The following is a 60948-nucleotide window of genomic DNA, read 5'->3' as shown; positions in this document are numbered from 1 at the left end:
GCTTTTCATGATCCATCTTCTTTCTATCTCAATTTCTATGCCCTTACATCTCACTTACTTTTTTTATTACAGATAATCATTCCCATCATTTTTGAATTATCATGATTTAGTTTTTCATAATTAGCTAAATACTAATAAAACATAAATATTCAAGCATTGGATTTAAACTCTTGTGTCACATTCTCTCAGAGCATTCATAATTATTGATTCTTTCTTGTCACGCCATAACTCTACGCCACAGCCGCATAACACATCGCGCCCTATCCCTTGTCTCTTAGATAAATTTGCATTATTCGTAGGCAAAATTACTTCTTTAAAAATAAAAAACTTACTAGTTTGAGAAAGAGCATTTTCATCTGATGTTGAATTCAAATTTTTTAGACAGATTATATTGAATGGAGTAGGTGTCGCGGATGTGAATTTAAAGAATTTGAGGTTAAAAAAAATCGCACCCCCACCCCCCCTTCCAGCCTCGCGAAATGGGCGGACTCTCCTGCCCATTGCCCTGCATGGCTCCCATCCCACGTCTCTGGTCCTATGCTCACAATGGAGGGGGCGCCTCCTGCAACATCGCGGCTCCCCCTCCAGTCACCTCTGTCATTAGGTTCCATTTATGTGTAGAGACATGACATGATTATGTTTCTAGCTTCTTTTGGCAAAATTTTCATTTGTTAATTAAGTCATGTTCTAAGAAAATCAGTTTCTTCATAATATATTCAAATTTCATACTAGTACTTATAGAAATACAGAGAGTAGAAACATTGAAAAGACACTGAGAGCATCTGCAACGGTGGTGGGGAAGAAGGCCGCCGTCCGTGCCAGCGACGAGGACGAGGCTCGCCGCCGCTGCGCCAGCGAGCGGTCGACGTGGCGGCACACGATTGGGCAACGGCATAGCCGTTGCCTTTGAATAATTTTTTTTAAAATTCGTTTATTAATTTTAAATAATGATAAAAAATAAAAAAATTATTTTCTAAATCCCAAAAATATGGCCGTTTTTTTGCCCGTTTTCTGAATTTTTTTGATTTTTTTTTATTTTTGTGTTAGTATTTTTACTTAGTTGTATAATTTTCGTAGGAGGAAGAAGATCGAAATGCGGCCTTGTTACTTGCCCTCACCGACGACGACGACCAACAAGGGGGGCATTCACATTCGGCTTCGCGTTTCGAGTACGATGTGAATCTATCGTCGGACGAAGGCGATGATGGATCGCATCAATTCCCCCCTTCTAGCACCGGCCAAGTTGGCGAAAATGATGAGGAGGCCGATGCTCCTCCTTCCGCAGGACGACAAAAGAAGAAGATGCCTCCCAAGTTGAAATCCGATATCTTCACCAAACATTACAAGAAGGACCCGGTGGTAATTTCAAATCCTAATGATCCGACCACTACCGACCACTGCCATGGAGACAAGTGAGTTCAAAGCATACTGCAACTATTGCGATAAAGTCTATCCATTTGGCACCGGTGGGGGATATGGTACTCTCCATCGCCATTTGAAGACAAAACACCCCGTGGAATATGGGCATACTAAGTCCCAAAGCCAAATAAACTTCCTCGCCGGCTCATCGTCTCAAACAGGTACGCCTCTATTTAAATATGATCCAAAAAATGTTACCGATGCTATGGTAAGATGGGCGGCAATGAAACATTTGCCGTTCAATTTTTTAATGACAAAAAATATGAAGTTACTATGCAAACCGCTTTTAATGTTGCTACAAAAAGAATTCCCCCCTCAACTACTCAAAGATCTAACAACTGTTAGTTTTTTGACAAAAAAAGAGAGGTTGGAAAATTTCTATCCACCTTGGGGCACAAAGTTAATATTTGCTCCGATGTGTGGACGGATTCTTTCCAACGAAATTCTTACATGGGAATTTCATGTCATTTTATAGACAATAGTTGGTCTTTAAATAAACGTTTAATTGGTTTTAGACAATTTCCTTCCCCACACACCGCACAAGCAATTGCATCTTTAATTATTCAAGTTTTGAATGAGTATGAGTTATGCAACAAGATATTTTCAGTTGATTTTGATAACGCAACCGCTAACACCGCAAGTATATCCGATTTAATTGCGGCTTGCTCCCCGGTGATAAGTGGTAAGTATTTTCACCATCGATGTATTTGTCATATTTTAAACATATGTGTACAAGATGCTTTGTCTTTATGGCAAAGACATATTCAACCTATTACTACAGCTGTATCCTTGATCCACTGGAAGCCTCAAATTGGCAAGGCGTGGAAGAAGTATTGCCACATGAAGAAAATAAGGTACACAACTTTTACTTTAGACGTGTCTACTAGATGGAACTCTACATATGATATGTTGCATTCTACATTGGAGCATATAGAATATTTGGTTGATTTTTATAGAACTTACCATGTTGATAATTTATATATAACATCTTCTTGTTGGGATTAAAGCATGAGCTTATTTAAATTATTCAAAGGTTTTCGAAATGCCACTGTTGAGTTTTCGGGTGTGTATTATTGCACATCCGTTCGTGTTTTAGAACATTGCATGATCATATCACTTGGTTTTAAAACTGCAATGAAAAATTCAACAAACAATCTTGAGTTAATGTGTGTTTTATATTACATGGTTGAAAAATGGCTCAAGTATTTCAATGAGATTCCAATGGTTTTTTTGCTTGCCAAAGTTTTGGATCCAAAGTGGAAACTAGTTGGTACTTTCAAAATTTTAGAATTTTATTACAACAATTTGGCTTCTATTGATCCTGAACCACTCCGAGCTTTGCAAAATGACGAGGACGACAACTACATAAACCTAGCCCAAACATTCCAAATAAACCTCCCCCACCTCCCAAGCCTCCAAAGAAGTTTTGAGTTCGACTTGCGGGCTCTCTTTCACGATTACGAAGCCAAGTACAACCGTACCCACCAAGTGAGACCTAGACCCCCCCGTCAAACACATAACTTTTGCTTCTTCCAAGTTGATGACCCCGACGCCCAATCCCAATTGGCGGATCTATAAGGCTTCAGCAGCGGAGGAAGGACGACAAATTCGACAAGTGAGTTAGATTTATATTTTGACTCACACTTTTCATTCAATGAGGAAGAAGGAGGTCTCGTTCCCCAACAAATCGATGTCCTAGATTGGTGGGGATCACACGAGAAAGATTTTCCCATCCTTGCATCAATGGCCAAGGAGATCTTTTCGGTTTCGGCTTCCACTGTCGCCGTTGAGTCCGCCTTTAGTGTTGGAGGCAACGTCTTGGACGACAGAAGAAGTAGACTCACCGGGCAAAACATGGAAGCCACCATGTTACTTGATGATTGGTGCTCCGCCGAAATTAGAGACCAAGAACCGGATTGGGACAATCAAGTAGTACAACCCGACCAAGACTACTTCCCCGACGAAGAAGAGTAGGCGCCAATTCCTCCGATCAATCCAAATAGGTAAGCAATGTAAGAGAACTACGTGGACTTTGATTCCAAAATGCGATTGAGCATTGAGGATACGTAAGCATCTCAACTTAAATTTTAAATTTAAGTTGAGCTCAAGTCCTTTTCCTTTATTTCTTTTTTCTCCCATTTGTTTCGAATATGTAATTTGTAAATTGTAATCAAGACTTTAAGTCTTTTGTAATTTATAATTTTTAAGTTGTAATTTCTAATTTTTAAGTTGTAATTTCTAATTTTTTAAGTTGTAATTTGTAATTTTAAAGTTGTAATTTGTAAATTTTAAGTTGTAAACTTGTAATTTGTAATTTTAAAGTTGTAATTTGTAATTTTGAATTTGTAATTTGTATCAATAAAATTGCATTTGTACATCGCTTTATTCTAATTTTATTTATGCAAGTATATTTACATTTTTTACTTGAATTGAATTACAATGTAAAAAATAATAATAAATTAACATGAACCGCCGAACCGTCCGAACCGGCCCGGAACCGGATATGCACCGGCGGTTCCGCCGGTTCACGTGAACCGGCGGTTCACGGTTCTGGAACCAGAACCGTCCAAGCTTGGCCGGGCCGGTTCAGGTTCATGCATTTCTTGAATCGGAACCGGCAGTTCCGAACCGTGAACCGCCGGTTCCCGAACCGTGGTGACGTCTACTCCCTCCCTCACACTCACACCCACACCGTATGTTCTAATATTTAGAGAGATAAGTGGAGAAAAATAAAGTAGGGAGGTGAAGAAATAATAAAATAAGGGATAGTAATTTATTATATTTCCCTAAAAATAAAATAATTAACATCCCAAAAAAAATGAGTAGCATATAATAGGACGGACGGAGGAGGAAGTGTAGATTCTCAAGTTTAAAATCTTGTTACTCCACTTTCTGTATTTAAGGACATTCACATCATTAGATCAATACAATTAAGGCATTTCATAAAAGTAAATGACTCCTAAGGTCTAAAGATTGAATTATTTTAGTTAGTCATGATTAGTAGATTGTACTCCTCCTTTCTATAGTAGATGCATTTCTTTCGGGCATGCAATTTAAGAAAATTGAGTTAAATAAGTTCAGTGGAGAGAAATTAAAGTAAGATATGAAATAGAGTAATGGAAATAAGATATGTTGTTTCTTTGCCAAAAAAAAGTAGCTTAATCAACTGCAATCGAACAAGTCCAAAAAGGAACATGACTTAGCTATAGTGTTAATTAATTTCAAATTAAAAAAACTAAGATTTCTATGTTTTCTCTATCAGTTCGGTCGATCTTGTGATATGTTTGATTCAAATTGATTGGCTCTAGCTTATGATTGTGTAACATGGAGAGGCTTGAGCTCATGATATGCAAAGTTGTGTAGAAACACAATTTTGCGTGTTACACGGTGTTTGTTTACGCTCTAGGTAAAAAGTGAAGCAAATATAATTTATACAATGATAAAAACATATATTTTAGGTCATTTTCATTCATAAAATTTCAAGATAGATAAGTCATCTATCTTATCCTACTAAACTGACCCTTAAAGTATAAAGCATGTATGGATCATTTTGTTCTCTTGACATGTCTTGAATCTTGATAGTGTATGCTGTCGTTCTCTTAATTCAAAACAATTTTCTTCTTCTATCACAAATATTGAATAGAGATAGAGGTCATCTCAAATTTTAATCTTGTTAATGCAAGTAGTAAGGTATAATCGCCCCTTTAGTTTATAAATATCATTGGACTGTGATGACAAAAGAAACAAAAATTGATGGAAGGCATAGAAGCTGGCCCAACACCAAAATTGGGCTTCTTACGAAAAATCCAAACTGGGCCCAAATTGCGTCGGCCTCACTTGTGAAATATATCCACGTGAAAGGCTCTCAAAATTAGTAAATTAGAGGATGATAAAGATGAAATTGAAAGAAAATTTGAAATTCATTCATGTCATTAAAGATGTGGACCGGGGACAAGGTGGTTGCAGGGTCTAAGTCCATGAAAATAATTTAAATAATGAATGATGAACTAACTCTATTTAATTCGGATATGTCTAAGTACATCTCTCACCCATGCATATATTTATTTCATTCAGAGTGTAGACCCTCTATATCATCTCAAACTCAATTTATACTGTAAAATTGTGAATTATAGTAATTTCCTATGACTATGAGCCTGTATAAATAAATTGCATACTCCATTTGATCCCCCCTTTTGATGTAGGCATTCCCCATTTCAATTACATTTCAATCTGCAATCTCTAGTTATAAATATAGTATGTACTCCTAGATACAGTAAAATATAGTACTCTGTATGTGGATTACTATATTTTATCTCCTATGACGGTATGAGTTAACAATCTTTATTACTCAGATTTGAAGAAAATGTAATTGCATTTAGAGAAGTACTTAATTACTATTGCATGGATCTCACATTTTTACTTTTTATTCATTTCTTATTCAATTTTATATAGTATTATGTATAAATATGTCACTAACTATGAATTCGAACTATTTTGAGAAGCACACGAGAGTTAAAACAAGTTTCCAATTATCAAAAAGATAAACTTCTCCATCAAAATCGAACTTTTCATTAAATTCATTTTTTAGATTTGGATTGCGATAAATGTTTGATGACAGTGAATTTTGATTTTTCTAACGGAAACCCTTTTTCCAATAAATGCAATTGCAATTGCAATGCAAAGTAGGCTTCATTTTATTTCCATCCTTTCATATTAAACTGGATCTCTTATCCATGTTATTATTACAAGAATATTTTCTAATGGGACACTAAATACTCTTCATTTTTTAAGTAGGCTACCACTCCGATCCATTTTCTAAAGTTAAAAAACAATAAATACTACTACCACATGAAAAATGCATAGTTGAGTATGATTTGACACAATTATCTTTATGTCATACTTGTTGATGTTTTTGTATTTTTAGCATATCAAAATTGTGTGATGTCAATGTCATATTTTGACCAATTAACACAGACATGCATCAATAAACATTATCCAAGAGTGGAGAACGTGATAGGTTCCTGAGCTCAATGACTGACTTGACCATATAACCAACTTAAATTAAGATAGTGGTTTACATCTTAATCTAATAAATTGTTTTCATTATTGAATACCGAATACAAATAACAAATTTGTTTAGACTTACCGTGAATAGCCAAATTAATATGCATACTTGTCTCTAAAACCAAGTCCACATCCTCCACTAAAGAAGTCTTCCATCTCTAGACTCTAGATAGATCTCTCATTAATTTTACTCTGTTATATACTACCATTATATGAGGTATATATTGATTATAAGAACAGAATTGTTGTGTTAGTATCATCCCAATAAACCATAAACTTTGGTATAACAACCATTAGGAGTTTCTAACCACATGAATAGTTTGGGTGTGGGTGTGGGTGTGGCAATAGCATAATTTATCTGGCACTATGGATGTGGATACATCATAAATTAATTTTCTTTATTATTGGATTGGAACAGTGATTGGGTGACATCTCATTTAATGTTATATGCTGCACCAAATAAAAAGATTGAATTTATATATTTGGCCATTTCCATGCTAACAAAACAAATGTGTGGTACCACCAATGTTTTAAAAACCGGACCGGCCGATAAACCGGCGAGGCTACTGGTTCACAGTTCAACCGGTCCGACCGGTTCAAATATTGATCGAACCGTTTTACCTTGCAAATATAAAATTAAATATACTCTTACAAAATATATTAAATTTAGTGAGTAATATATTATAATTAATAGTAACGTATAACAAAACATATATTAAATATTTAAGTAAATTAAATATTAAGAGTATTTAAAATAAGTGAATGGTAATATTTAAATAATTATTAAATACATAAATTTGTAATTAGTGTAACCAAAAAATATATTTTTTACATATATAAATAGATAAAATTCATATTATCTCAAAAACATTTATGTGGTGAAATAATATTATAGACAATATATAAAACTAAACATGAATTTTTTAGTTAATTTGGATAAATATATGCTATAATAGTATTATTAGTTAATACATAAAATTAAACTTGAATTATTAGTAAGTTTGGAGTAATATTTAGTAAATATGGAGTAATAAACTATATTAATAATATATATAATATTAAATCTTAGGTAAAATTATTTTTTCATATATATATATATGTATATATATATATATATATATTATACTAATAAAAATAAAATTTAGTGGCTGATAATTAAATTAAACATATCTCAACTAACAATCATTTAAAAGTATAAAACTAAACACAAATTATTAATTTACGTGGACAAAAAATTATAGATTTAATGTATAATAATAATTAATGTTCACAATATTTCATTCAAGATCATGTGTTGGAGTGGCAGAGATGTTAATATCTTACCTAGAGGTGTAGGGTTCAATCCCCTCTAGTCTCGCATTTTAAACATAAAAATCTGTTCGCGGTCCGACCGATTGAATAGGCCGGTCCGGTCCGGTTTTTAAAACACTGGGTACCACTTTCCCATGTCTCTGCCGTCACAACTCCACCTCTTAAACTTTCATTTCACCATTTCATTTACTACACCATCTCTTCCTTCACTCCCCAGGTTTCGAGATTTAGAGCATCCACAACCGTGCTCTTGCCAGCGGCACGGTTGTCGGCCCGGGCGGTACTATTCATGCCTGCTCTCTGGCAAGAGCACAACACCCACAACTGTGCTCTTCCGCAAGGACGAGCACAATTAATATAAAATTCAATTACACAAAAACATTTTCATAATACTAAAATTCATTAAAAAAACCACAATAAAAATAACAAATTACAAATAAAATAAAAAGACATAATTAAAATCCTAAAAATTAAAAATTACATAATTAAAATACTAAAAATTAAAAATTACATAATTAAACTCCTAAAAATTAAAAATTACATAATTATTGGCTAATATAACCCGAGGAAGACTACGCATCCGGCGGCACCAACCCCAATTGTTTTTGGAGACCCAATATCATGGACTCGTGCGTTTGAAGTTGCGTGGGGGTCATAGTTGACCTATCGGCCAAATTGAGTTGGGCCAAAAGGGCCCACAACGAGTTGTTCGGGGGTGGAGGTGGAACATAGGGTGCGGGTTCGGGAGCAGGGGCAGATGGAGTCGCGGCGCGACGTCGTTCGGCCGCCGCCTTCTTCCTACCTTGCGGTCGGCGTCGGGAACCGCTTGGTTGGGCATCGGGGCTACCCAAGTTAGCTTCGGCGAGTTGGCTAGCCACTTCTTCGCCGGCGTCGGATAGGGATGCCGACCGTGAGCGTTTGGAGGAGCCGCTAGAGGAGGATGTTATGCCTCCCTTATACTTCGGGTGCGTCCGCGTCTCCTGCCAAACGTTAAGATATTTGAACGACTTACCGTTCATGGATTGGTAGGTGCTCAGCGAGGCGGTGATGATGTCGACCTCGCTTCGGCCGCTCCCGGCATTCCGGGACTCCTGGATGAAATAGCCGTTGAACTTGCCAATTTCTTCGTTGGCTCGGCCGATGCAGTTGCGCACCATACTCTCGTTGCGCTCGATCGTTCCCGGCGGCCGGTGTGCATTGTACCGGCTAGAGACGCGCCACCAAAAGTGATCGCCGGATTGGTTCGTTCCAACCACCGCATCTTCGGAGATTTCCAAGTACGCCTTGAACAATCTTTCCATCTCCGCCGGTGAGTACGGTGTGCGGACACCAGCGCGAGATGGAGGATTCGGCATTTGGGAAGGGGCGCGAGGCCTAGGCTCCGGTGTCCACCCGTAGCGCCCATCGGAGGCACCTTGATCGTCGATTGGGTATGGCCGGTAGCCACTCGGAACGCCCGAATCTTGGGTGAGAGGAGGGGCCGAATATTCCGTTTCCGGACTATGAAACGGTTGCGAACCGAACCATTCGGGGTTCCAACCGTGAGAGCCGCTTGGGTTGTCGTCGTTACCGGACATAGTGGTGTTGTAGGGTGTGAGAGGAAGATGAAAATGGATATGAGAGATTGATGATGAGAATTGTGTAGTGAAAGTGTGAATTTTTTGGAGTGAAATTGGGGGTATTTATAGATGAAAGTGTGTATTTTTGGGGTAAAAAAAATAAAAAAAAAATTAAAAAGTGGGGAAAAACGGTTATAAACGGATATAATTTTTTGGGGAAGTGAAAATTTTTTTTTTTTATTTTTTATCGATTTTTTTAATAAAAATCCGATTTTTAAAATAAAAAATAAAAAAAGTTTGAAACCAACGGCTATGCCGTTGGCGAATGGGAGACCGCCACATGTGCGTCCGCTGGCACGGACGTGCTCGATACATCGAGCAGCGCCGTGCCAGCGGCGCGGTTGCAGCGGTGGCGGTCCTTCGCCTTGCCGCTGGCACGGACGGCGGTGGCGCCAACCGCCACCGCTGCGGATGCTCTTAGAGCCTCTTATACCTCATTAATTGTGTTTCACACTTTCACAAAATTCATTGCCCCATCAATAATTTTAAAACAAGGTGATAAAATCAATTAATATGACAGAGACTATTATATGTTCTATATCCTTCACTAATACTAATTCTTATTCAAAATAAAATTTTTACCGAACTACGTAAATAGGATCTGAACTTTGCAGGTCACACATTCGCAGAAAAAAAAATACACTATCATGGAAGTTCTCCAAGTGCTTTTGCACATTTTGAGACTTTTTTCAAACCATAATATATACCCATCCTATAAAAAAACATCTTTGTACCTTTACTACATATTCTCTCTTTCTTCATACAATCTCATTAACATTCATCATTCCTTTCTCTGAAATTTTGACAGGTGACAAATTGCGTTCAGAATTTTTGTTTCTTAATACCAAAATTCAATTTTTAGAAAAATTAAGTTAGGGGCTTCTTAGTATTTGAAGGGTATTATGGTCTGAAAATTCAAATTCTATTTATGTACTCTTACTTAAAAAATGATTAGATTCAGTATCATTTCATGAGAGCATCCTAATGAAAGGATAAGTGTAATTAGTGAAACTGTAATTGGGAATTGAGAAGGGAGATTATAATGGAAGTGAAGTGATGTATGAGAGAGAGAAATGGCGGGTCCATTTGACGGCTTTGTATTAGCTGTGTGGAAAGCTCTCTCTCCCTGTCTCTCTACCTTGTAGGAGTAGTACAATATAAATAGCCCCAGATTGGGATTGGGATTGGGATGTTATATTACAGCTGAGGAAGGTAGAGATGGCTCAATCCATGATGAGTCGACTGATAGTATGTATTTTGGGTTTGGCATTGTCTAGTTTGAGCGTAAATGGTCGGCCTGCAACCTTCAGTCAGGACTTCAGAGTCGCATGGGCCGACTCCCACGTTCGCCAATTGGATGGCGGCAGAGCCATTCAGCTCACTCTTGATCAATCCTCTGGTATTGTATATACTTTTCATATTCTTTTGTTTTGTTCAACTAATTAATAATTTGATGGCCATGTATTATTGAAGGTTGCGGGTTCGCCTCCAAGAACCAATATCTGTTCGGACGTGTGAGCATGAAGATCAAGCTCGTCCCCGGTGACTCTGCCGGAACTGTCACCGCCTTCTATGTATTCATTCCTTCATTTTTTTTTATTTTGTTGTAACTCCACATTAGTATGATATTGTCTGTTGTTTTTGCTTTCGAGACCTTTTTGGTCTCAACTTATATATATACTCCTATATACTAATTTGTGGATGTGTGCATACATGTACAGATGATCTCAGACTCGTTCAACATCCGCGATGAGCTGGACTTTGAGTTCCTGGGAAACCGGTCGGGACAGCCCTACACCGTTCAAACCAATGTGTACGCCCATGGTAAAGGTGACAAGGAGCAACGGATCAATCTCTGGTTCGACCCCTCTCTTGATTTCCACACTTACACCATCTTTTGGAACCATCACCACATCATGTAAGTCCCCACATCATTCATCATTCTATTAAAACTACTATGCTTATATATTTAATTTGGTTTTGGCAGATTCTCTGTGGATGAAGTGCCAATAAGAGTGTACAAAAACAATGAGGGAAGAGGAATTCCATACCCAAAATTCCAACCAATGGGAGTCTACTCCACTCTATGGGAGGCCGACGACTGGGCCACGAGAGGCGGCCTGGAGAAGATCAACTGGAGCAAGGCCCCATTCTATGCTTACTACAAAGACTTCGACATCGAAGGCTGTCAGGTTCCGGGGCCAGCTACCTGCGCCTCCAACCCCAGAAACTGGTGGGAGGGCGCAGCCTATCAGCAGCTGACCCCGGAAGCTGCCAGGCGCTACCGCTGGGTCCGCACCAACCACATGATCTACGACTACTGCACCGACAGGTCCCGCTTCCCTGTCGTCCCACCCGAATGTCTCGCCGGAATATGATCATATATATGCTTCATTCTCTATATATGTTATACAGTACTACTATAAAGCAAGCTAAGTGTGAGTTTATTTGTTTGGTATTGAGTTTCTTGTAATGTGTATATCTTGTAATATGGGATTGGGAAGCTGATGTCGGTGTAATTCTTGAAAGCGATATGTTTTTTTTCCCTCTCTTTTGCGTGATGGTATATCAAGAAAGCCGTTATTCTTTCTTGAATTATTCATTTCCTTTATTATATACTACTACTATTGTCTTATGATATGGAAGATTTTTATTTGGTATATGTTGCATTTGGAAAACAGATCTGCACGAGACCCAGGGAACAATATTTTCCCATGAATTAATATTGTAAGCCAATCATGTCCAAGTATTGGATATTATTAATTTTTTTGTAAAGATGTCTGATGTTTTTCTTCAATTCCCACAGTATCTGAATATATGTGAATATGTGACTTTGGTGTTGCATATATTCAGTCAAAAATCTTAGTACTGAAAAAAATGACAATGGTCAATGAGCTCTCATTTAAAGCTAAAAGAACACTTTGCGAGAAAAGTCTGGGAAAGTTGTATGGTGCAGTAGTAAATTTTGGACAGCATACATTAGTTTCCAAAAATGTAATGTATAGGAAAAGAGAAGAGATGGGGTACTGGAATTGCAGTAACTAAATTGTGCAGTGTTAAAGATATATGGATATGATAAGCAGAGACAGAGGGAGGCCCCATAGCCAAAGGGGTTGCAATTCAACTTGTAGGATGAAGAATCTGTCATTGCGTGGGTCCAATCATGACTAGATATCAATCACTACCAGCTGTAGTATTGCACACCAAATCTTAATCGGAGATTCTCATGCAATACCAAAACTCATCATATTTGCATATAGTAAAGCAAACTAGGGATTTGTTCTCTCAACACACATTTCCAATGGCTGACATAGATTACAAGAGCAATTACTAGACTATTCTTCACATATTTCTCTACACTTTCACCCCCCCTTAAGATAGGAACCAGTGTTTTGTGCTCTAGGGTAATAGTAGTAAATTTTACTTCTTCATGCCGAGTTTGACTGCAACGGGATCTGAACAGTAAGGGCAGTTCCCGAACAGAACATCAAATGACCTATATTCAAATGCAGATGCACATTAGCATAAGATTATAAGAGATACAAAGTATGATGATGGTTCATTCCAGAGATTTAGCAATATAAATCCATGCTAGGCAGAACTATATTCTGACACGATACCTGGCTATGGAACTTAAGAAATATGTGTGTGTGTGTGTTGTTCGTTTATTTCTTGTTTCTTCTCTTTGAACTGAAGTTATTTACTTCCTTTTTACTGCTTTATCTGCTTTTAGTTTAGTAGGCCTCATGGTTATCATGAACATTTACATAAAATTGAGTTATAGTGTAAGAGCATAACTTACTGCCTTGTCGTCGTAATAGAGCAGAGCCAATCGCCAAGACAAACGCTGTGGAATGCTCGATTGCAGCTCCCATTTTCACATGAATAATCAGTTGCAGTTCCACTCTTGGCACCAAGTTCATCATCTAGAAGCAAGGAAAAACCCAATGGTTATGAATGTGTTTCCAACTAGGTGGTAGAGGCATGGTTAGAAAACTTGAGGTAGCTTGTGGTGAGTGGCAGCAGTGTCAATTCCAGCAAATTGGAAGTCGAAATGGAACCTGTCGGAAGGTATTGAGCATAACAAATGCCACATTCAACTTGCTCCTCACTCTTTTGGAGATGTGAAGGTTGTGGTAACTGATTTCCAAATATATGCAGAAGATTTTCAGGACATGATTTTTCTCTTGTCCTATTTCCAGAAAATGTGAATATTACTTAAATATCAACTAAAATCTAAGAGAATATGTTAACAAGCATAAGAAGCTGTATGCCTGTATTGAATAAAGATCGTTAATAAACAATACAGTGGCAGTGACACAACACTTGGCAGCATAAACAGATGCAACAAAAGTATGTAAGTACTTCATGAGGTTCAAGCAACTAAGACCCAATATATCATATGACAAAAAGATTTTATTTTATCTATATTTACAACATATGATAAAGGTTTGGATGGAGGAAATATGAAAATGTCATCTTAGAAATATAATTGACCGCACCAATTAGACATGACAATGCTGTACGCAATATATTACCTCAAAATACCAAGAAGACCAAAGCAACTTTTCATTTATCAGAACATCATTGCAGGTTAGTTTTAGTTCTTAATAATCTTGCAAATAGAGCTAAATACAACACCAATTTTTTAATAAGTTTCAGCATTAAATGAGGCTTTAACTTTAGGGCAAATTCAAATTGAGAATATCTGACAGCATAGTACAACAATATCAGCAGCACTTTGTAGTGTTTTATTATTCACATATATTGCCAAACATATACATAAGACAGCCCTAACTAAGAAAAAACAGGTTCATCCATGATATCCAGAAGATCAGAACCATAAGCATGCACCCTATATTATGCACAACCACATGATAGAGATTCACATTCACTACCCGATAACTTGTCTAAGGCGGCAGAAATAGTGAAAAAAGATTTTGAAAGTACCATTTCTTACAATTTTGCTTCCAAATATCTCTCAAAATGTTGACTTCCGTATCTGAACCAAGGAAGCGGCATCTACCAGATTAAAAGTCCAGTCAGTACAAGAAATTCTGATACCATTACTAATTGTACTAGAGATTTTAAAAAGGCGTGTTGTTTGTTTAGAAAATCCTACTCTGGCAAGGATCTTGGATCATCGACATTGATAGATAGTACAATACAGCAATCATTTCCTAGAAAAAGTCAATATTGGCAGTATGAGCAATAAACCTAGGATCTGTATGAGTTATTAAAATTAGTTCAATAGACAGCATTTGATTTGGTAAAATGATTTTTCCGTGATGTTTAAGATCTCTAAATACTAATCAAACAAACTAACCTATTTTTATCTGGCGATACGACACTGCAAGGTGAGAGTGCTTTGGATCAATAACGCAAAAAGACCGATCAATGTCATCTAAAGTCAACCAAAAGTCCTGGAGCTTATCCACATGCTAGGTACAGCAATGACAAAATAGAAATCATGCATCAAGAAATGGCAACAGAAAACAAGTTTTATTAATTAACAATTGGAAACAAAATTGAAAAAACTTCCACCAACCCTCTTAAACTGCTGGACAGCATCTCTTAATCTCGAGTTTGATGACCATTCCGGATGAGAATTATAAGGCACATCCTGAGGGCATGATGGAGATCTTAGTTCCTACACAAATTTCTGGAGAACAATCAACGAAAAAAGATGTGGTCATGGAGAAATCCAAACCGCTGATAATGAAGGTGGAGACCTTGGATAGGTCTTATCCAGGGTTATCTCCAGAATATGCGCTCTCCTCTTATTGTCCCTAGCACATGTACCATTCATGAATCATGACTAAGAGCATCTACGAAAAATATAAACAGTAATAAGGAAAAATAAAATAGCAATAGACTGATTTCCGGGTCTTATTAAGTTTTTACCTATTTCAATAATAATATTTCAGATATTCGGTGAAATGTAAAAAACGATCTATTCAGACTCATGCATCAAAAAGCAAGATGAAAAATGAAATGTAACAATCAGAAAAATAGTAAGCTTTCTGAGATAACGTTACAATTTGATATACTGACTTGTTAATGTGCATATGTAGATTCTAAGTAAAAACCTTTTCTATGTAAATTGGAGTGCAGGAAGAGTGATGTGCCCAGCAAAAATTGAGGCCAAATAAATTTACAACCAAGCAATTTTTATATCAAGAAGAACAAGGACTATAACGAAAAAGATGAATGGGTCTAACTCCCTCTCATTCAAGGTCATTTTATGAAAGCACTTACTATAGACCATGTTACACCAAGAGCATTGAGCCTCATGCAGAAGTGCTTCACGTGCATGCAGTTGAAACTCGAAACTAAGCTCAAATACTTGGACTAGTTCCATGTCATAATTCTGTTTATGATAAATGAAGAAAAGTGGACTTTGTACATCACTCGGAGCATCTTCCCTGGTCTGCAATAGCAGTACTACTTTGTTCCCATCCCATTTAATTCATCGTGCATAATAAACATCAAACAGAACAGCATTAGGTATAAGCCTTAATGCTATGATAAATTCTCCTGAGTGATATTCCAAATCCACTATTAGTGAATCATGTCTACACACTCATATACAAACTGGTTTATTTCATTTCTTATCGCTTAAAGAATGGTATTTCTGAGAAAGGAAACGCAACATGCTCTGCGACATTGAAAATTCACAGCAACATACACTGTTTCAGTAATGTAACTGATAAATCATATGCTTACATGATACGGAACCTAATAAATGTCAGATCATCCCCCAATTTCACAAGGTGCTCCCATCCAACCTCTTCTACCTGTAGATGTCCACGAATTAATCCTAGAGATCTAAGTGTGAAAGCCTTCATAGTTTATCAAAACATAAATCAGTGATCATGTCATAACATATAAGAACATCTGCAACTCAATCAAGCACTTTTGCAACAGTTGTAAGGGTATCCTCTGTTATCGAATATACATTGTGTAGAAGCGCATGGGGGATACACGCACACACACAACTACACTCCAAAAAATTAACAATGCGCATTGTGTCGAAAGCTCGTATACAACTCATACCTAATATCTAGACGCTAGATAGTACTCATCATTAAATCTGAAGAGAAAATTACCTCCGTGTATATTCTGCGGCAGAACGAAGACGACATTGCCAGCTCTCGGCATCTATTTTTGTAAGTGAATTTCTACAATGCCGGAGACACAATTAACACGCAATTCATCCAATGTCTCTGAGATTATAATGAAATGTACCTTGCTGCCGACTTCCATCTCCGAATCCATAGCAAAATTAGTCTCCAATTGCAGCAAACACCGTCTCTGATAGAAGTTAAAACTCGTGGAGCAAAATTGGAGTGAATTATACAGTAACCCGAAACGGAATATACAGCTTCTTTTAAACTGTGTCAAACATATGCAAAACCGTGCAGTTCCGGCCAATTTCTCGGCGGCGATTAGCGAACGGTGGTGGTCAAATAATGGCACTTTATTTTGTATCATTTTTTTTGTAGGTTTCTATCACTGGGCACGTTAGATAATGGGCTTATCACAATTGTAGCCCAACTTATTGTACAAAAAATGGATCCAGCCCAATAAATATTTAAAAACAATTACGAAAAAATTAAAAACAATGGCTTCCATTATTTAAATTGGAGGTTTTAGATTTACATGTTACGAAAAAATTACTACTTTGCTTTTGTCGTGTGTTATTGCAGCCACTTTTTGGATTGCATCCAATATTTGAAATGTGAATCTACCCAACCCCATTATTTTGAATAAATTTGATTGAAATATGGAAAATAAAAGAATTCGAGAAACGTTGGAAATATAGACATGGAATTAAAGAGTAACAATTTTGCTAAATCAAATTGACAGAGTATCTGAAAATTTAGACGTACATAAAAGCGAAGTTAATGTTATTCCAACAGCAAAGTAATAAATGTACATTATACATAAAATTAAGTTTGAGCATTAACTGTATACAAATTTAACATTATGAGTTAATAAAAATTAGTTTTAATAACGATTTAGTAACCGATCCACGTTAAATTTATATTTATTACCATAAAATAGATCCGACTAACAAAAAGCAGAAGAACGTAACCAAATAGATGCGTTTTTGTTTAAAGTTTGCTGGGAACTATTCGATCAATATTGGCATATTTTATGGAGTATATTATAGAAAAATGGAGTACTATATATATGTGTAGGTAAAATAAGTACAAATATGACACCAAAATTGTAAAAGATAAACAACAATACTCTTTTATTATATACGAGTAATATACACATCATGTATTCGAACACATCACATATATGATGATCAGGGCCAGAACTAACTAGTAAGAAAGTAACTACTACTACTATATATTAGGGTTTTAAGCGCAGTATTTTTTTAATTTAAATTTGTATAACTTACAAAAAAATGGTTTCAAAGTACGCATATATATCGAATTGATGCATAAAAAATTATAAAAATAGTTGAGTTTCTGTTAATATTTTTTTCATGATGATATTATCCATAAATATATAAAAGTTGAAATGACACTATTTTCTTGTTGGGGAAGTGTCTGGTTACATTATCTTCTAATTATAACAATAATTGGTGTGCGTGTGATTGTACCATAAAGAATTAAATAATGGTGCTGATGATTGATTGTTAATCATATTGGTTGCTAATTATTAATGTAATATAACCCACCCTATTCATACATAATTTGTGTATAAAAATACTACCTTTATAAGCCGATGATGAAGTGCAGTAAGTAAGACGATTACCCTCTAACTAATTGGTGGTTCAAGACTCAAGTTACTATAGGATAAATAGTGAATCATTTTTGTTTCTCTTGAAATAAAAAATAAAATAAAATTACTATTTCATATAAGTTGAATCAGATTTCTTCATAGAAAAAAAAGTCAAAATGCATATCTAAATATAGGATTTTGATCAAAATAACCTGACTATGGGATTTCTTATACGCATGCCATTATTAGTAGTAGATTTTATATTTTATAAATTCATATTTGAGGTCATTTTTTTTATTATTTTAGGTCATCTTTCTAAAATAATTTAAAAGCAGTACTTACAATCTTAGTTATATCTACAAATGACCTCTGTATTCTTAATTTAGTGTTTTGCAAGAAGATTGAATTTTGCAAAGATGCTAACCTCTAAATATATTTGAAATTAGCCATGAACATTTAAAATATTTTAATGAGTAGTCGTTTCAAACAAAAATGACAATTGTCACCAATTACTATAAAAACAATTTAGAAAAAATGGAACTTTTCTTCTTGGATAACACGTTAACTAAGATATAGATAAAAAATAACTAATTATTCAAACAAGAAGTTTATTTAAAAATAAAACTCTCAACAAAATTAGTATTACAATTTTTTATTATTATTAGTTTTTTCATGTGCATATACAATAAATGATCACGGTGATAAAATAACAAAATAGATATAAAAATGGAAATAAAATATCTTATTATTTTAAATGATTAAAATAAAAAAAAAAAGAAGATTCTATTATATAATTGAATATTTCTAAGAGTTGTCTATTTAAGTGTATTATCTCAATCATATTATGTATTATACGATTATTCGATATGAAAGGCATACATACTTCATTTATAAATAAATACACACACAATAAATAAAAACAATTATTACTACCATATTTGTGTTAGGAATTATTGTATTCATCTCATGAGCGCAGTGGAAATTGCATACAAGAATTACAGATCTAGATTCATAATCATATTGTAAGTTGAGCATGTAAAACACAACGGAACTAAATCTTACTTGTTGTGTTGTTTTCTTCTACGATTGGATCCTGCAAGTTGAATCCACTACTATCGAGGTCCACGTGCAATCCAATCCGATGCAAGAACTATCCCGGTACAATTGGTACAATTGCTCCGTAGAAGAATGCTAGGAATTCTCTCTACAAAGCATTACCTACCGTTACTCTATTTCTCATGCCCCACTCTATTTCTCATGCCCCAGAATGGAGAATAAATAACTATTATATAGATGAAAAGTCACTAGGGTTCCATGATTGTTGGGCTTATGGACTAATATAATTGTAGCCCGACTATAATTTTTTAATCTATATTAATCTAATTCTAGCCCATTTCCTTTCAATTTGCATATACTATACATTAATCAAGTTATGTTTCTATTATAGTAATAATATTTATATAAATGACCACACAACATAGATACACGTACACATAATCTCTTAAAAATGGATTATAAACAGTTTGAATTGTAGTATTGAAAATTATATTGGCATTATTCCCAAAGTATGAAAAGTGATAAAAGAAAAGGTTTTGAGTTTGGGTTTGGACTTGTAAATTATAGCAAGATGATTGTTTAATTTGATAGTTCCTAGTGAATGAATTAGAGCTCAATCTTATGAGTCGAGGGAAATCTAAATAACTTAATTTAATTATAAACCACTCTAATAGATATAAAATGTTTTGCTTATAAATATAGAACTTGTGAAAAATCACTTTCAATCCAAACATGAAATTAGAGGTGGCGTCGAGTCAGCCACTCTAAAAAGGCATGTCAATGCGCCGACAATCGTTCAACGTTCGACACCTGTCCTCTATTTTTCTTACAACACACTACGTATCCAATTTCATTAATTTTAATAATTTCAATTAATGAGACTAAACGCCACTTCAAATAATAATATTCACACACAACACAATCCTTATATTTGCTGCGACTTGTCTGCCCTTTCTTGATTCTCATAGGTCATTTTCCCTTTATATTTTGAAATTGGGAAAATTGAATTTATTTGATCGTGTATGTGTATGTATGCTTCACTTTAGTTTTCTTTCTCTTCTGCAACTCTTCGATTATGATATTACAAAAGGGCAGGCTGTTGTATGGAAACACAATACTTCGACTTCTTCTTGTCATCAGTTTAATCAATATTGCAAGCAATCAATCTTTTGTCTGGAAAGAACAGGAAAATGATGGATTACGTCATCGATGACCTAAAATGAGCATTTAAACTAATATGCATGGGGTTTAGGTACTAATTAGAGGGATGTTAGCTTTGAGAGTGTTACAATCCAACACTCTACTACTACTTCAATGATTTACAGTATATCAGGAGTTTGTAATTATATGTAAATGTAAATTGGATATAATACTCCAACGGTCAAAAGCATATAAGGAGTAATAGATTAATTAATTACGTAATTACTACAAAAAAATACAACAATTACCGACGAATTACCGATATCGTTTGTGACGGAGGTTGGCGCATACGCTTTGAGCCAAATTTACCCAACTTTTACCAACGGATATCGCCATTGGAAAATTTAACCGTCGGAAAATATTTTAAACAATGAAAATTTAAAAAATTTTATCTTTGAAATTATTCCGACAGACGTCCATCGTCGATAACTTAATATCAATGTTACCTACGGATAGATGTCTTCGATAGAGTTGTGGGGTTTATTAATATAATTATTCCAAAAAATGAGAATATTAATTACCAAGGTATTAATATCGAAATTAAAATCAGAGTGATCAGAGTGCTATTCCAGTTTTAACCCTGCGACGGTTATATCGCATATCATTTTCTTCTTCTTCTTCTTCCTTTTTGACCTAGCCCCCGTTGCTCCCCTCCTGTTCGCCATTTTCCCAATGCAGCGGGATTCAGACAAATACATTCCGTCAGTAACACCGTTTACTGTTTACTAAAATACAATGACCTTAAATTTCATATATACTGTAATAATCTTGAAAGTTCTTGTAAAATATCATGCACACTTTCGATTAATCAATATACAAATTGATTAACTCTCCCTGTACTCGAACTCCTCCCACAAAATTCTAGTTGATGTACAGACACCATGGACAAGAGTAAAGAATAAAACTAATCACTTTCAGAACCCAATAAACAGAAAGAAAAAAAATCTATGTGAAGGATAAATTATGTCACAAAAATACATACTCGGTTAAATTTATTGTGACGTCGATGGTTCCCTTAAAAACTATTTGACGCCCATGGTGATAAGTGACGATAACAATGATGATTTGGTTGTCACATTTGAAACTCGTAGTTTCCACGAAAGTCACTTGATAATGATTGTTCCTTTGGTTTGCATTTTCCACTGCCATTATGAAATTTTATACTCCATGTTAATTCCGTGATTAACTACTAAAGAAATAAAACATATAAAAGAAGAGACAAAATAAATCATTTCCCATAATAATCAATTTTTTGAATCACTTTTCGTTACAATGTCCAAACGTATAACATGAAAATAATTCAAACCCACACATCATATATATTCTTCTCAACGTACAAATAAGCCTCTTGAGTAATTATGATACCAACATGGATTTTAAATATAAATCTTTGATTTTTATTTAAAATTTAATGTTAAGGTTATAATACAGATTTGTTATTTTATAATACTATAGTAAATAAGTAAAAAAGCATTTTGGACATGGAAATAATTTAAGGTTAATTAGATGGCACAAAATAATTTTCAAGCACCAATAGGTATGGACGTGCAAGTATATCAGTAACTCTTTATATTGATGATTTATTTGTACTTTGTAATAATGGAGTGCTCATTTCAGTTGGAAGAAGCTCGGCTAGAAAGGAGTTCGGTAAGCTCGGCTTACCGAGCTGGAACTAACCTGGAACTAGCCGAGAAGAAGAAGAAGGCAGAAGTCGGTAAGCTCAGCGGTAAGGAAGCTCGGTAAGGAAGCTCGGTATGGAAGCTCGGTAAGGAAGCTCGGCGTTGAGCTGGAATGAGCCGAGAAGGAAGAGTTCGGTTGTAAGCCGAGAAGGAGTTCGGTTGTAAGCCGAGGAAGGAGTTCGGTCTTGAACCGAGGAAGGAGTTCGGTCTTAAACCGAGAAGGAAGAAGCAACCTAGCCGAACTAGCCGTTGGAGCAGCAGTTAGTTAGCTAAGATGTAGCGGTTATTCTTCTTGCTTTCTTGATTCTTCTTGTAGTTAGTTAGTAGCAGTTGCTACTTGATTATAGAGCTTTAAATAGCTCACCGTGTATGTAGTTTAGAGTAGAGTTTAATCAATAAAGAGTTTTCCAGTTTTCTCTCCAAGATTATCATCTTCAATACTCAAAGTGTGAGTGTGTGTGTTTTCTGCATTGTGTGATCTCATACAACAGTGAGTGTGTGTGTGATCTTATTGAGTGTGTGAAAGCCTTGTGTGTGCAAATCCTAACAAGTGGCGCCGTCTGTGGGAAAGGGATATTGAAACTGATTTGCAGAGGATCAAACGGTTTCAGAGATGGCAGCAAGGCTTGATGCAGAAAAGTTCACAGGCAAGAATGATTATGGCCTGTGGAAGATGAAGATGAAGGCGGTTTTAATTCAACAAGGCTTGGCGGCAGTTCTTGCAAAACCAGAGGAGAAAGGAAAGGCTCCAGTGCTTGATGAAAAAGCTCAGGCAAAGATGGAGGAAATGCAGCTCAAGGCACATTCTGCAGTGATTCTGTGCCTTGGAGATAAGGTCTTGAGGGAAGTTCAAGAAGCCAAGACTGCGGTGGAGATCTTGGACAAGTTAGATGAAGTTTACTTGGCCAAGTCCTTGGCTAACCGGCTGTATCTCAAGAAGAGGTTGTATGCCTATAGTTTTTCTGGAGATAGGTCCATCATTGAGCAACTAGAGGAGTTCAACAAGATCATTGATGACCTGGGATCTGTTGATGTCAAGATCTCAGATGAGGATAAGGCCATTCTCACCTTGAATGCCTTGCCTAGCTCGTATGACCAGCTAAGTGATGCAATTATCTATGGAAGAGATAAACCTATCACCTATGCAGAAGTCTATTCAGCCTTGATGGCCAAAGAACTCCAGAAGACAGCCAACAGAGGCTCTGCAAGCTCCAATGTTCAAGCTGCAGAGGCCTTGAATGTGAAGAAGTTCAAGAAGCAGAACTTCAAGAAGAAGTTTGAGGGCCCTAAACCCTCAAGTTCTGATGCTCAGAAGGAAACCAGAGCTTGCTATTGGTGCAAGAAACCTGGACATTTGAAGAAAGATTGTCATGCATGGAAGAGAAAGATGGCCTCTGAGGGACACAATCAATCTGATTGTGTGGAGAGTGCTGATCCCCCGGCTCAACTCATGAATATCAGTGATAGTGGGGTCAGTCATAGGTGGATAATGGACTCGGGGTGCAGCTTCCATATGTGCCCCAATAGAAGCTGGTTTCATGATCTTCAAGAAGCATCGGGTACGGTTGTTCTTGGTAATAACCACATTTGTCAGATCAAAGGAATAGGGAAGGTAAAGCTAAGCCTACAAGATGGCTCTATAAAGATCCTAACTGGGGTGAGGTATATTCCAGAAGTAAAGAGGAACCTCATCTCATTGGGAATGCTGGAACAGAAAGGGTTCACCATATTGATGAGTCAAGGAAAATTGTTTGTGAAATCTGGAGATGCAGTGATGATGGAGGCTGACAGAGAGCATATTCTCTATTATCTGAAGGCTAAGGCTGTTGATGGAGAAAGCAATGCAGTGTCAGATGATTCCATAATGCTATGGCACAAGAGATTGGGCCACCCAGCCGAAGGAAGCTTGAAAGAACTCATCAAGAAGGGTCTGATCTCTGGAGATTTCAACAAGATGGACCCCTGTGAGCAATGTATACTTGGAAAGGCTAAGAAGGCACCCTATCCTACAGGTATTCACTCTTCTACAGCCCCTTTAGACTACATACATAGTGATCTTTGGGGGCCTTCACCGGTGTGTTCAATTGGTGGAGGAAAGTATTATCTAGCTATCATTGATGACTATACAAGGAAGTTGTGGGTATATATTCTTAAAGAAAAATCTGAAACACTCACAAAGTTCAAGATATGGTGTAAGGAGGTTGAGCTAGAGAAGGGTAGAAGTGTTAAATGCTTAAGGACAGACAATGGCCTAGAGTTCTTGTCTGCTGAGTTTGATCTGTTTTGTAAAGAGAAGGGTATGAAGAGGCACCGGACTGTTCCTGGTAATCCTCAGCAAAATGGTGTTGTGGAGAGGATGAATAGGACAATCCTAGAGAGGGTGAGGTGCCTACTTCTTGGGTCTGGTTTGAGCAGCAGATTCTGGGGTGAGGCTGTGTATACAGCAGCCTATCTCATCAATAAATGCCCATCTACTGCCCTGAAATATGAAACTCCTGATTACATGTGGTATGGAGCTCATAGTGACTACTCAAAATACAAGGTGTTTGGGTGTGCGGCCTATGCTCATGCTAGGCAAAGTAAGCTTGAAGCTAGGGCTCTGAAATGTATCTTGCTGGGGTATCAGAGAGGTGTTAAGGGGTATAGGCTCTGGTGTATTGAGCCCGGTAAGCAGAAGGTCTTGGTGAGTAGGGATGTGGTGTTCTTGGAGGATCAGATGCCATTCCTGAAAGATAAGCCGGACTCCAATGAAGATGAGGGTGATTTCTTCAAGGTGGAGCCTGTGGGGGTTGGCCTAGGAGCAGGTGGAGTTATTGACTCAGGGAGTGAGTCTGATTCAGATAAAGAAGAGGCTCCAACTCAGGGCAACCAGGCTGGTGAGTCTATATCAGACTCTATCAGAGACTATCAGCTTGCAAGGGACAGAGTTAGAAGAGAAACAAGGCCACCAACAAAGTTCTCTGATGTTGTGTATTATGCTCTGTGTGCAGCTGAAGGTATTGATGGTGCAGATCCACTCACATATAAAGAAGCTATGCAGAGTAAAGATAGAGAAAGATGGATTGAAGCCATGAATGAGGAAATAGAGTCTTTACTCAAGAACAAAACATGGATTTTGGTGGACAAATCCAAGCTGAATAGAGATGAGATTGAAAAGGGGAGAGTGAAGGTGATTAAGATTAACACCTTGCACAATCCGGCTGACATGCTAACAAAGTCTCTAGGTAGAGACAAGTTTGATCATTGCAAGAAATTGATCAATGTTTGTGCAAGAACTAAGATGAGCCCTCAGGTGGAGAATTGTAATAATGGAGTGCTCATTTCAGTTGGAAGAAGCTCGGCTAGAAAGGAGTTCGGTAAGCTCGGCTTACCGAGCTGGAACTAGCCTGGAACTAGCCGAGAAGAAGAAGAAGAAGAAGGCAGAAGTCGGTAAGCTCAGCGGTAAGGAAGCTCGGTAAGGAAGCTCGGTATGGAAGCTCGGTAAGGAAGCTCGGCGTTGAGCTGGAATGAGCCGAGAAGGAAGAGTTCGGTTGTAAGCCGAGAAGGAAGAGTTCGGTTGTAAGCCGAGAAGGAGTTCGGTCTTGAACCGAGGAAGGAGTTCGGTCTTAAACCGAGAAGGAAGAAGCAACCTAGCCGAACTAGCCGTTGGAGCAGCAGTTAGTTAGCTAAGATGTAGCGGTTATTCTTCTTGCTTTCTTGATTCTTCTTGTAGTTAGTTAGTAGCAGTTGCTACTTGATTATAGAGCTTTAAATAGCTCACCGTGTATGTAGTTTAGAGTAGAGTTTAATCAATAAAGAGTTTTCCAGTTTTCTCTCCAAGATTATCATCTTCAATACTCAAAGTGTGAGTGTGTGTGTTTTCTGCATTGTGTGATCTCATACAACAGTGAGTGTGTGTGTGATCTTATTGAGTGTGTGAAAGCCTTGTGTGTGCAAATCCTAACATACTTAAACATAGCTGTGCAATTTATTTAATCTTAGAAGGAAACATTAAGGGATGCATGTATTTGAATCTTTACCGTATTTTGAAATCCTATACATGACTACTTTAATTTGTAAAGTTTGGAGTTGCTGTATGCACAATCAATTGTCAATAATAGTAATGGTCCTTTTGGAATTTATAAGAAAAATTAATAAACAAAATCGTGGTACAATTTGGCATTTGCACATAATCCATTTAAGCTAAAGTATACGTGTATATATAGATAGATATGTCCACATTAGTACTACTATTATTGAGGCCAATTTGAATTTCAGACCAAAAACTACATCCCTATCTAAATTACTTTCAAGTGTGAAAAACAATTTAAAGTGGTTCCCACACATACATAGCAACAATATGTTTATATATATTTGACCCATGCTAATTATTACTACTACAATGGGTTATAGTTTAAGTGTATATACGGAGTATATATTTTTTTAAAGTGTATGTACCAGTATCATTTTTATCATTTTTAAGTGTAGTCTTTCTATCACAATTGCTAACAAAAGATTCTCACCTAAAATTGTGATTTAAACCCGAATTTTGGTTCCTTCCGTCTCATAATAGATGACATACTTTAATAATGGTATGCGATTTTATGTGATGTTGTTTTTGTGTTAAGTGAAAAGAGAAAATAATATATTTATATTAATGTGAGAGAGAACATTTCCCAAAAATGAAAATGTGACATCTTTTATGGGACAAACTAATTAAAAGAAAAGTGTGACATCTATTAGAAGACGGAGAGAGTAGTATATATGTAGAAGGTATATATCATTTGGACTTCTCAAATGAAATTCTAATTGTAGATTAAAGTTAATCTTTCATATGTATATATATGCGTGTGCCATAATATGAGGGAAGAAGATAATTAGATGTTTTGAAAATAGAGAAGAAAGAGGTTAAGTGGGGTCAATCCAACCTAGACGTCCCAGATTTCATAATTTCATGTTAGCGGGAAAAAGATTGCCCCGTATCACTATGGTCTATGGTGGGATATCACACAATAAAAACATCACGTGGTCCCTGACCCACCAATCCTCAATTACTTTTCATTTTTCTAGTTTTTTATAATTATATTTATTCTTTCTATTTTTTGTCCGGATTTATAGCTATTTTTTTGTTAATGGTCTTGTTATCTTGCAAGTGTAAATTTAATGGAAATTCATTTTAATTTGAAATTATATTTTGAATTAAGGGGACTGACTATGAATATAAATTATAAAGTGAATCTCAGTATAATAATCAGTTGCATGTATTATGTTTACCTTTTAATCTAAATTAATTTTGTCAAATGAGATGAAGCTAATCCAAATATTTTATTTTCCAAGTAACGTTGAATTAAATGGTGCAAGCAAATTATTAGGGTACGTACACGACTCCATCCATACACTCGTTGCTTTCTGCATGCTGGCCAATCTTTCTCTCAATTCCCAAACATTCATCGCAATTAATTGTGCAAAAACAAATCCACGTGACCCAATCCTTTTTGTATTCCTGTCTTCACCCTTATATAATTTTCAATTAATCAGCAATTCATACATCAATAATTGGAAAAAAAGACTATGTGGGACAAAAAGGCTACATACAATGGGATAAAAACAATAATCCCTTCAAATATATCTTAAATAAAATAAATTACTATTACAATTTACAACTATTACACACGCTCAAGTGAGAGTGGGGAAGAAAAAAAAAGTAGTAATACTAAAAGAAAACATGATTAGTAATTTCCTAATTTCTGTAAATTAGATGAACATATATATCTTGCTTTTTCTACAAGCCCTTAACCGAATAAAAACAGGGTCGTGGGAATGCTTCCATATTTTTTCACGTATATACTACCGTTTTCCAATTTCTTTTTCTTTTTCTTTTTCATTCAATCAGCAAGCTGCCGACGGATTGGTGAAGGGATTATAAAAACGAGGCTTCGTCGGCGCCATAACATACGAGCTCTTGGCGGCGGTTTCGGCGGCGGCGCCGCCGATCCTCTCACAGGAAGGGCACATGGTGAGCGTCGCCGCCGGCAGCTGCATGTAAAGCGGCTGAGCTAATTTCAGCGCCTTCAGCTCCTGCAATTCCTTCTGCAGGCGGCGGTTCTCATCCGTCAGCGTCTCGCAGCATTTCTTCAGGAATTCACAGTCTACTTCCGTTTGCTTAAGCTTAGTTCTGTGGATTGAAATGTTAATCAATTTAAAATTGAATAGCGATTTAATGAAGAAATTAGGTCACCAAAATTGAAATTGGGGATAATTCGAGGATCGAACCTGGCTCTGCGATTCTGGAACCACACCTCGACCTGTCGCGGCCTGAGCTTCAATTCACGAGCTAAATCCTGCTTTTGTTTCTGATCAAATCAACAAAATCATCAAAATCAGGAGAGGAGATGAGATCAAGGTGTTTGAAGAAATTAGTGAGAGAGGAGGAATTACAGGGTTGAGAGTGCTGTGCTGCTTGAAGCTTTCCTCGAGAAGAGCGGACTGCGCTTTGGTGAGCCTGAGTTTCTTCCGGCCATTGGCGCCATCGTCGTCTTCATCGCTAGCTCTGGAGGAGACTCTCTCGATCTCGGCCTCCTCGCTCCCGATCTCCCTCTCTCTCTTCACGCTGACGTTGGAGAAGGACGACGCGCCGCTGTCTTGCCTGTAGAGGTCGGCGGAGTGACGATCGTTGAATATTCCGCCGCTCTTGTTGGCGGAATCGGCTTTTTTGAGGATCAGATCGTAGGTCTCGCCGGAGAGGCCGAGGGTCAGTGATGGGTCGGCGGTTTTGGTGATATAATCGAGATTTTTGGAGGGCTTTTTGGTGGTGGATGAGGAGAATCCCAGCCCCAAAACCAGGCCCGTGTTGCATAAATCGTCATAACCCATTTAAAAACAGAGTTTAGAGAGAAGAAAAGTGTGTTGTGTGTGTGGAATTGAAATGAGGAATGCGAGGAGGGGGGGAAGGAGAGGGTGGTTTTGTAATGGGAGGAAGGGTGGGTGGGTGGGTGGGTTGTATGATTATTAATCAACACAGGGAGGGGGAGGGAAGGGAATTTTGTGTGAGAGGAAATGGTGAAAAGTCAGTCACTCTATCTCTATGATTGTATCTATCTTTATGATTGATTCTTCTTTCTGTATGATGGAGTATTACACATACACACATGGTTGACCAAATGAACCCCACTTATTGTTATCCGATGATCAACAACGAGGAAACTAAAACACACTCTCACAAGTCAAGAATCCATCAAAAGAAGGCATGACGTGGTTTCACATGGAAATAGGGAACACACTTCAACACAATCATTCTCTCCGCCCCTTTCGCCACCCATTACCACGCCCAAACCCATTCCTTTTTTTTACTTAACTTTTCATTCTCTTTTACCCCTTCGCTCTCTCTCTCTCTACCAATATGCGATTTGACATTCAGCCATCCCCACTATAAGCATCCACAATGGTTTTCGCCCGGCCATAGCATAGCCACAAACTCCTTCTGCCACATCATCAGCACTAAAAATCCTCCTACCACATCATCAAAACAAGCAAATAGCCCAGCCATAGCCTAGCCACATCACTCAAAATTATATAAAACAAATAATGAACAATCACACAAAATACGGAATTAAATTTACTCCACAGATACGAGAAAATGCAACAATTTTATTTAAATTTTAAAAAATTTACATTTTAAAAAATTACATAAATAAAAAAAACTAACTCCGAGTAATCCTCCGCGCCCATAACTCTTCAATTAAATCCTTTTGGAGTCGAATATGAAGTGCAAATCGCGTATATATAGTGTTTAGAAAATTTTAAAAAAAAAACCGTTGGGCTATGAGTTGGGCGATCCGGGCGCTGCAATGGCGCCGAGCGGATCGCCCAGCGGATTTTGACCGCCTAGCGCTAGGCGAAATTCATTTCCGAAAAACCGCTCGGCGGTTTTCGGCTCCTGCAATGGTTCGCCTAGAAACCGCCTAGCGCCGGCGCTCGGCTAGGCGGTGCGCTAGGCGCCATTGTGGATGCTCTAACTATGTCATCCACCGCCTTTTTTCGTTACAACTAAAATTCTAGTAATTCACAAAGTATTTTATCACTAAATTCATAAAATTATATTCCTTTCAGGCTTTCATCAATACAAGTTTAAATATGAAAATTAATAAAATATAATAAAAATAGATAAAGTAATATTGGTTAGAACTGAGACTATATAGTTAATACTCTTTTCGTCCAACTGTTATTTCTTTTATCACGGAATTTAAAAAATTATTTTAAGTGAGTTAAGTTATGAGAGAATAACTTAAAAACGACGATAAAATAGAGAGATGAACAAAGAATTACGTAAGAAGCATAACAAGATGTGCTGTTTTTTTGTTAAACTATGAAATAACTCCATTGTAATGGTTCTGTCAAAAAGTATCTGTAAAAGTACTAGTGTTTATGGCAAAACTTTCTATATTTAATACTCCATCCGTCCCAGTTTAAGAGTAAGATTTAGTTATGATACGAATTTGAAGAAATTGTTGGAGTATGTAATAATTGAATTGAGGTAGTGATTGTTAGAGTGTGTAATAATTGAAGTGAGGTAATGGAAAGTGAGACACTTTTGACTTTTTGTATGTTTATGATTTTGTTTTGTTTTATTTTTATGAAAATAATGGCATTTGAGTGTAAATTTGATGAACAATGAGGTTAAATTTTATGTCCAAATATGGTAAATTCCAAATGTGACTCTTAAACTGTGACGGACTTAAATGACAAAATGTGACTCTTAAACTAGGACGGAGGGAGTATGAAACTAATTTTTGTGCACGGATTAAAATGGAAATCTAGAAGTATTACAATTGAAATAATGTACTAATTTAAATTTATCACTAGTATTATGTAAATATTAAATAATGAATAGTATGATTGTTATGACTGGTCATATTATGATTCATATTTGAAGCAAATAAATATATTCTAAAGAATAATAGTGGAAAGAAACGGTGTAGATTTGCAATAATGATTGGGCACTTTGTGTGAACATTAATTTTGAGGATAACGCTTTTAGCGGCTTGAATTTGGTGGAGATAAAGCAACCAATTATCACTATTTGGGAGCGGTTTATCTTTGAATTTAGCGGTGAATATGGAAGATGCGATAATGTTTTTAGGGAGGAAAGTCAAATAAAATTATTTTGAAAAGGTAGTGTTGATAATGGAAATGAGGAGTATTAGTTTTACTAATATTTACTGTTTAAGAGCAGACCACATGACATGTCTCTCACACCATGTTTGTTTTGATTAGTCGGAATTAGGGTTCTCACTAAACTCTTCCACCTTTTGCCATCCACAGGGATGGAATGTATTCTCCACAATCATAAATAGTGATTAATTCAATATAAAAAAAGTAGAACTTTTACTTTACTTTTTGGGTGGTTTGAATTCATGACTACAAATTGGCTGCTCAATTTAATGAGTCCATTGTAGATTTTTCAGGATAAAAAATGGTTATTTTATTTAAATCAGGTAGGGTTTGATGGGAATATGATTCATGAACACAAGGAGGATTTTTGCTTAACTAGAAAGGTGATGGGGAGTGGGGCCTACTAATCTGTAGGATTGCAAACACATTATATAATTCCTTGTCGGCTATGCTCATAAGTAAAGTTAGGCCACCACTTAATCATCAATTACTCTAATCATCTCTCAACTCACTATATAGCAATTATTGTCTGCACTATTTTTCCGTTCTCTCCTTCCAACTATACTCCCCATTTTTTTAAAAACTAATTTAAAACTGAAACTATGCACGTATGTATTACTCACTTCGTCTAAAAATGATCTATTTTTCATTTTGATTTGTCTCAACCAAGATAACCTTATACTAAATCTGAAAGCATTTTTATCTCTATTTTTTTCTCTCTCTCTTACTGTACTCTCTCCTCTTAATACATAAAATAAAGTTGCATAAAATTATGTGCCGTCCAAGGAAGGGATCATCTTCCTTGAGACGGAGGGAGTATATGAGATTATAATAAATGTCGAACTAATTTCTAGTGCCTAGTAGCTGAACTCTTTATTTGTAGTTTGTGTTAGTTCATTTTAGAACATTTATAATTTATTTTCGGTTCGTTTTAGTTCATTTTATACAAAGTTTACTTTAAGACTATTTTACTTCATTCTTTCTAAAATGAAGTAAACGATCGAATAATGACCTACTTCCTCTGTCTCATAAAAATAGGCTAATTGGGGATGACACTGGTTTTAATGTGTATTGGTATAGAGAGAATGAGAAAAAAAATAGTTGAAATAATGTAGTGGATGATGGGGTCCACAAATGATAAAGTGAAAGAGAATGGGAAAAATGTTTCCATATAAATGGATTTGGACTATTTCTATTAGACAGACGAAAAAGAAAATTCAGTCTATTTCTATGGGACGGATGGAGTATTTGTTAGTTCGATAATTCGGCATTAGAAATTAGTTTTGCATATATTACAACCCAGTTGACAATGGGTAGGGTTAATATCAAACGCATAACAGTTGTGTAAATACCCTAAGTGCAGCGTATGTAATGCCTAGAGATCTAAAACTTTTGCCCGGCATTAACTATATGTGAATAGAGCATTAAGGACCTAAGCATTACATACGCTGCAATTAGGACATTAACCACAACAGTTACTAAGTTTTGATATGCTCCATTAGTTGACAATTATCCTAATAATAATTATCAATTGGGTTCAGGACCTGGAGTGATAAAAGTCTTCATTAATTTCTCTCATATCTGAGATCTTGTTGTCATAGAGTAGTATTTAATTTTAGTTTATCTACGTATTTTCTTAATAATTGTTGAGTTACAAGCGAAAATACTAATATAACTTCAATTATTTGCAGAGACGAGCCCCAAAAAAGGCATGAAATATATGCAATGCAATGCGTGTTTCACCACATCTCATACAATTTTCATGACCTAAAATTTTGAGCATGAACATAGCAATTCAAATTTAGGAAACCGGTTCATTTCTCACCAAATTGATGTATCATAAATTTTCTATGCTTATATTTTGTTCGCTTTATATATTACTATATATTATTACTAATGTCTAAACAAATAATACATCGACGTAAGTAGTAGTCGTAGCACTACTTTTATTTTAATTGACTATCTCCACAAAGCATATTAATTACTTAATTAGGATGTATGTAAGGTTTTGTGCAGGCATACATGCATGCTTCCATACACGCCTATTCCGTAAATAGAAATAGTGCGTTACTTATAAATTTATAGCTAATGCAAGATGCATGACTAATTCCACTTGGCCATCAAAATTCTGTTCACACCTATTATAATTCTCTATTATTGCTCATGCATACACATATATTATAATATTGGGTTCAATTCGGTTATAAAAAATACCTGATTTTGTGCAAAAACTACCTACCTTACAATTATCATAGTAGAATAATTGCACTATCATATAAAATAATTGTAGTTTCATGGTTTTATAAGAGATTAGAACCTAATACTACAAAAGTGTAGTTATTTTCTCCTTTTTCTATAATGGGCTTTTCTTGCTATTTTTGTAGGCGACATTCTCATGGCTTGAAATTTAAAACATTGTCTAGAAAAATTAAATGGAATCCGCCCGAAACAGCACTTTATCCAGCTATGCAAACCAAAAAAAGTAGGTCCAGATGCTAATCAAGCCATAATCTAATCTAATCTCCTAAATCTTATCTAATTAATTCCAAACTATACTAATAATAAAATAGTTGGATACATAGCTAGTCGTCTACTGTCGCTCGTGTGTGCAAGAGTGGGAAATTTACAAATTGATGAATTAATAATGTCGGATGGCCTGTGTTGATTATATAATTATTAATTGAAGATGATGATGATGTTGTTTGAACTACAACTAATCGCAATAATTAATTGTTAGAAGCTCACCCATGTACACCTACTAAAGCAATAGTTTTATTATAAGCCGTACACCAGTAAGCAGTTTATGAAATTGATACTACAATATATTATTAGCGATGGATAATTCGTCAATAATAATAATTAACAATCACGATTCACAGTCTCTTGATCACTGACTAAAAATTCCATGGTCACTCCATACCATGATTACATAATGACTTGGTATACCTCACCATTAATTTCTTGACAAATGAAACTAAAATGGCTCACATGCCACATCAATTGAATATAAATTTAGCAAATCGATGGCACAAAATATAGACATCCATTTAATAATTTTATGGAAAATGGTATAATATTAAATTTGGAAATTACCACATAATTAATTGGATTGCCATATACTACTATAATATATAGGGACATGATCAATTGCTAACTAATTAATAATCCAAAAATGAGACTAATTCTTAGCCATTAGATCAAGAGATTCAATGGTTAAAATAATGACAAGTGTATTATATTTTAAATTTAAATAATTAGTAAATAAATCTAAAGGGTATTAATGTCAATTCTCTCTTATCAAAATTATCTCAAAACTTTAAATTTACGTAACTATCTCGATTTAAATTATTTTTTCGCAAAAAATATATCAAATTAAACATAATTTTATAAGTATTCCAACGAGATCTCAATTGCATATGTTCCACGATGTTCGGGTGATAAAATTTGATAATTTATATTTCAATTTTCGTATATGTTGATAAGCATATTTTATCAACAAATGCAAAAAGAAATCTCAATATAGTGTATGTAAAATCTCAATATTGTGTATGTAAAATATCAATAAAAATGTGTTGATATTTTATTGTACTTGTGTTGATATCTTCGTGCCATATTGTTGATATTTGTAATACACTATGTTGATATAAAACAAAACCCACGAAAATTATCATATGATAACATAATGACGATATTACCCTTTTGTTGATATTTTGTCTACTATTTATTGAAACTTGTGAGTTTTAATCTCATCCACTCATTTTAAAATATAAGGGTCTAGATTTAGTCTTAGTTTTGGATTATGGTATTAAAAGCATTAAAATAGGACCCACAATATATATATATATATATATATATATATATATATATATATATATATATATATAGAGAGAGAGAGAGAGAGAGAGAGAGAGAGAGAGAGTCGTGATCATATGATAACCCCTAAATATCGTAATAACCCTATAACCAAATCTGGACCACACATATTTCTAATCATGCGGTTGAGATTCAAACTTAGATTTACTTCATAAAAAAAAGCGCGGGGGTAAAACAAACTGTCATTTCCCTCATTTAATTTCTGAATTTCGCCAAATATCACGTAAAATGATAAAATGATAGGTTTATTGCATAGAATGATAGTTTTGAGATTCAAACTTAGATTTACTTCATAAAAAAAAAAGCGCGGGAGTAAAATTGTCATTTCCCTCATTTAATTTCTGAATTTCGCCAAATATCACGTAAAACGATAAAATGATAAAACGATACGTTTATTGCATAGAATGATAGTTTTGCCGGATAGAATGATACTCTGAGTTGATAAAATGATACTTTTGACTGACTGATAAAATGATAGGTTTATTGCATAGAATGATAGTTTTGCCGGATAGAATGATACCCTGAGTTGATAAAATGATACTTTTGACTGACTGATAAAATGATATATGTTAGGTTTATTGCATAGAATGATAGTTTTGCCGGATAGAATGATACTCTGAGTTGATAAAATTATACTTTTGACTGACTGATAAAATGATAAAATGAGCTAAATTCAGAAACTAAATGAGCGAAATTTGGATATGTAAATTTTATCATGAGCGAAATGACATATTTACCCCCGCGCTTTTTTTAATGAAGTAAATCTAAGTTTGAATCTAGACCACGTGATTTTAAAAATGTGTGGTCCAGATTTAGTTATAGGGTTATTACGAAAATTGGGGTTATCATTATAATGCACCCCTATATATATATTATATTATATTATATATATATATATATATATATATACACGTATATTGATATCATAATACGATAATATTATACACATAACAAAGTAACCATATTGCATAATTTTTCAATTTTCAAGTCTAAGGAAAAAATTATACTATAACAATTCTTTAATAGTGTATATTTTAGATTCTATGGATAAGACTTCTTTTTTCTTGTTTTATATTTATATATATATACAAAAAATTTACCAATAAATTTATGACCTATAACTTATTTGTTAGCATAATAAATTATAAATTTTATTATATTTTACCGTGTATAATATTATTATACAAGAGTAATGGAACACCAATTGGCAATTACATTATAAATGCAATATGCTTAATATTTTATGTGTTTATTAGTATTATTATTCTCAAATAATGGCACACCAATACATAATAAATGCATTATGATCACTTTTTTATATGTACTTATAATAATATCATATATTGAGGTCAAATACATATACTCCTTGTACTCCGTAGTCCGTATATGGCAATCCAATTAATTATGTGGTAATTTCCAAATTTAATATTATGCCACTTTCCATAAAATTATTAAATGGATGTCTATATTTTGTGCCATCAATTTGCTAAATTTATATCCAATTGATGTGGCATATGGGCCCTTTTAGTTCCACTTGTTAAGAAATTAATGGTGAGGCACACCAACTCATTTTGTAATTTTAATTATATTGTGTATTTAATTTAAATTAAATACACAATATAATTGAAATTACAAAAATAATTATAAGATTACATATTATTGAATGTAAAAAAATAACATAAATACTAAAATGACATATTATTGAAAATAAAAAAAATACTAATAAAATTTAAAATACAAAATTCATTATATATTAAATTCAACAACAATAAAAAATTGTGTTAATTTTCAAATTAATATTCTAATCAATTTATACACTAAATTTTAAATTATATTGTTGCCAAGATTCTGGGAAAGAAATCTGATTCCTTAAATTTTAAATTCATGTGTTTGTTTTGGTTTTAAATCAAACTGAGAATGTAATCAAAATCATAAGGAAAGTTAGTACAACTTTCCAGGATTCTGAATCTTAACTTTTCTTAGATATTCATTTTCCTAGTTGTAGGATTCTTACATATTTAATGCATATAGTATAGTTTTATTATTATTATTATTATTATTATAAATATTATTAATTACAATATTTTTAAAATAATTTAATATTATAAATTATATTTAATTCCAGTATAGTAAATACTAATTAAAATTATCATATTTACAACTATATTATTATAATACTTATATATAATTGTTATTATCATAATAATAATTTATTAAATAATTTAAATATAATTATGCAATAAATCATATAATAATAAATACTTAAAATATAATTATGCAATATAAATCATATAATAAATAATAATTATTATTTTATAAATTAATAATTAATCAATAAAGTCTTAAGTAAAATTTTAAATTATAAAATTTATGCAATTATAATATCCGTAAATATTACTACAATAAAAATAATAATATTTATTTTTATAATCATTTATGATTATAATTACAATAATATTATTATATATTATGATGGATAATCCATATTTAAATTATTCATCATAATAATAAATATAATAATAATATTATTATCATTTTTAATTAATAATTTATTAAAAATTTTATATTATTATTCTTTTTATAAATAAAATAATAATATGTATATTTTTAGTTTGGTGTTTATATCAAATATAAAATTTTAAAATCTTGCTATTTTTCAAACACAGAAAAGTAAAGTTATTAGGAATCATATTCCTAGGATTCATTTTCTCATAAATCATTTTACTTGGCAACTTTACTTTCCTGTCAACTAAATATAACCTGACCGAAATTGAAATATAACATACGGAGTTTAAAAAGGGGGAAAGCATAAAAGGCAAAAAAAAAAAACAATCAAAGAAAACCAAAAATATGCAAAATTGTTATGAAATCAATACAAATACGTAAAATATGCTAAGTTACGCTCGCCAATTAAACACCCCTTCAACAAATACCTTGTGTTCTCATCCCTGCAAGGACAAGTTAGAATATCAAGTGTCGTAGATGCTCTTAGCTAGGCATGTGGCGTTGTCTACAATCGAAATAATATTATTGCTTACTCATGGACATACACTAAATTTATGAGGGGAATTTATTTTGTGTGTGCAAAAGTACAAGAATTTGGCCAAAATTCAATATTTTAAATACTACTCCTAATAAGTTAAATCACTAAATCAAATATAAATTTATCTAAAAATGGAATAGACGGTGGAGGACTTTAAACTATTGACCTAACTAATGCTCCACTTTTTTGTTGCTTGGTGAAGTTATTATTGGTAAAGGAGTATGGGTAGACAAAGGGGACCGGCAATGATTTGGTATGATGGGGAAATTGATTTAGTTGAGGAATTGGTGTTGGGGAAGATAAGGTTCCTTGATGTCCGTTGTTAGTCCCTGTCTTTCCGCTCATCCCTCCAACGTGATATGTTTGCTCTCCATGTGGTTACATAGTCTTACTAGTATCATTGCCCTTTTGGCTTTTCAAACTATCTCTTCGCCCGATACTTATAGGACTAACCCTCATCCCAACGGTCAGCGCACTAAGTGGCAGAAAACTGACCAAATAGTTTGTCCATTCACATGGACAGGGATCGAATCCCTGACCTCATGCTTAAAGAACGAGGTACTGGACCACCATGCTAACCAAGTTGGTTAGTATGTACCCATTTTTTAGGGAAGAGAAAATAATTTTTTTTCCTTTTATTTCTTAATATTATGTTAAGAATTCAACATAGGCTAAAGATGACTACTAAAGCGTTATAGTATATATTTATAATTAATGCATGGGTCCAATGATAGGAAAAGACTAATCTGAGAAGAGATAGTGTTCACACGACAAGCAACCATAGCAAAAAGGTATTTAGAGGTTGTAATTTATGGAAGCGGTGACGAATATTACCAGTTAAAATGGAGCAAAAAAAAGTAGAATAATGCAAATTGCTTGGAACAATTTCAAGTTATGTGGATATGTCGAAGAATCTTTTTTCTTTTCCTTTTATGAAAGCACATCGAAATTTAGACAGAGTTTCCTGGTATGTTTTCTGCTTTCTGCACCATATACTTTTATGGTAGTAAAATAATTGAATTTAATTTTGTAACCGCTCAATGATCGATGCTATATATCGATATAAATGTTTATATTTTGTTTGGTTTTCTTTTTTTCAACAAAAACGCCCTTTGTGGGCGGGAGGTTTAGGCAGACCTCCAGCCCGTAAATAAAATCAAAATAAAATGTTCTAACAGCATGATCTTAACCCAAAAGTAACTAGGATCTAAACAAGAACATGAAGAAGCCAAATAGAGGTCCCACAAGTCGAGATCCTCCGTACTATCAAGTGGAAAGAAACTGATTATATATATACGAGGGAGAAACGAAAAATTATCAAAACCAGCCACCAAGGTTAATGTATGCCCATATGCTGAAATTATGAGTTGAGTAAACATATCTGCTTATATAGATGGTACTCATGTTCCTAAAGATCTTATGTAGGGTACAATATATATCTATATTCAGAAACTCAAAATTAATTTCCTTTTAGCATAAATGGTGTAACAAAAATAAACATTATTAAGTTTATTGTCTTTCTTTAAATGACAATTGATAAAGTTGTGAATAATTATACAATCAACAATACATTTACGAACGTCAATTCAATCCGAAATTAAAATCGTGTGAATTGGCCTGAATAATCCAATAATTTTATGGAGTTAGGATTAAAATTTTATTATATAGTACTACTATTTTAAAAAATATCATACTAAACATCCCTAAATACATCATTTAAGTATCCAACACATAGATTAAATTGTATACTCATTAGACACATATTTTTACACTTCGAATATGAAAATAGCACCGCAAAGATATAAAACTACATTTGATCGTTAAAATATAAATAAGTGAAGAGAAACTGCAAACAAGATTCATGTTAACGAATATATCTACATTTTCCATTAATGTTAAAAAGAATTATTCTTAAAAGGTGTTAAAAAGTAAGTGCGACTTACCTTTTGCTCTAAAAAATTATTCCAAGCTTATCATCATTGATTCATTATATCATTTCCGAATGTCAAAATATTCCACAGAATTCTACTTTAATTTAACATACCCATACTTCCAGAACACTTGACACTTTTTTCTACCTATATCTCATTCAATTCAAACTATAAATTTGGAATAATCTTCACTACTACCGTACGATGACGTTTCTGGTGGAATATTTTGTAATTTATTCCTCCATTTTCGAGAATATGTATTATATGATGGGGAGAATTGATGCTAGAACAGGATCACCATTTATATGCGCATAATTAAACAAACATGAAACGTTTAAGACCTTTCTTAAAAGATGTCTTACTGTTTAAACAATCATTTTTTGGTATTCAGTAATATTCGAGAAAACATTTTTTTTATCTCGTAATAAAACGTGGTTTGGAACATTCTTATGCCTTGGTTTTTGGGTTAACTGATATTTTTCCGGAAATTGGGCTTGTATTTAGCATTTTTGGGCTGGCCCATGGATCATATCGGTAAATGATCTGGACTTGCAGCCCAATGATATATTTACAACGAAATATAACTTTACAAAGAAATTGAAATTGTCATCTAAAAAAATCGAACTTGCTATATCATTCCTTGGTCCTCATAATTTACTTTATTTTGAATTTAGAAGCCAACATATTTTAGCTATGATCTTTTCGTATAATTAGAGTAAGGAGTTAAATTTTGATGATTGGTCGAAGACGAGTCATTAAAATAAAGAAAAGTATAAGATATTAAAATAGATTATTAATCAAATTGCCAAATACGTTGAGTTTTAATTTGTCAATTTGTTCTAATAACAAGTTAACTGCTGGTCTACTAAATAGACATATTGATGCAAGATGATTTGTTAATAATTTGGCCACCCGGGATGTGATAGGGCTGTCTACGACTAAGCAAAATACTCCTATTTTAATGGGCTACAAAGATCTATTCAATGATATTGTCGTATTCAAACAAAGAAAATAACCTAATAAAAAAATTTCTTGGTTACTTCTATTTTTTTGTTAAATAAAGTAGGCAAACTAATAAATACTCGTTCCGTCCCTCTGTTTTAGAGGCGTTTCTTTTCGTTATGGAATTTAAGAATATGTGTTAAAAGTGAGTTAAATGAAAAGAGAACAAAGTTTGAAAAGTAAGTAAAAGGTAGGTAGAGAGATGAAGACATAAAGTAAGAGAGATGAAATGTTGTGTTTTTTGCCAAAAAAAATGACTCAGCTACAGTACGATAATCTAAAAAAAATACGACTCGGCCATCAAGGAAAGGAGTATAAGAGCATCTCCAATGGTAATAGGCCAGCCACAAACTCCTCCTGCCACATCATTAGCACTAAAAACTCCTCCTGTCACATCATCAGGACAAACAACTAGACAAGCAATATGCTAGCAATAAGCTAGCCGCAATAAACAAAATTATAAAAAATAAATAATTAACAATCACACAAAATATGGAATTAAATTTACAACACAGATACGAGAAAATTCAATAATAATAGTAAAATTAAAAAGTACATTAATATAAAAAAATTACATTAATTTAAAAAAAAAACCCTCTTCCACACACGAGCCCTCGCCTCCGCCTCACTCCTCGTGGTCCTCGTCGGTTTGACCATTGGTCTGCATGCGGAGGGCGTTGGTGTACAAGCCCGAAAATCGGGAGACCGCAGCCCTAATTCGGTCCCACCCCTTCCGGCACTCATCCCCGCTGTGTGGCCTCCCCTCCGGGCAAAATGCCTTGTATGCTGCTGATATTTTAGCCCACGAGTTAACGATCCTCTGATTGTTCGAATGGAGGGGATCATCGCAAACACTCACCCAAGCATTGGACAGCGCAACGTTTTCCGCTCCGTCCACTTCCTCCGTGTCGGGTTGTCGTCATCAGCCGGCCGCGACGACTCGCTGACCACCCTTTTGCCCTTCCCCTTGCCCTTCTTCTTCTTTGGTGTGACCCAACCCCGCCCTACTCCCCCCGTTTGAACGGGAGTGTCCGCATCCTCGAGATCTATCCCCAACTCCTCTAAGGAGAAAGTGTCACACCCAGTGAACTGCGTCTCCGATGGGGTCGATGTGTGCGAAGAAGTAGTAAAAAAATCAAGGTTGGGGCGATAGACATTGTCCCCCCCAAGCGTCCCCTGCATCCCTGGCTGCATCCTCGGCTGCCCACCCCGGCATCACCTGCATCCCGGGTTGCATCCCCAGTACCCCCTGCCCGCCCTGCATCCCCTGCCATCCCGGCATACTACCCCCGGCTGCCATTCCGGGCATCATCTGCTGCCAAGGGTACATTTGTAGTACCCGGCCATCGGACCCCATCCACCTCCCACGGGTACCGTGGGAGTTTGAGACCCGCTCGTCACTGGAGTAGACTCGTTGTTGTCTCCATTTTGCTTTATTGCTCTTGTACAGAAATTAAGTGAGATAGAAAACTCGTTAAAACAAGCGGTGCGAATGAAAATGACGTGCAAATCGCGTATATATAGTGTTTCGAAAAATAAAAAAAAATAATTGAGCTGGCCGATTGCTCGCCGATCGGGAGCCTGCAATGGCGGCCAGCCGACCAGCGAGGGGATCAGCCAACGCCCGAAAATCGGCGTCGGGTCACCAATTTTTTCGCCGAAATGGCGCTCGCCGGTTCCAATGGTTCGGCGAGCGGACCGGCCAGCGCCGGGAATCGGCTAGCCTGTCCGCTCGCCGCCATTGGAGATGCTCTAAAAAGTACTTTTAGCTATGGTCACGAATTTGGTTGCACAGTCAAAATAACCCACATACAGAAAAAGAATCCTACAACTAGCTCTATAATAACTGAAGTGATATGTGGGCTGGTGAAGTCCTGTTCTGTAATCTGCAGCAAAGATGTATAGTGGATAGTGGAGTAGGCGTCGTGTGCAAGAATCAGAAATCAAATGATCCCGACAGACAACGTAACCCAACCCCATCTTTTTTTGTCACGGTCCAATGATTTAACATTGGAACATCATAATTTGTAATTGTTTCAAGTTTATTATGTTTCAATATTGATTTGTTTTTATTATATATACTCTTGACAATTGAAACTAAAAAAATAACATATAACTGTCCCACATTGGTGTTAAAAGAAAACTGAAACTAGTATATAAATCCCATGGGCCACTCCTCCTATCACCAATTGGTTTTAGGATGGAACCCATGGATTTCTATCATGGTATTAGAGCAGGTCGCCGACTGTGGGTCAAATTTAACTGACCCAGCAGTATATCTGGGCTAAAACCGAAAAAATGACTGACCCAACAGTATATTTGGGCTTAATTTGGGCCAGTGGTCCAACCGATCGGAAAAAAAATTTGAGCCAGTTGTCCAATCGATCAGAAAAAAAGTCCAACAGGGTTTGAGGGATGGTGTTGGCAATTGAAACTAAAAAACACCTCCAAGTTCACCTTGAAGGGTTTGTCCAACCCCTCCAAGGTGACCTCCAAGTTCACCTTGAAGGGTTTGAGGGAGGGTGTTGGCAATTGAAACTACCCCTCCAAGGTGACCTCCAAGTTCACCTTGAAGGGTTTGAGGGAGGGTGTTGGCAATTGAAACTAAAAAACCTTGATGAACTTGAAGGGTTTGAGGGAGGGTGTTGTCAATTGAAACTAGAAAACCTTGAAGGGTTTGAGGGAGGGTGTTGGCAATTGAAACTAAAAAACACCTCCAAGTTCACCTTGAAGGGTTTGAGGGAGGGTGTTGGCAATTGAAACTAAAAAACACCTCCAAGTTTACCTTGAAGGGTTTGAGGGAGGGTGTTGGCAATCGAAACTAAAAAACCTCCAAGTTCACCTCCAAGTTCACCTTGAAGGGTTTGAGAGAGGGTGTTGGCAATTGAAACTACCCCTCCAAGGTGACCTCCAAGTTCACCTTGAAGGGTTTGAGGGAGGGTGTTGGCAATTGAAACTAAAAAACCTTGATGAACTTGAAGGGTTTGAGGGAGGGTGTTGTCAATTAAAACTAGAAAACCTTGAAGGGTTTGAGGGAGAGTGTTGGCAATTGAAACTAAAAAACACCTCCAAGTTCACCTTGAAGGGTTTGAGGGAGGGTGTTGGCAATTGAAACTAAAAAACACCTCCAAGTTTACCTTGAAGGGTTTGAGGGAGGGTGTTGGCAATCGAAACTAAAAAACCTCCAAGTTCACCTTGAAGGGTTGAGGGAGAGTGTTGCAATTGAAACTAAAAAAATAGCATATAAATGTCATGTACATGGTTTTGATACAATTGTTTCTCATTTTCATTATATAAAGCAACTTGGGTGGCATAAATAATTGCGTTAATTGTGGAATAAAAACTAATTAAGACGTTGATTAAGCATGGTTTTTATTTTGGATTATTCTAAATTATGATTATGATATTATTTTTTGGTGAAATTTGACCAAACTCTTGGAATATGAAATTCGAGTTGTTTATGTGAAATAGGTTAAAATCCGAACCTTTACTATTCTCCTTTTTCTCATGAACTAAAAATGTCAATTATAATAAAAATATTTGTGATTTTGGTGAAAAAATAAAATCATTCTTGAAGTTTTGTGTGATACTGTTGCCTTATTTATAACTTCATCCGAATCACAGAAACTCTTAAATTATTTAATTAATACTTGAACCAAATGTTAGATATGGAACTATAATTGTTATTTTAATTTAATCTAAACCATAATTAGTAAATTATTATTTATTAATCATGGAAAGTCATAGCAATTAATATAATAAAATTTTGAAAATTTTAAAATCCGATAATCTAATCGCGCAATTAAAGCAGTAAAATATTTCTCTATTATTCTGAAGATATACGACGTCGTAGCGTCAAGAATGACCAAATAAACGAATGCGAAAAGAAGAGTGGTGGAGTCTCCACACAGCTTTTCCATGAAGTGAAACCAAAAAAGAGATCCCACTGAAGTTGAGAAAACCCCAATTCGCGAGAGAGATTTTAGTGCGAGAAACAGCTACTGATCCTGATCCGTCTATGGCGACTCCGGCTTCGCGGTCGGAAAAATTGTCGGTGACGCCGCGGAGCGCCGTAACAATTGGAGTGACTCCGAATTCTGGTTCGTCTGGGGTTTTGAAAACTCCATTGAGCGACGAAACCATTTGGAAGCGTCTCAAAGAAGCAGGTTTTGATGAAGATTCGATTAAACGGAGAGATAAGGCGGCACTCATTGCTTATATTGCTAAATTAGAAGCTGAGGTCTCCTTCTACACCATCTTTTTTACGCTTTACTAAAATTAAGCTATTTGTGTTACGCATCATCCATGTTGTTTATCATATTTTCTTGAATTTCCAGTGCGTGCATTTATAATTGTTATTTTTGCCCTGCTGGTTCAGATGTAATTCGAGAAGATTAGGATTTAGGTTTTGATTTTTACTAAAGGTTTGCTATTTTAAAGAAAGGGGGTGAAATTGATGCATGATTTGAATGTGCTAACGGGCGGTATTATTTCGTTAACTTCTTAGAGCCTTAGCTGTTTTTAGTAACAGCGATGTTTACCTTAAACTTTGCTGGGTATTAAGTAGTCCCGACTCTTAAAAATGACTGCGAGCAATACTCGAAGTTAACCCATTTAGCTTTGATCATTTGTGATGTTTTAATAGTTCTGCTTGATGTTCCTTGTCCACTTTTATCAGGTATATGAACACCAACATCACATGGGTCTACTCATAATGGAAAGAAACGAATGGCATTCAAAGTATGATGAAGCTAAATCGATTGCTGACTCAGCTGAGCTGAATTATAAGCGTGAACGGGCTTCCCATGTCTCCAATATGGCTGGTGCTAGAAAACAAGAAGATAGTCTCAGGAAAGCTCTTGGAATCGAGAAAGAATGCGTTAAGAATGTAGTTTCATCTTCCTCTGTTCTTGTTAGTGATCCTTTATGTGGCCTGTGGGTTATTGATGTATTTATAATTTGAAAATTTCTGTAGATTGAGAAGACCTTGCATGAAATGCGTGCTGAGTATGCAGAGGTGAAGGTGGCATCTGATAGTAAATTTGCAGAAGCAAGAAATATGGTGGAAGATGCCTTGAAGAAGTTAACAGAGGCCGAGGAGAAAAAGCGCGCAGCAGAGTCACTTGAAGCAGAAGCGACTCGGTGTCATCGAACTGCCGAAAGAAAGCTGCATGAAGTTGAAGAACGTGAAGATGACTTACGGAGACGCATTGTGTCATCTAAGTCTGAGTAAGTTCTTGTTGGTAATCTTACTTCTCTTGCATGATTGCATCGAAAAAATCTGTCTTCCCATGATTGTACTTTTTACCTTTCTTGGTTATATATTTAGATAGTTTGGTTTTCATAGTATAATAACCAGGTATCTATTTACTGTTATCTGTACGTATGCTAGCTTAGTTAGTTAAGGTGGTATAGAGGATGTATTCTTGGTCCATTGTTCGAACAGTCGTTTTTCTTCTGCATTTGGTTGGGGTTAGCCATATTATGTAGAGCATCACTTATTGCTAAAGTCACTGATTATGTCTTTTTTTCATCATTAACATTCTAGTTTTGAAGCTAAACAGAAAGAAATTCACCTTGAGAGGCAATCCCTATCTGAAAGGCAAAAAGTTATGCAGCAAACGCAAGAGAGGTTACTGGATGCACAAGCTTTGCTGAACCAGAGAGAAGAATATGTTTTAGATAAAACCAAAGAGTTGAAGAGATTAGAGAGGGAGCTTGGTGAATTAAAGTTAAGCATTTCCCAAGAGCGTATGTCCTTAAATGAAGAAAAAATCTCTCTTGAGCTAAAAGCGAGTACCTTATCAGCAAGAGAGGAGGTTAGTTTATAACATTATTTTTCACTTTAATGTCAATAGACCATATTTTATTTTAAGCTGCATTCATGATATAACTTTAATATAAATTTCTCGTGCACTCCTACTCAGGCTGTTATCAAAAGAGAATGTGATCTTCTCAAGAAGGAGGAAGAGGCACTTCTGATGCAAGCTAAAATTACGAGCAAAGAATCTGTAAGTTTATTCTCTTACGAGCAAATAATCACTTCTTGTGAAAATTGTTGGAACCGGAAGCTGAACATCATAGTACACAATGTCTCTTACTGTGATTCTAGTTTAACATATTAAATTTCAACATGTGTGTTGGTTGAGTATTCTAATTTTCTGTCTTTTCTAATACAAACAATAAATAAAAGTTCTGCACACAAAAGAAACATAGCAATGATATTCTCCTTGTATTGTATGGTATGTGTAATAATATTGATCCTTTCATACATGAAACATGATTATTTCTGCATTATATTGCTTTCTAGCATTGACATTGTTTTTGTGCTTATGCTTGTGTTGTTAAATGTTTGACACATGCAACTTTTTTAGAACTATTGTTTTCATCATCTAACAATTGCGGTTAGCTGTTATCATTTGTTTTTTTTGTTTTTGTTTTAGAATGAGACTGTCATGCCATGCTACTTGATTCTACCATGTAGATTTTGTTTGAGCATATATCCAGAACCGAAGCAATGGAGCCAACCTAACAGTGTCCTGTCCTTAATTGTTTATAGAACTAATCTTTTCTTTCTAAATCTCAATTTACGTTTGATATCACTCTCAGGATAATAATCAACAAGTAATGTCTAATCAAGAAGCAGCTTTGGCAATAAGGAATTCTGCTTTTGAGGCAGAAGCTGAAACGAAGCGCAAATTCTTAGAAGAGGAGATTAACACCAAGAGGCGGGCATGGGAATTAAGAGAACTTGACATCAGTCAACGTGAGGACTTCATCTCAGAAAAAGAAAGAGAGTTGGGTGCTGCATCAAAGCGCCTTGAAGAAAAAGAGAAGGAAGTAGAAGAGAGATTAAGTTTAGTTGAAGAGAAACAAAAGAATCTTTGCACCCTGGAAGAAGATTTGGAAGTAAAGAAATGTTCTCTCAAACAAGAGAAGGAAGAGATCCACCAGATGAAGCTTGATCTTAAGAAATCTTCTGATTTGCTGGAGGAGAGGAAGAAACACATCAGTGATGCAGAGGAGAACATGGAGGCAATGAGGACTGAAAGAAATGAATTACTTGAGCTAGAATTGAGACTAAAAGAAGAGATTGATAATATTAGTGTGCAGAAACAAGAACATGAGGCCGAGGCAGACCGCTTGAAAGCAGAGAAGGCAAAATTTGAATCTGAGTGGGAGCTAATTGATGAAAAAAGAGAACAGCTTGTAAAAGAAGCAGAGTGTATTGCTGAGGAGAGGTCAAGTGTCTCCAAATTTCTGAATGATGAGCGTGAAAGCTTGAAAGCAGAAAAAGATGAATTGAGGGACCAATATAAACGTGATCTTGAGTCACTCTCCCATGACCGGGAGTCATTCATGAAAGAACTTGAGAATGAACGTTCTGAGTGGTTTAGTAAGATGCAGAAAGAACGTGATGATTTCTTGCGGGATATTGAGATGCAGAAGAAGGAGTTGAATAACACTATTGAGAAGAGATGTGAAGAAATTGAGAATTATCTTGCAGAAAGAGCGAAGGAATTTGAGGAAGAAAAAAAGAAAGAACTTCAACATATTAATTCTCTTAAAGAACGAGTAGGGAAGGAACTTGAACATGTAGACTCTGAAATGAAGAGGCTTGGCGATGAAAGAAGAGAGATAAATAGAGATCGTGAAAAGAGAGACCAAGAATGGGCTGAGCTAAATAGTTCAATAGAGGAGCTTAAGGTACAAAGAGAAAAATTGGAGAATCAAAGAGAGTTACTAAGAGCTGATAGAGAGGGCATCATTTCTCAGATTGAGACCTTGAAGGGGTTGGAGGTTTTAAAAGAAAGATTAGACTCTATTTCTGTACTTGAGATGCAATCCAACTTGCAGTCGAAGAATCAGAAAACTTCGACTAAAAGATTTGTGAGTCAACCGAAAGAAATGGTTTCAGATCAAAATGGGATAGTTAGTAACGGGTCTGGTAGAAAAGAGTCCGATAAGTCTTCTTCTCCCCTCTCTGCTCCTCTCTCATGGCTCAAACGATGTGCTGATACAATTCTTGAACCGAGACATAGTAACAAAAAGTATAAGAAAGAAAAGGATATGACAGATCATGGATCAGAAGATATGACTCCATGGTACTTCTCATTCAAAATACTTATTGCTGACCCATATCATTTCATGATCATTCTATCGCTGACTGTTTTTTGACTAATTATTGCAATTCCTGTTTTCTCTCTTCTGCAGCTTGCCACAGAAGTACTCAAACTCATCTAAGGTCAATCATATTGTCGAACCATTTGATCAAACTCCAGTCGGCACAGAGACCACAGTCTATATTGATAAAGTTGTTACAATTGAACAAGTAACAAAATTTGACATTGAAAGGCTCACAGGAAGCAGTGAGGTAGTTTAGCGCATAAATTATTTTCATCTTTATTCAAATAGAAATCCTAAGGATTATCTGTTCTAAGGTTGAAGTGTGCTTCATTTAGATAATTTGCATATTCCTCCAGAAGTGATCTTCGTAATATTGCCTCTTGCCTGTTTTGTTATCTAAATTGTATTAATACATCTGAATTTCTAGTATGCACAATACTCTTGCTGGATTGATGTTTAGAATTTTGAATACACCACATCACTGCCTATTTTTAACTTCTTGGACCTGATGGAAACTAACAACTAATTTAGTTTGTTACTCCATGGGATATGTATCCAGCAAATTACTTCAAAGGATTAGAATTGTCAAGGGCCTTGGGATATCTCAAAACTTCAGTCCTTTAAAGTAAACAAGGCATTAGTAGTACTATTTTTGTCTATCTACACTAACCCTAAAAAATTAACACCCCCGTGAGGCCGTCATTGATTAAACATTTCATATATTGCTTGCTCCATTTATTGGGCTTATTATGTTTCATTATCTGTTGGTTATTGTCAGTTATCATTAGAATTGTTATTCGATTATCTTCTATGATCATCGGTTTTACTTAACTTCTATAATTTTTAAGAAGCTAATTCGTAATTCACTTCTGCAGGATGCTGGAGTTGATGAGAAAGTTGAGAAAAATGGTGATGTGGAGTAAGATAATAGGATAGCTTTCTACAGGGATTTGGTGAAGAAATCTTGCACTTATTTGACATATAGTTGGCGTGGAATAGTATTTCTTAGAAAGTATATGCCTCACCTATATCTGGTCATTTACTTGATTCAAGTATTTTTCTTATTTTAAAAGTTATTTTATGGTATTTTTCAGGCAAATGCATACTTTTGGTTTTGGTGGTGATGTATGCAAGCTATTAGTACGTAGTATCCGGAATGCGACTTGTCCCATCTGTTTCATGGTGTAAAAATGATCCAACTAACACATCTAGTTTCGTGTAAAATGTGTGCATATAGTTATCTTCTAGAGTGGTGTTTTTCATGGCTGGTGTTCTTGATGTAAGATGTTGATCCTTGTTCCCTTTCTGTATTTTGATGATATTAATCATAGGTGTGTTGAAGGTTTGAGTGCCGGCTTTGGATGTACTGTACTTGCTACCTATCTTTCGAACATAGCCTATTTTAACCCCCTAGTTTGATAATGCTCATTCTTTTAGTTTTCAAATTTTCTTACAAGATTCTTCTTATGAATGTATAATATGTAAGTCTATCATTGGCTGAAATGAAATTGATTCAATAAACAAAAATATATTTGTGTTATAAAATGGCCGAATGAGTACTGGATGAGTTAAAATTGCTCTTAGTAAATGGACGACGCGTATATTATAGAAAAATGAATTAAAATTATGATAATTAGAATACTGACATTTTTAATTTAATTTAATTTAATTTAATTAGTCAAATGTTGCATATGCTATTGTTTAAGATAAAAAAACCTACCCTTTTTAAATGTAACTAGTGTAAAGTGTTAACACATGCGTTATATGCGCGACTTAGAATATTTCATTATTATTATTATTATTTTGATAATGAATAAATAAAATAAAATAAGTTGCAATATCATTACAAAAGATTAAATAAAATGTAAGAGTATATACTAAGATTATATAAATCTAATAAAATATTTAATAGAGTATACAAATAAAATATTTCGGGGACAATAGTATTGTCTAAAAAATAAAATGATGGAACTACAAAACAAATAAAAAGCATGCACATATAAATATTAATAAAACTTTAACATTTGTAAATAAAACTATAATTCGTAAGTTATGAATAAATTACTCATATTTGTAAACAACCTTAAAAGTACAATAATAAGAATAGTAAAATAAAGAAAATAAAATAACAAAACAAAAGCCCACCAAAACACACAACCTTAAAATTACTTCTCTCCATGCTTGCCACGCCACAATGGCGGACGTCCCGGTCGCCCGTCGCGGATGTCCGACCGGACGTCCGCCATTGGAGATGCTCTTAGAAAATGCGGGCGTGACACTTTACCCCAGTCTTATTTATCTCGTTAATCTCCAAATTGATGATTTATGTATTCGCGCAAAAAATGTGGTATTTTATGTTCTTTGTCTTCTTTGCTCCCTTTCACCATTTCGTTGACTTTGAGAGTTTTCTTTGCATGAAACCTATGAAAATAAATAGTCAGCATCTCTGATTTCTTTATTTGAGAAAAATAACTATTATGGCTAAGATGGAAAACATTAAAACAAAATTAACAAAAAATAAAACAAACTAACATTAAGAAAAAACTTAAATATGAACTAAAACACTCAAACTGAGAATGATCCTCAAAATAAGATTTAAAAGTGCTATTCTCTTTTCACCTTCTCTTACACAATCCTCTCTCCACAGCTTCTTACTCACTTCTTCGGCTCTTCACCTTACACATGACTATATCTCCACCTCATTCGTCTCCAATAACCGTTGCAGGGAGTTGAATCCTTTGAGGAAGTAATTTTTAATGTAACTAGTGTTAACCCACGCGCTATATGCGCGACTTAGAATATTTCATTATTATTATTATTATTTTGATAATGAATAAATAAAATAAAATAAGTTGTAATATCATTAAAAAAGATTAAATAAACTGTAAGAGTATATACTAAGATTATATAAATCTAATAAAATATTTAATGGAGTATACAAATAAAATATTTCGGGGACAATGGTATCGTCTAAAAAAATAAAATGATGGAACTACAAAACAAATAAAAAGCATGCACATATAAATATTAATAAAACTTTAACATTTGTAAATAAAACCATAATTCGTAAGTTATGAAAAAAATCACTCATATTTGTAAACAACCTTAAAAGTACAATAATAAGAATAGCAAAATAAAGAAAATAAAATAACAAAACAAAAGCCCAACAAAACACACAACCTTAAAATTACTTCTCTCCATGCTTATTTCTATCGGAAACTACCGTTGACTCTTTACTCCAGTCTTATTTATCACGTTAATCTCCAAATTGATGAGTTATGTATTCGCGCAAAAAAATATGGTATTTTATGTTCTTCGTCTTCTTTTCTCCCTTTCACCATTTCGTTGACTTTGAGAGTTTTCTTTGCATGAAACCTATGAAAATAAATAGTCAGCATCTCTGATTTCTTTATTTGAGAAAAAATAACTATTATGGCTAAGATGGAAAATATTAAAACAAAATTAACAAAAAATAAAACAAACTAACATTAAGAAAAAACTTAAATATGAACTGAAAAACTCAAACCGAGAATGATCCTCAAAATAAGATTTAAAAGTGCTATTCTCTTCTCACCTTCTCTTACACAATCCTCTCTCCACAGCTTCTTACTCACTTCTTCGGCTCTTCACCTTACACATGACTATATCTCCACCTCATCCGTCTCCAATAACCGTTGCAGGGAGTTGAATCCTTTGAGGAAGTAATTTTTAAAATTGATCTAATGTTTGCACTGAAAAGATAATTCCACAATAAAAGAACATATATTTATAGACAAAAACTAAAGGCTACCAATAATATATGACTTTTCAAATTTATGCGTTTCTTGACTTTTCAATTTAATATTCATTTTATCATTATTGATTAGCTAGAAAACGTATTTTTTGTTTCTACCAATAAAAGTATAGAAAACGTATTTTTGTTCCTATAAAGTATAGTAGAAAACGTATATTTGTTTCTATAAAGTATAGTCATAGATTTGAAAAGTCAAGAAATGCATAAATTGAAAACTCCTCATAAATTATTAAATTGAATGATTTAACAATACCATAATCAAACTATAAGAGCATCTCCAATGGCGGCGTCGGCACCGGCACGCCGATTTTTCGCGGACGTCGGTGCTGACGCCGAACCATTGCAGCCGGCGTCGGCGAAATCGGCGTCAAAATCGGCGTGCCCACGCCGATTCTTGGACTGACGCCGATTCTCACGCCGATCCTCACGACGCCATTGTAGGCCCCGGATCGGCGTCAGATTTTTAATTTTTCGAAACACTATACATACGACGAAGGGCTGGGCGAGGACGGCGGCGAGGAGTGATTTTTTATGTAAATTTTGTTATTGTACTTTTTAATTTTTGTATTTTTTTTAAATTAATGTACTTTTTTAAAAATTATTGTACTTTTTAAAATTTTAATAGTATTATTCAATTTTCATGTATTTGTCTCGTAAATTAAATTCCGTATGTTGCTACGATTGTAAATTAAATTATATAATTGTTATTAGTGATGTGGATAGGCTATGAGAGGGCTATTGCATGTCCAGTTGCATGTCCAGATGATGTGGCAGGAGGATTTTAGTGCTGATGTTGTGGCAGTGGCAAGGTTATGAGAGGGCTATTGCATGTCCAGAACCACTGGAGATGCTCTAATCGACAGTTACATTTGGGTTACATTGTATTATTAACGGGAAATAAATTTGGCCAGGTTTCAATTGTTTTCCGTTAGGGTTCTTGTCATGGCCTGTGAATATGAAACATTCGTTCATGGTTTAGCTCTCGGCTTGTATGTTTTAAACGATACATTTAATGCACAAAATGTTGAAGTATAAAGAAATTTTCTGACTATATAATGCATAATACGTGGGCTGCAATGTATAGGGTATATAATGCTCTGAATGTTAACGAATATTGGATATTATTGGCTATATAATGCACCATATGTGAACTGCAATGTATACGAATAAGATTTGCCGTGTTTCGATGTTTGGCACACGTTTCTTGTTTCCCCTTAGGGTTTAATAAGCCTAGGGGCTAGGGTATAGTACGTACTCATTAATAACAATGTTTAAACAGAAACGAATAATGCACGGAATGGAAACGAATAATGGATATTATGGACTATATAATGCACCATATGTGAACTGCAATGTATACGAATAAGATGTGTCGTGTTTCGATGTTTGACACACGTTTCTTATTTCCCCTTAGGGTTTAATAAGCCTAGGGGCTAGGGTATAGTACGTACTCATTAATAACAACGTTTAAACGGATACGAATAATGCACCATATGGAAACAGACTGATACGAATAATGCACCTAATGTGAACGAATAATGGATTTTATTGACTATATAATGCACCATATGTGAACTGCAATGTATACGAATAAGATGTGACGTGTTTCGCTGTTTGCCACACGTTTCTTGTTACCCCTAAGGGTTTAATAAGTCTAGGGGTTAGGGTGTAGTACGCACTAAATACTAACAACGTTTTAACTGATACGAATAATGCACATAATTTTTTGTTCGTTATTGGATTCTATAACAATGTTTAAACAGAAACGAATAATGCACGAAATGGAAACGAATAATGGATATTGTGGACTATATAATGCACCATATGTGAACTGCAATGTATACGAATAAGATGTGTTGTGTTTCGATGTTTGGCACACGTTTCTTGTTTCCCCTTAGGGTTTAATAAGCCTAGGGGCTAGGGTATAGTACGTACTCATTAATAACAACGTTTAAACGGATACGAATAATGCACCTTATGGAAACGAACTGATACGAATAATGCACCTAATGTGAACGAATAATGGATTTTATTGACTATATAATGCACCATATGTGAACTGCAATGTATACGAATAAGATGTGCCGTGTTTCGATGTTTGTCACACGTTTCTTGTTGCCCATAAGGGTTTAATAAGTCTAGGGGTTAGGGTGTAGTACGCACTCAATACTAATAACGTTTTAACTGATACGAATAATGCACATAATTTTTTGTTCGTTATTGGATTCTATAACAATGTTTAAACCGATACGAATAATGCACCGAATGTGAACGAATAATGGATATTATTGGCTATATAATGCACCATATGTGAACTGCAATGTATACGATTAAGATGTGTCGTGTTTCGATGATTGACACACGTTTCTTGTTTCCCCTAAGCGTTTAATAAGCCAAGGGGCTAGGGTATAGTACGTACTCATTAATAACAATGTTTAAACAGAAACGAATAATGCATGGAATGGAAACGAATAATGGATATTGTGGACTATATAATGCACCATATGTGAACTGCAATGTAAACGAATAAGATGTGTCGTGTTTCGATATTTGGCACACGTTTCTTGTTTCCCCTTAGGGTTTAATAAGCCTAGGGGCTAGGGTATAGTACGTACTCATTAATAACAACGTTTAAACGGATACGAATAATGCACCATATGTGAACTGCAATGTATACGATTAAGATGTGTCGTGTTTCGATGATTGACACACGTTTCTTGTTTCCCCTAAGTGTTTAATAAGCCTAGGGGCTAGGGTATAGTACGTACTCATTAATAACAATGTTTAAACAGAAACGAATAATGCACGGAATGGAAACGAATAATGGATATTGTGGACTATATAATGCACCATATGTGAACTGCAATGTATACGAATAAGATGTGTCGTGTTTCGATGTTTGGCACACGTTTCTTGTTTCCCCTTAGGGTTTAATAAGCCTAGGGGCTAGGGTACAGTACGTACTCATTAATAACAACGTTTAAACGGATACGAATAATGCATCGAATGGATACGAACTGATACAATCAATGCACCTAATGTGAACGAATAATGGATTTTATTGACTATATAATGCACCATATGTGAACTGCAATGTATACGAATAAGATGTGCCGTGTTTCGATGTTTTCCACACGTTTCTTGTTACCCCTAAGGGTTTAATAAGTCTAGGGGTTAGGGTGTAGTACACCCTCAATAATAATAACGTTTTAACTGATACGAATAATGCACCGAAATTTTTTGTTCGTTATTAGATTATATAACACTGAATTACTCTAATAACTGTGAGGTTAACTCATTGAAGTACTCATCAGCCCGTTGATAGTTCGTATTCCCTACAACAATCAAAATAATGACACTTTCTCGATAAATAATGTAACGTTTTAATCAAAAAATGCACATATATGATGATCACAGTGGTAGTTAAGTACTTTAATCGGCTACTTAAGAAACAATAATACACACGCGTGATAATTTATATCAAACCAATTCACTCATATACACCATAATTCTAAAAATGCATAGTATATTGCACATAATGACAATTTAATAACACATAATGCACAACTTTAAAAAAGTAATGCACATTGTATATTGCTGAATATTGATAATTTCTCGATGAATAGTGAAAGGTTTAAATGAAATAATGCACATGTCAATAACCCTTAGCTTCATCCACTTTTGACAAACAATGTATCACAGAACATAAATATGCAAAGTGTTGGCTAATCTCCAAATTACAAATTAACTAAAAAAAATAAACAACAGATCTGTTATCCCTTTTCTGTCGTGGATTCAACTGCTTCAAGCAGTTAAGTAAACAACCGATCCGTTATCCCTTGTTGGTGTTTCGGCTCCCCCTATTTCCAGACGTACTAGGGCCTATCTTGGCCAACCTATCGCTGAATTTTTTTGCCAGAGCAACGAGAATAACGTCGTCGAGGGCATCGTCTATGTTGACTCTAAGCTGCTTCTCTGATATGGACCAAACAACATAACACATCAGAAAATTATCACTAAACCAAAAGACAACAAGATATGAGCTTCATAAGGATTAATGCATATTTCAAAACAAATAATGCTTAAGTCATATCAAATAATGCACATAAACTTGACCCATAATGCGTAAGACAAAGTACATAATGCACACAACATTACATAATTATAAATTTAATCAAGTACACACACTACCTCTGATGTAATAACAGATACAACTTACCTTTGATATTGCACAATATACTTCACATAATGTAAATATCATGGTACATAATTCAATCTCTAAACCAAAAAATGCACATGTATTACACGCTAAGTTTATTAAAACATATAAAGATTACCACTCAAAATGCACAATATATCTCATAATGCCTAATATACAGAATACATCTCGTAATGCCTAATATAATCCAAATAATGACAATAACCTGCTACATAATGCACTGCCTAAACCAACTAATACACATATGTAATCTTCACTGAGTTGATTAACCAATATACAAAATACATCTCATAATGCCTAATATACTCCAAATAATGACAATAACCTGCTACATAATGCAATGCCTTAACCAAATAATGCACATATGTAATCTTCTCTGAGTTGATTAACCCATATACATAATATTTTTCATAACGCATAATATACTGCAACCGGAATAACATCATCTACGACATTGTCGATTTCTGATCTTAATCGCTTCTCTGAAATTGAACAATCACAGTAATCTATCATAACATTTTCAATAAAGTAGACTACATTATGTTTAAAGATCTTTACATATTAATGTTTACATATTAATGCAAACAAAGTAATCTATCATATCATATGAATTAATGCATAACACAGCCTCATAATGCATTAAATATTACTGAGAATGCATTGTTTAAACATAAAAATGCACATTTGGTACACACATAATGTATTAAACTATATACTCCTTCCGTCCCGCACTACTCGCACCTTTCCTTTTGGGCACGGAGATTAAGGAATGAGTGATAGACAAAGTCAACAATTACGGCTGTAGGTATAAATTGTTACTAAAAATGGAAATAATGCAAATAACTTGGGACGCCCAGAAAGGAAATAAGTGCAAGTAGTGCGGGACGGAGGGAGTACATAATACCACTCATATAATGCAGACAATACTAAAAAAAATGCACTATTACAGTTTCACAATGCATTGCCCACACAACATAATAAAAACACCTCATCCTGACTGTCCATATATTACACATCCAATACCGTATCTAATGCATATTTTAGTAAACATAATGCATAAATTATGTTCCATAATGTATAGCCTTTACTAAAATATTCACATATGAACTGATAATGCATTGTCTCAAAATGAAAATGTACATGTGTTATACACAAAATGTATTAAACTATATAAATAATTATACGCATATAATGCAGACAATAATGCATAGACTATATAAATTTTGCTCCATATAAACAAAATATAATACACTTTATAACTAATACAACTCATATAATGCAGAATTACTACAAAAAATGCATGATTATAATTCCACAATGCATTGAATACATCTGAACTTATGAAATCTTTCATGTGTGTAGTCACCACACCACACAAAATGGATAATGCGGATTAAAAGGGTTGCTAATACCCTTTCACACAATCTACAAAAAAGATATTGCCTTGAATCAGTTCGATGAAAATTTTACCTGCAGCCTCTGATACTTGAGGAAGCGGTCGTCCCCTCTTAGTCATTTTCGATCTGGCTGAAACCACAAAAACATATCATGAAACCGGAATTCATGTCTATTTAACCGAACCCAAAATCACTAAACATTAAGAGAAAACCATAAACAAAGAACAACTTATTTCACTCCTTTATGCGCCTCGTCATATTTAAAGTTTCGATTTTAACAATATGGGTCTGCAAAATCACGAAAAAAAGGATGCCTACATCACTGTTGAAACATACCTATTAGAAAGGAGTCTGTGTTTATGCGCAGATGTTAACGCTGGTAGCTAATTTTCTCCGATATTTTGGTCCACTGCTGCTGAATCTTCAGACGCGGCAATGGGGAGGGAGAGATCTAGGGTTTTCGGTAGTGGAGAGAGTGGAGGGAATGGTTTGGGTTGTGTGCGTAATGAATGGGGAAAGAAGAAGAGTAGGATTGTTTCAAGTCCCGTGAAATTCGCTGATACCAAAATATGGCGGTTCATATTCGATCAAATGTCTATATTACCCTTGTAATGCATATAGCCACCTTCTATAATGCAACACGGAATTAGATTTATAGAAACAATATGATCCGTCGATGCCCTAGATCTAACGGGTAATATTAAGAAGAAAAAAGAATCTAAGAGGTGAAAAGGAGAATAATGCTCCCATATATATATATATTATTTTTTTAATGGCATTTACATTAGGGAGTCATCCTGTGATTTCATTATTGTGATCAATTTGCATTCTTGAGCAATTACAAAAGTAAATTTATAGAAACGTTATGTAACATTTTACAATTACCACCCGAAACTTCTAATTATTTAAAATGTTGCCCAAAATTTATAAATATTCAAAATTTATAGAAACTCATACCTACCCAATTTTTTAACGTAATTTAATCAGTCAAATACTATGGCCTCATACCTACCCAATATTTTAACGTAATTTTATTAGTGAAATATAGCCTCACATGGGCAATGATAAAAGATTAAAACGCAATTACATGATATCCATCCAAGAAATTGGGAATTGTAGTCGACGAAAAGTAAAATGAGAAATTATTAATATTATTTTTAAAAAAAATAGACACGCATCATAAATTAAGATATATATATATATATTCCTTAGTCGAACTTTTTTTAGTGTTTGTTGTACTATAATACAAACATTTTCATTTTTAGAACAGCTTTGTTAATTGTTATTCACATATATTTAAATTACACAAGACTGTCCCTTCATTTTTACACATTTTAAAAACTCCCATATTTTTGGATGATAATAGAGATGAGAATGATTAGAGTTTTATTAACTTTCTAAATATTCGTTAATAAAAATGAATTTATAGTCAACCAACCGTAATTATTTAGAGCAAAAGATTTTAGCAGCATTGCAAAGTGATACACGCATTTGTTGTTTGGAAGTGAGCAGTCGGTCAAAACAGAGCAACCTGAAATTTGAGGTTTGAGTGAAACAATGGAGAGCGGCGCTGTTTTTGCTGGCCTACACCCCAATCCCACCCTCCTTCTCGGCCCCGCCCGCAGCGCTATCCAGCTCCTCCCCCCTCTCACCGACAAGAAATCTCTCTCTCCCCACCTTCTTCCCCTCCCGACAGCTGCTGCATTCTCTGTACGTTTCAATTTCCCCCTTTTTCGTCTCTGCAATCATTGCTATTCGTCTTATTAATCACCTGCTTATTTCTGTATTGCTTATCGTATTGATCATGATTCTGTGCTGCTGCTGAAGCAATCGCGTATCGTTCCTCTCAGTAACAACAATGCCAATTCGCTTCGTGTGGCGTCGCCCGCCAGGTTTTGCTAATGTGGAAATAAATCAAGTGTCGTATTATTCGATTTTTGACTTTTTTGTTCTCGATTCGGTTCTGATTCTAGGAATTATTCTCTTACTTTTCTACAATTGGTAGCAATTTTAGGTTTTGCTTCAGTTCTGACACTAGGATTTGGGGTTCTTTGATTTTGGCAGTGATGTTGCATTGGAATCAGCTGACATTGACTGGGACAATCTCGGTTTCGGATTGGTGCCCACTGATTATATGTATATGATGAAGTGCTCCCAAGGTGAAGCATTTTCTAATGGTGAATTGCAGAGATTTGGAAACCTTGAGTTGAGCCCGTCTGCTGGTATTTTGAATTACGGCCAGGTTAGTTGTTTTATGTGCCGTTTTTTGATTGATATGTAACAACTTGCTTGGATTTGAATTTGAATTTGTCTGCCAAATTTGTAG

The 60948-nt window shown here is 35.0% G+C and overlaps 5 protein-coding genes across 6 annotated transcripts in view; 3 read left to right on the top strand and 2 right to left on the bottom strand.

Annotated features, from left to right (window-relative positions):
* The first annotated feature begins 10507 nt into the window (after positions 1 to 10507).
* LOC121775190 (probable xyloglucan endotransglucosylase/hydrolase protein 7) lies at positions 10508 to 12048 on the top strand. Its single transcript, XM_042172221.1, has 4 exons — positions 10508 to 10812; positions 10887 to 10987; positions 11135 to 11331; positions 11401 to 12048. The coding sequence occupies exons 1-4, from the start codon at positions 10632 to 10634 to the stop codon at positions 11789 to 11791; spliced, it is 870 nt and encodes a 289-aa protein (XP_042028155.1). The 5' UTR covers positions 10508 to 10631; the 3' UTR covers positions 11792 to 12048.
* Positions 12049 to 12501: 453 nt separating this feature from the next.
* LOC121773538 (E3 ubiquitin-protein ligase FANCL-like) lies at positions 12502 to 16874 on the bottom strand. 2 transcript variants are annotated; one of them, XM_042170415.1, is made up of 11 exons: positions 16662 to 16874; positions 16523 to 16594; positions 16140 to 16210; positions 15124 to 15241; positions 14962 to 15036; positions 14740 to 14854; positions 14536 to 14593; positions 14364 to 14435; positions 13475 to 13605; positions 13216 to 13339; positions 12502 to 12909 (listed from the first exon to the last, which is right to left on the bottom strand). In XM_042170415.1, the coding sequence occupies exons 4-11, from the start codon at positions 15220 to 15222 to the stop codon at positions 12834 to 12836; spliced, it is 750 nt and encodes a 249-aa protein (XP_042026349.1). In that variant the 5' UTR covers positions 15223 to 15241; positions 16140 to 16210; positions 16523 to 16594; positions 16662 to 16874; the 3' UTR covers positions 12502 to 12833. The 2 variants fall into 2 exon arrangements, with proteins under 2 accessions (XP_042026349.1, XP_042026348.1); XM_042170414.1 differs by having other exon boundaries at positions 15124 to 15202.
* Positions 16875 to 27654: 10780 nt separating this feature from the next.
* On the bottom strand, positions 27655 to 29045 carry LOC121775341 (homeobox-leucine zipper protein HAT22-like). Its single transcript, XM_042172420.1, has 3 exons — positions 28505 to 29045; positions 28340 to 28419; positions 27655 to 28241 (listed from the first exon to the last, which is right to left on the bottom strand). Exons 1-3 carry the CDS (start codon positions 28937 to 28939, stop codon positions 27956 to 27958), a joined length of 801 nt encoding a protein of 266 aa, XP_042028354.1. The 5' UTR covers positions 28940 to 29045; the 3' UTR covers positions 27655 to 27955.
* Positions 29046 to 44968: 15923 nt separating this feature from the next.
* On the top strand, positions 44969 to 50635 carry LOC121774994 (protein CROWDED NUCLEI 4-like). Its single transcript, XM_042171924.1, has 9 exons — positions 44969 to 45326; positions 45765 to 45974; positions 46062 to 46315; positions 46635 to 46905; positions 47014 to 47097; positions 47696 to 49191; positions 49301 to 49460; positions 50089 to 50225; positions 50308 to 50635. Exons 1-8 carry the CDS (start codon positions 45105 to 45107, stop codon positions 50134 to 50136), a joined length of 2745 nt encoding a protein of 914 aa, XP_042027858.1. The 5' UTR covers positions 44969 to 45104; the 3' UTR covers positions 50137 to 50225; positions 50308 to 50635.
* A 9457-nt stretch (positions 50636 to 60092) lies between these two features.
* The window catches only part of LOC121774995 (branched-chain amino acid aminotransferase 2, chloroplastic-like), a 7002-nt gene continuing 6146 nt past the window's right edge, over positions 60093 to 60948 (top strand). Inside the window, exons 1-3 of the mRNA XM_042171925.1 lie at positions 60093 to 60332; positions 60450 to 60514; positions 60687 to 60864. Of these exons, the coding sequence (XP_042027859.1) occupies positions 60180 to 60332; positions 60450 to 60514; positions 60687 to 60864 (396 nt within the window). The 5' untranslated portion in view covers positions 60093 to 60179. The remainder of the gene's footprint in view (positions 60333 to 60449; positions 60515 to 60686; positions 60865 to 60948) is intronic.

The sequence above is a fragment of the Salvia splendens genome, chromosome 17 (genome assembly GCF_004379255.2).
Source record: "Salvia splendens isolate huo1 chromosome 17, SspV2, whole genome shotgun sequence".
Lineage (NCBI taxonomy): Eukaryota > Viridiplantae > Streptophyta > Magnoliopsida > Lamiales > Lamiaceae > Salvia > Salvia splendens.
Note: the sequence above shows the minus strand (reverse complement) of the source record. Positions and strands in the feature narration are given on the sequence as shown.

What these genes read in the sequence shown, in the direction of transcription:
- LOC121775190 (XM_042172221.1), top strand. Translation starts at nt 10,632, where the DNA reads ATGGCTCAATCCATGATGAGTCGACTGATAGTATGTATTTTGGGTTTG. An exon ending in CACTCTTGATCAATCCTCTG is followed by an intron (nt 10,813 to 10,886) that starts GTATTGTATATA and finishes GTATTATTGAAG; the next exon opens with GTTGCGGGTTCGCCTCCAAG. An exon ending in GAACTGTCACCGCCTTCTAT is followed by an intron (nt 10,988 to 11,134) that starts GTATTCATTCCT and finishes ATACATGTACAG; the next exon opens with ATGATCTCAGACTCGTTCAA.
- LOC121773538 (XM_042170414.1), bottom strand. Translation starts at nt 16,691, where the DNA reads ATGGATTCGGAGATGGAAGTCGGCAGCAAG. An exon ending in AAGCAAAATTGTAAGAAATG is followed by an intron (nt 13,606 to 14,363) that starts GTACTTTCAAAA and finishes TTCTGGAAATAG; the next exon opens with GACAAGAGAAAAATCATGTC. An exon ending in TGCTCAATACCTTCCGACAG is followed by an intron (nt 13,340 to 13,474) that starts GTTCCATTTCGA and finishes CCTTGCTTCTAG; the next exon opens with ATGATGAACTTGGTGCCAAG.
- LOC121775341 (XM_042172420.1), bottom strand. Translation starts at nt 28,939, where the DNA reads ATGGGTTATGACGATTTATGCAACACGGGCCTGGTTTTGGGGCTGGGA. An exon ending in AGCACAGCACTCTCAACCCT is followed by an intron (nt 28,420 to 28,504) that starts GTAATTCCTCCT and finishes TGATTTGATCAG; the next exon opens with AAACAAAAGCAGGATTTAGC. An exon ending in TTCCAGAATCGCAGAGCCAG is followed by an intron (nt 28,242 to 28,339) that starts GTTCGATCCTCG and finishes TTCAATCCACAG; the next exon opens with AACTAAGCTTAAGCAAACGG.
- LOC121774994 (XM_042171924.1), top strand. Translation starts at nt 45,105, where the DNA reads ATGGCGACTCCGGCTTCGCGGTCGGAAAAATTGTCGGTGACGCCGCGG. An exon ending in AAATTACGAGCAAAGAATCT is followed by an intron (nt 47,098 to 47,695) that starts GTAAGTTTATTC and finishes TATCACTCTCAG; the next exon opens with GATAATAATCAACAAGTAAT. An exon ending in GGCTCACAGGAAGCAGTGAG is followed by an intron (nt 49,461 to 50,088) that starts GTAGTTTAGCGC and finishes TCACTTCTGCAG; the next exon opens with GATGCTGGAGTTGATGAGAA.